Source organism: Hypanus sabinus, chromosome 1 (assembly GCF_030144855.1).
Source record: "Hypanus sabinus isolate sHypSab1 chromosome 1, sHypSab1.hap1, whole genome shotgun sequence".
Lineage (NCBI taxonomy): Eukaryota > Metazoa > Chordata > Chondrichthyes > Myliobatiformes > Dasyatidae > Hypanus > Hypanus sabinus.
In genome coordinates this window covers 53,736,915-53,809,003 of record NC_082706.1, presented here as the reverse complement: position 1 = coordinate 53,809,003, position 72,089 = coordinate 53,736,915, and the positions used below count along the sequence as shown (strand labels likewise).

General features: G+C 42.2%; 1 protein-coding gene across 1 annotated transcript; it reads right to left on the bottom strand.

The window, feature by feature from the left end:
* Window positions 1–34,614: 34,614 nt before the first annotated feature.
* On the bottom strand, window positions 34,615–69,214 carry LOC132400802 (uncharacterized). Its single transcript, XM_059982217.1, has 4 exons — window positions 69,142–69,214; window positions 44,469–44,735; window positions 43,912–44,058; window positions 34,615–36,338 (listed from the first exon to the last, which is right to left on the bottom strand). The coding sequence occupies exons 1-4, from the start codon at window positions 69,212–69,214 to the stop codon at window positions 36,070–36,072; spliced, it is 756 nt and encodes a 251-aa protein (XP_059838200.1). The 3' UTR covers window positions 34,615–36,069.
* Window positions 69,215–72,089: the final 2,875 nt, after the last annotated feature.

Genomic DNA, 72,089 nt, shown 5'->3' with positions numbered 1-72,089 from the left:
TATCCATTAAGTCTGCTATCTCTTCTAAGACTTCCATGCACACTTTTCCACTGTTACACTTGATTGGTCCTATTTTCTCACGTCTTATCCTCTTGCTCTTCACATACTTGTAGCATGCCTTGGGGTTTTCTTCAAACCTGTCCATTAAGGCCTTCTCATGGCCCCTTCTGGCTCTCCTAATTTCATTCTTAAGCTCCTTCCTGCTGGCCTTATAATCTTCTATATTTCTATCATTACCTAGTTTTTTGAACCTTTTGTATGCTTTTCTTTTCTTCATGACTAGATTTACAACAGCCTTTGTATACCTCCATCGCTATACACTACCATCCTTTCCCTGTCTCATTGGAACGTACCTTTGCAGAACTCCTCTCAAATATCCCCTGAACAATTCTCACGTTTTTGCCATACATTTCCTTGAGAACATCTGTTCCCAATTTATGCTTCCAAGTTCCTGCCTGATATCCTCATATATCCCCTTACTCCAATTAAACGCTTTCCTAACTTGTCTGTTCCTATCCCTCTCCAATACTATGGTAAAAGAGATAGAATTGTGATCACTGTCTCCAAAATGCTCTCCCACTGAGAGATCTGACACCTAACCAGGATCATTTCCCAATAACAGATCAAGTATAGCCTCTCCTCTTGTCGGCTTATCTACATATTATGTCAAGAAACCTACTTGAACACACCTAACAAACTCCACGCCATCTAAACCCCTTGCTCTCAAGAGATGCCAATCAATATTTTGGAAATTAAAATCTCTCACCATGTCAACCCTGTTATTATTACACCTTTCTGAAATCTGTCTCCTTATCTGCTCCTCAATATCCTAGTTACTATTGGGAGATCTATAAAAAACACCCAGTAGAGTTATTGACCCTTTCCTATTCCTAACTTGCACCCACAGAGACTCCGTAGACAATCCCTCCATGACTTCCTCCTTTTCTGCAGCCGTGACACTATCTCTGATCAACAGTGCCACACCCCCCCCCCCCTCTTAAGCTCCCCTCCCTGTCCTTTCTAAAACATCTAAAGCCTGGCACTCTGAGTAAACATTCCTGTCCCTGAGCCAACCAAGTTTCTCTGATGGCCACAGCATCATAGCTCCAAGTACTGATCCAAGCTCAAAGCTCATCCACTTTGTTCATGATGCTTTTTGCATTAAAGTATACGCATCTCAAACCATTGGTCTGAGCTCATCCACTCTCTATCACCTGCCTATCCTCCCTCTCCAGGAACCCCCACATCAGGCACTGAGCACAAAAAACCATCCTCACATACATGCTTCCTGTCTGTATTCTGCACGTAACATACCTCGCCTTGACATGTTATCGCCTAAGCCCCGTTGAACCAAAGCCTTCCTTCTTTGTCTCCCTCTACTCTGTCGCCCACTCTATAAAGCTGTCTTCTTTTTAAACTCTTCTCTCTGTTCTCATTGGCTGACCTCCACGTGCTTGGACAGTTGTGCCCTGATCAAACCGCTGAAGAACTAAACATTTTCTTTTCAACTCTTCTTGCTTTTAAACTCTGCTCACTGTTCTCACTAGCTGATCTCCGGGTCCTTGTGCAGTCATGCCCCAATCAGACCTCTGAAGGAATCATGTTTAATGTTAGAATCAACTCCTGCCTCAGGAAGGACCAAGACCCACTAAAATTTGCCTGTCAGTACAATAGGTCTCAGGCAGATGCAATCTCATTTGTTCTCCACACAGCCTTGGATCACCTGGACAATACAAATATCAATGTCAGGGTACAGTTTATTAACCACACCTCAATGTTTAACACCATCATTCCTACAATGCTGATCAAAAAGCTCCAGAACCTGGGCCTCTGTACCTCCCTCTGCAACTGGATCCTTGACTTCCTAACTGGAAGATCACAATCTGTGTGGATTGGAAATGACATCTCCACCTCACTGAAACAACACTGGCTGACTTCAATGTTGTCAGCTTAGCCCACTGCTCTGCCTTCTCTACACCCATGACTGGGTGGCAAGGTACAGCTAGAAATGCCATCTATAATTCTGCTGATAATACAACCGTTGTTTGTAGAATCTCAGATGATATTGAGAGGGAATACAGGAGTGGGATCAACCAGCTAGTTTAGTGCTGTCACAACAACAACTTTGTACTTAATGTCAATAAGACCAAAGAACTGATTGTGGACTTCAGAAAGGGTAAACCGGGATATCACACACCAGTCCTCGTAGAAATGAGCAGAAGTGGAGAAAGTGAGCAATTTCAAAGTTCCTTGGTGACAAAATCTCTGAGGAGCTAAACTGGACCGATGCAGCTAGAAAGAAGACAAGATAGTGGCGTCATTTCATTAGGAGTTTGAGAAGATTTGGTCTGTCATCAAACACACTCACAAATTCCTACAGATGTACCTTGGAGAGCTTTGTAACTTGTTGCTGCACTGTCTGGTATGGGAGGGAAGGCAACTGCATGGGATTGAAGTAAGCTGCAGAGAGTTGTAAACATAGTCGGCTCGTTCATGGGCACTATCCTTTGTAGTATTCACGACAACTTCAATGAGCTGTGCCTCAGAAAGACAGTGTCTATCATCAAGGACCTTCAGTACCCAGGTCATGCCCTCTTCTCACTGCTACCATCAGGAAGGATGTACAGAAGCCTGAGGGCACATACTCAATGATTCAGGAACAAAATTTAGTTCACTAAAGTATTCTCATATTAATCCTTCTATTGCTCCCTTTATGATCCAGTCTCTCCTCTTGGCTTCCTCCTCCACAACACCATCTGACAAATCCTCTGTTTTCATATTTCCATTACTCCAATGGATTGAACTAGATCGAGAGAGATAAAAGGAGAAGATGTACACAATGCTGGAAGAACTCAGCAGGTCAGGCAGCATCCATGAGAAAAGAGTAGCCAACGTTTCAGGCCGAGACCCTTTATCAGGAATGGGGGGGGGGAATAGAGGGCTGAAGCCCAGTAATAGAGATAGGGGAGGGGTAGGGCCTAGAGGCGCCAGGTGGAAAACCAATCAGAGGAAAGATAAAGGGGGGAGGGGATAAGCAAGAAAGAATTGTAGGGATAAAGGAGCAGAAAGTTGAAAGGGGAGAGAGGCAAAGAGGGACCTGGGATAGAGGATGGGGGAGGGGGAGGGAATGACCCGAAATTGGAGAATTCACTGTTCATACCACCAGGCTGGAGACTACACAGACAGCAGATGAGGTGTTGCTTCTCCAACCTGAGTTTGGCCTCACCATGGCAGTAGAGGAGGATGCTGCCTGACCTGCTGAGTTCTTCCAGCGTTGTGTACATATTCTTTGATCCACAGCATCTGCAGTTGTATTTTTGTGTTTTGATTCGTTACTCAGCTGTGAAATCTCTTCGAGGTATGCCTACCCTGAAGAAGTTCAAATCTTCTCTTCAAAGGGAGTTCAGTTAGACCCTTGCTCACTGCCCACCCTCCGTTATCTCCGCCTCTCTCCACCTCTTTGACCACATCCTGACCCAGACACAGTACCATAGCCATGCCTTGATTTTGGGAATGTGTCTCCACCGCCATCTCATACCGAAGGGATTCCAGCTTCGGTTCCAGGCTTCCCAGCGAGGATCCCAGGTACCGCCATTTTGTTAACCGATGCTCCCTCCGCTTCTCCCGTCGGATTCTCCGAGCCACGCTTACCGTCATGTGGAGATACCTGCGGTTCCTATCACTGTCTCTGTCACCACTCTGAGCCACGCTTTCCACCATCTGCCATGGTCCACTACTCCACTTCATTCTCTGCCGGATTCACGCCTCCAACCACCGTTTCTTCTCTCCTTCCTCACGTCCAAAAAGGATTACAAGCTTGCTCACTTGCATCCCACGAGGACGACTGCCTCCAGCCCGAACTCCTATTTCTCAGCCCTTCAGCACGTCGAAGAATCATCCGCCTCGGTGTCCGACCCCAGCCGGCACCATGGCCCCCTGGACATGGGCACCAGCCCCCGGCGGACAATGAACTCTCTCTCTCCGGACTCTGACCACAGATATGGGCACCAGCCCCCGGCGGACAATGAACTCTCTCTCTCCGGACTCTGATCACAGATATGGGCTCCAGCCCCCGGCAGGCCATGAACTCTCTCTGTCTGGACTCTGACCACAGATTTGGCCCTGCGGGCTATAAGCTCCGGAGGCCCCAGCTCTGTGTCCGGCTCAGACTGGGATCCTAATGCTGGGTCCGTCGGTGCTGCCGTGGGGTCCTGCCACCCGTCCTATTCCCCTGCTACCTTCGATTCTCGTTGTGACTCCCAGCCTTCCCTTCATCCCTTATCCGCTCTCCATCCCTCATCCTCCCCTCTGCCCGCTCTCCCTGAACATCCCAACACCCCTCCTCCCCCGAGACTTCCCACCCCTCACCCTCCCTTAATCCCAGTCCCAACCCTTGTGGTGTCTTCACCACCCCCCCTGACCTTCCCCTATCTGAGGCAGAACGCTCTGTCCTCAGTAAGGGCTTCACATTTGTCCCCCTCTGCCCCCACCTCAGCGAGTTCCGTGCCCGCCATGAGGCTGAACTCTTCTTCCGCCACCTACATCTCCGAGCCTACTACTTCAACAAGGATTCCCCCCCTCCCCCCAGTGATGATCCATTCTCCCGACTTCTACGCTCCTCCTCCTCCTGGACACCCCCATCGGGCCTTCTACCTGCTCTCGACCTTTTCATCTCTAACTGTCGTCGAGACATCAACTGTCTCAACTTCACCACTCCTCTCTCCTATTCTAACCTCACTCCCTCTGAACGCACTGCCCTCCACTCTCTCCGCACTAACCCCAACCTAACCATCAAACCTGCAGACAAAGGTGGTGCTGTAGTAGTCTGGCGGACGGACCTCTACCTCACTGAGGCCAAACGGCAGCTCTCCGACACCTCCTCGTAATTACCCCTGCCACAGGACCCCACCAAAAAACATCAATCCACTGTCTCCCGCACCATCTCCACCCTCATCAACTCCGGAAACCTTCCTCCCTCAGCCAAAAAACTCATAATTCCCACACCCCGCACAGCTCGGTTTTACCTCCTCCCCAAGATCCACAAGCCTGACTGTCCCGGCAGACCCATAGTTTCAGCCTGCTCCTGCCCCACCGAACTTGTGTCTGCCTACCTGGACTCCATTTTATCCCCCATAGTTCAGACTCTCCCCACCTACATCCAGGATACATCCCATGCCCTTCACCTCTTCAATAACTTCCAATTCCCCGGCCCTGACCGCTTCATTTTTACCATGGATATTCAATCCTTATACACCTCCATCCCCCATCAAGAAGGCCTCAAAGCCTTCCGCTACTTTTTGGATAACAGACCCCACCAGTTCCCCAGCACCACCACACTCCTCTGGTTGGTGGAGCTTGTTCTAACTCTCAATAACTTCTCCTTTGGTTCTTCCCACTTTCTCCAGATCAAGGGCGTAGCCTTGGGCACTCGCATGGGCCCCAGCTATGCCTGCCTCTTTGTGGGTTATGTCAAACAATCTATGCTCCAAATCTATACTGGCACCACTCCCCAACTTCTCCTCCACTACATCGACGACTACATTGGTGCTGCTTCCTGCACCCATGCTGAGCTCGTCAATTTCATCAACTTTGCTTCTAACTTTCACCAGCCCTCAAATTCACTTGGTCCAACTCGAACACTTCTCTCCCCGTTCCTGATCTCTCTGTCTCCATCTCCGGAGACAGACTGTCCACTGACATCTTCTACAAACCCACTGACTCCCATAACTATCTTGACTATACCCCTTCCCACCCTGCCCAATGCAAAAATGCCATTCCCTATTCCCAGTTCCTCCGACTCCACCGCATCTGCTCCCAGGATGGGGCTTTCCGTTCCAGGACTTCTCAAATGAACTCTTTCTTTCAGGATCGTGGTTTTCCTTCTGGCGTCATCAAAGATGCCCTCACCTGCATCTCCTCTACTTCCCACACTTCAGCCCTTAACCCATCCTCCCGTCACCACAACAGGGACAGGGTTCCCCTTGTCCTCAGCTACCACCCCACCAGCCTCCGGATCCAACACATTATCCTCCACAACTTCCACCACCCAGCACATCTTTCCCTCCCTACCCCTCTCAGCTTTTCGATCGTTCCCTCCGCGACTACCTGGTCCACACGTCCCTCCCCACAGAACTCCCACCCGGCACTTAACCCTGTAAGCGCAAATGCTACACCTGTCCCCACACCTCCCCCCTTACCACCATTCTGGGCCCCAGACAGTCCTTTCAGGTGAGGTAACATTTCACCTGCGAGTCTGCTGGAGTTGTCTATCGCATCCGGTGCTCCCGGTGCGGCCTCCTCTACATCGGCAAGATCTGACGCAGATTGGGGGACCGCTTCGTTGAGCACCTCCGCTCCGTCCGTCACAAAAGACAGGACCTCCCGGTTGCCACCCACTTCACCTCTGCCTCTCATTCCCATCTAGATATGTCCATACATGGCCTCCTCTACTGCCATGATGAGGCCAAACTCAGGTTGGAGGAGCAACATCTCATCTACCGTCTGGGTAGCCTCCAGCCTGGTGGTATGAACATTGAATTCTCCAATTTCTGGTAATTCCCTCCCCCTTCCCCTATCCCAGGTCCCTCCCTGCCTCTCTCCCCTTTCAACTTTCTGCTCCTTTATCTCTACAGTTCTTTCTTGCTTATCCCCTCCCCCTTTATCTTTCCTCTGATTGGTTTTCCACCTGGCGCCTCTAGCCCTTCCCCCTCTCCTATCTCTATTACTGGCTTCGGCCCTCTCTCCATCACCCCCAGCCCCATTCCTGATGAAGGGTCTCGGCCCGAAACGTTGGCTACTTTTTTCTCATGGATGCTGCCTGACCTGCTGAGTTCTTCCAGCGTTGTGTATGTATTCTTTGATCCACAGCATCTGCAGTTGTATTTTTGTGTTTTAAAAGGAGAAGTGCCCAGAGCTGTCAGAACTACTTCCTACAGTGAGCCCATTTTTCTGCCTTCTCCTCCTGATCTTTGACACCTTGTCTAATCGAGAAACTATCAAACTCTGCCTTAAATATACACAACAACTTAGTCTCCACAGCTGCCCATGACAACGATAGCCGGTACAGCGTTAGACTGTGGGAGGAGACTGGGTGACCCAGAGAAAAGCCACACATTCCACGGGGAGGAAGTACAGAGACTCCTTACAGATGGATTGAACTCTGAACTCCGACATCCTGAGCTGTCATCATGTCATGCTCTCTGCTACACCACTCTGGCATCCCAAATGATCTAATGGTTTAAGGAATACACACTTTCTGATGAGGCAATAACTTCGATCACAACACTACCCCAGTTATTCCAGACTACAAGCAGGGAGGCCCCCCATTCTTTGTTTCCCTCAACTCCATGACCACTCCCTAATGCCTTGTACTGTCATCCCATTTTTCATTACTCTCTCCTGTCTTCCATCTGATCATGTCTTCCCTGATCCTGCCTTTCACCAAGGGTACGGAATCTCTCTGACAATCACATTTAATGATACAAATATGATTGTTTTATCCACCCTGCCCAACCACACGGAATGGTGAAAGGGGGAAGAAGACTGTGTCTGATACACTGTGATTGGCTGAAAAGCTGAGGAGCTGAAAGGAGGCTTGGGCATGCTGGGTTTCATGGCTCTGAAAACCTATGCCAACCAACTGTTGTGAGTATTCAAGGACATTTCAATCTCTCACTGCTATGGCAGAAGTTCCCACTTGCTTCAAAAAGGCAACAATTATACCAGAGCCGAAGAAGAATAATGTGAGCTGCCTTAATGACTATCGCCCGGTAGCACTCATATCTATAGTGATGAATTACTTTGAGAGGTTGGTCATGACTACAATGAACTTTTGCCTGGACCCATTGCAATTTGCCTATAGCCACAATAGGTCAATAGCAGATACAATTTCAATGGCTCTTCACATGGCTTTACACCACCTGGACAACATAAACACCAATGTTTGGATGTTGTCATCGACTATAGCTCATCATTCCCACAATCCTGATCGAGAAGTTGCAGAACCTGGCCTCTGTACTTCCTCTGCAATTGGATCCTCGACTTCCTAACTGGAAGACCACAATCTGTGTGAATTGGTGACAACATCTCCTCCTCGCTATTGATCAGCACTGTTGCACCTCAGAGCTGTGTGTTTAACCCACTGCTCTACTCTCTATATACCCATGACGGTGTGTGTGGGCATTGCTCAAAGAGCATCTATATATTTGCTGATGATACAACCATTGTTGGTAGAATCTCAGGCGGTGACGAGAGGGTGTACAGGAATGAGATATGCCAACTAGTGGAGTCTAGTGGAGTGGTGTTGCAGCAACAACCTGTCACTCAACATCAGTAAGACTAAAGAGCTGATTGTGGACTTCAGGAAGGGTAAGACGAAGGAACACACACCAATCCATATAGAGGGATCAGAAGTGGAGAGAGTGAGCAGTCTCAACTTCCTGGGTGTTAAGATCTCTGAGGATCTAACCTGGTCCCAACATGTCGATGCAGTTATAAAGAAGGCAAGACAGCGGCTATACTGCATTAGGAGTTTGAAGAGAAATACACTCAAAAGCTTCTATTGATGTGCCATGAAAGCATTCTGACAGGCTGCATCACTGTCTGGTATGGGGGGTTGGGGGCTACTGCACAGGACTAAAAGAAGCTGCAGAGGGTTATAAGTTTAGTCGGCTCCATCTTAAGTACTAGCCTATAAAGTACCCAGGACATCTTCAAAGAGTGGTGTCTCAGAAAAGCAGCATCCATTATTAAGGACCTCCAGCACCCAGAGCATGCCCTTTTCTCACTGTTACCATCAGATAGGAGATACAGAAGCCTGAAGGCAAACACTCAGCGATTCAGGAAGAGCATCTTCCCCTCTACCATCCAATTCCTATATGGACATTGAACCCATGGGCACTACCTCACTCTTTTAATGTGTAGCATTTCTGGTTTTTGCACAATGTTTAAACTATTCAATATACGTATATTGTAATTGGTTTAGTTAGTTATTTATTATTATTATTTTATTTTTTGTTTTTTCTCGTCCATATTATGTATGCGTTGAACTGCTGCTGTTAAGTTAACAAATTTCACATACATGCCGGTGATAATAAACCTGATTCTGATTCTGAATAGAATGTCCTTGAATAGTGGATATGGCACAGACCACCACGCGTAAAGCCCACCCCACCATTGAGCAAATCTACATGAAGCATTGTCGCAGGAAAGCAGTATCCATCATCAGGGACTCCACTATCCAGGACAAGCTCTCTTCTCACAGCTGCCATCTGAAAGAAGATACGAGAGCCTCAGACTAACACCACCAGGTTCTGGAACAGTTACTTCTCCTCAGCCATCAGACTCTTGAACCCAAGGTAATGACTTCACTCACCCTCATTTGCCCCATCACTGGGAAGTTTCACAACCAATACACTCACTTTCAAGGGCTCTTCAAGGAGATTTAAGATATCATAGATGTGCCTTTAGAAGAAGTGGTCACACCCTGACTACAGGTTTCAGACAGTAGATGCAGGACCACCAGGAGAGGGAAGTTATCAGTGAGGGTTCCCTCTGGCCATTCCCCTCAGCAACATGTACACCTTATTGGATACTGATGAGATGGGGGGGGGAATGACCCACTGGATCACGTGGCAGTGCCAGGCTGATGGCACTGGGGCCAGCTCTGAGGCTCAACAGTGAGGGTGTCATGGTCTCATCTGGCTGTTCCCCCATCTCGCTCCTATCTCCTTGATGGTGCCTTAATTCCTGTTGTTTGATTCCTATTTGCTGCTAGTTCCATTAATTACAGCACACCTGGTTCTCATCCAAGACTGCAGGATAAGAACTCTGCCTTCACAGCCATGGGTCACCAGTTCATTGGTCGATTGTTAACCTTGTTTCCTAATCCCTTAGGACTGTTAGTTCTAAGCTCCGCTCCATTCCCTGGATACTCTACGTAAACCTTGACACCGAGTCAAGATTCCCCTGGTTGTTGGTTCCACGCTCGCGACTGTGCTAGTGCCCCTTGACCCTGCTTCCGTGCCTGTGTCCTGTACTTGGGTTCATCCCCAGTCACTGCTTGTAACAGAACGAATCAGCCAGGAATGAACCCACTGGACACAAACCTCCTACAACAGGCCCTCGCCAGCCGGGGCTCCCTACTGGGCTTCCACGATCAACCATTCAGAGAGGTCATGGAAAACCTTCGTGCCCTGTCTGAGAATGTAAAGAAGGTCAGTGAGCAGGTCGAACGGATAACCACTGCCCTTACTTTGTCCCTGCCAAGAACCCAGTCTGACCAAACCGCACAGCCTGGGATGACAAAACAATCACCAAGAGAGCCGCACGTACCCGAACCAGAACCCTGCGCTAAGGACCTAGGGAAATGCCGGGTTTTCTTACTGCAATGCAACTTGGTTTTTGAGCAACAGCCATGTACATACTCCACCGACAGATTGAAGATAGCGTACATCATGGGGTTGTTACGAGAGGATGCCTTAGCATGGGCCACCGCAAGCTGGGACAACCAGCCAGAGACCGGCTCTTCTTTCTCCACCTTTGTCTCCGAAATGGGTAAGATTTTTGAACATCCCATTCGCAGTAACAACTTCGCTAAGCACCTACTGACTCTCTGTCAGGGCTTACGGAGTGTGGTGGAATACTCCATATAGTCCTGAACATTAGCGGCCGACTCAGGGTGGAATGATGAGGCATTACAGGAAGTATTTCAACAGCGTCTCTGTGACAAGATAAAAGACAAATTAGCAGCAAGGGATGACGCTATCAGCTTGGACTCTTTGGTCTCACTAGCCACCAGGCTAGATAACCGACTTCAAGAGCATCAGAGAGAGAAAACCCCACTCCTCGGGTCACATCACGGCCCGTTGTACGATTTCAACCAGCCCTATCCTCTCTTTCCCTTCCACTCCTAGCACAGCTCCCGCTCTGACTGTTCTGGTGAGTCAGATGACACTCCCTTCAGACCCCAAACCCCAATGCAGATCCAGGCTACTGTGAACAGTTCCTAACATTCTCTGTCTCTATCCGCCTTGGTGGACTCTGGTGCCCAAAGAAATCTGTTGGATGAGGACATAACCTCCTAGGCCGGAATTCCTCAGGAAAACTTCTGGCTCGGTTCACCCACTGTAAGCCACTCCTGACCTTGATTTTGTCAGGAAACCATCGAGAGCAGGTACAATTTAATCTAATCCAGTCTCCTCAAGCCCCTATAGTTCTGGGATACCCCTGGTTGAACCACCACAATCCCCACATTGACTGGCCGACTGGGAGGATAGTCAGCTGAAGTCTGTTTGCCACGCCACCTGTCTGCAGTCACCCCTATCCCCTAGGGAGGCTACTGCGACCTCGCCTGTCTTGGGAACCCTCAACTTGTCCAGAGTTCCAGCAGAATTCCATGACCTGGGACAGGTATTCAGCAAACAACGGGCTCTTTCACCGCCCATATGATTGCACTATCGAGCTTCTCCCTGCGGTCTCATTACCCACCAGTCACCTGCATAACTTGTCCTGGCCTGAGAGAGAAGACATGGAGAAATACATTAGTAAGTCACTCACAGGGTCATTATTCGATGCACATCCTCTTTGGTGGGTGCAGGTTTCTTTTTTGTGGAGAAATAGGATGGGTTCCTACACCCCTGTATTGATTACCCAGACCTTAATGACTTAACTGTTAAAAACAAGTACCCATTGCCCCTCATTACCTCAGCATTTGAACCACATCATGGAGCCACCATCTTCTTGAAGTTGGACCTTCGAAGCACCTACCATCTAGTCAGGATAAGGGGGGGGGATGAGTGGAAGACGGCATTTAATACTCGGCTAGGTCACTTTGAATACTTGGTCATGCCATTTGGCCTCACCAATGCCTCCGGCATTTTCCAAGCTCCAATTAATGCTGTGCTGAGGGACTTTATTAACCACTTTGTGTTTGTTTATCCAGATGATATCTTGATAGTCTCCAGCAGCCTCCAGATCCACATTCATCATGTCTGTCAAGTCCTACAGACACTGTGGGAGAACAAGTTACTTGTGAAGGTAGAGAAATGTGAATTCCATGTCACCTTGGTCAGCTTCCTGGGCTACGTCATCGAGAGTGGGCAGGTGAGAGCAGATCCCGAGAAGATCCGGGCACTGGAAGAATGGCCCAGACCCACGACCAGCAAGCAACTTCAGCGGTTCCTGGGGTTTGCGAACATTTATCGCTGATTTATCAGGGACTACAGTTGGGTGGCAGTGCCCTTTACCCGGCTTACCTCTCCTACAACACCCTTTCTTCAGGACTCCGAGGCTGATTCGACATTCACTGACCTGAAGAAGCGTTTCACAGCCGCTCCCATCCTGGTCCAACTGGACCCCTCCTGGCAATTAGTTGTGGAGGTCGACGCTTCCAACTCTGGGGCGGGAGCAGTTATAGACAATAGACAATAGGTGCAGAAGTAGACCATTCGGCCCTTCGAGCCTATACCGCCATTCTGAGATCATGGCTGATCATCTACTATCAATACCCGGTTCCTGCCTTGTCACCATATCCCTTGATTCCCCTATCTATAAGATACCAATCATGCTATCATGATATATACCTATCAAAGTATCCAGAGAATTGGCCTCCACTGCCTTCCGAGGCAGTGCATTCCAGACCCCCACAACTCTCTGGGAGTTTTACCTTAACTCTGTCCTAAATGACCTACCCCTTATTCTCAAACCATGCCCTCTGGTACTGGACTCTCCCAGCATCTGGAACATATTTCCTGCCTCTATCTTGTCCAATCCCTTAATAATCTTGTATGTTGCAATCAGATCCCCTCTCAATCTCCTTAATTCCAGCGTGTACAAGCCCAGTCTCTCTAACCTTTCTGCGTAAGACAGTTCAGACATCCCAGGAATTAACCTCGTGAATCTATGCTGCACTTCCTCTACAGCCAGGATGTCCTTCCTTAACCCTGGAGACCAAAACTGTACACAATACTCCAGGTGTGGTCTCACCAGGGCCCTGTACAAATGCCAACATTCCATTAGTCTTCTTCACTGCCTGCTGCACTTCAAAAGTGGACTTTCTGGTGGCTGTACTGACCAGACAGTTGTGGGCGTACTCTACCCACACAAGGTGGTCACTCCAGGTAGACAGGTTCTTATCCTGCCAGAGTTCTTATCCTGCAGTCTCTGATGGGAACCAAGTGTGCTGTAACTAAGTGAACTAGCAGCAACTGGGAACCTAACAACTGGAATTAAGGCACAATCAAGGAGATAGGAGCAAGATGGGGGATAGCCAGACAGGACCTTGACAGTACCCCTCAATGGGAGCCTCCAGGCTTGTCTGGATAGTCCTGATGGAGGTCACCGTTGAGGGAAGGGTCCAGGATGAAGGAGCGGGGAATCCAGGAACATTACTCTGAGCTATATCCTTCCCAGTCGACCAGGTATTGGAGGCCCCTGCCCTGACGGCGCACATCCAGTAGCCGCCGGACGATGGTGGTCAATGATTCAGGTTGGTTGAGGAGTTTCAGTCGGAGGACACAAAGGGTGAGGGAAACTGGTTTTAATTGGGAAACGTGAAATGTAGGGTGGATGTGCATAGATTTAGGTAGTTTCAGTCAGACTGCTGTGGGGTTGATGATACTTACGACCTCGAAAGGTCCCAGGAAGTGAGGGGCAAGCTTCTTGGGCTCGTTCTTGTGAGGAATGTCTTTGGACGAGAGCCACACCTTCTGCCCAGGTTGATACTCAGGTGCAGGAGTCCCATGGCAATCGGTAATCTTCTGGTTGAGGTCGGCTGATCGGAGCAGGGCAGTGCATGTATCTTCCCAGACCTTACAGAACCGATCAATATGGACCTGAACAGAAGGCACCGCAATCTCCTCTTCTTGAGTGGAAAATAGCGGGTTTGGTAACCAAGAGAGCATTCAAAAGTGGACCTTCCGGTGGCTGTACTGACCAGACAGTTGTGGGCGTACTCTACCCACACAAGGTGGTCACTCCAGGTAGACAGGTTGTTGATTGTTGTGCAACATAGCGCTGCCTCCAAGTTCTAGTTGACCCGTTCTGTTTGCCTGTTCCTCTGTGGATGAAAGCCGGATGATAGGCTAATGGAGGTACTCAGGGCTTAACAGCAGGTTTTCCATACCTGCAAAACGAATTGGGGACCCTGATTGGAGATGATATCCACAGGAATTCTGTGGAGGTGGAAGACATGGAAGACAAGAAGGTCTGTCATGCCAAAGGGAGTTTAGGGAGGGCTACAAGGTGCACAGTCTTGGAGAAATGGTCCACTATGGTGAGTACGGTGGTGTTTCCATGTGAAGGGGGTAGTCCTGTGACGAAACCTAAGGCTATGTGTGACCAAGGATGAATAGGGACAGGTAGGGGACGAAGTAATCCAGCAGGTGGTCGGTGGGAGGCTTTTCAACGGGACACAGACGGAACATGCAGAGACATAGGAACGGGTATCCCCCTCCATGGAAGGCCACCAAGATGACTTTTCAGGAGACAGTGTCCGATCACTGCCGGGGGTGGCAGGTTAACTGAGACACGTGCCACCACTGGAGAAGCTGAGACCTGACGGAATCAGGTACAAACAGGCCACTGGCAGGTTTGCTGCCGGGGTCAGGGTCATCCTGTTGGGCCTCATTTATTATGGACTCGACTTCCCAGGTGAGGGCTGCCACCACTTAGGATAGTGGGAGGATGGTCTCCGGGCTGGAAATGTCCTCCTTGGAATTGTATCGGCGGGAGAGCGTGTCAGTTTTCCCGTTCTTGGACCCCAGATGGTAGGTGAGAGAAAACTTGAATCAGCCAAAAAATAATGCCCAATGGGCTTGGCAGGAGTTCAAGCGTTTGGCAGTCTGCATATACCCAAGGTTAAATTTAAAATGTAGCTGTTGTTGCATCTATTTAATTAGTAGCTTAATTATGTTGCAATGTCCTATTGAAGTGTTTTTTTTTCCATTTTCTCAATTTTAGTTTTTATCTTACATAATTTTAGTTCTTTAAAGGTGATGCTTTTTTTCTCTCCGGTTAGATTACTTTCACCTTAAGCAGCAGTCGATGCTGTACCTTTAAACTCAGTTTCGGGTTTGGATCAAATTCCTCTCGAATGGATTTTTCTTTGGTGGTTTTTTTTCCTGTGTTTCAAGATGCTATTTGTGTTTCTTTTCTTATTTTTATGATCGGTTGGATTACTTACTTTGATGTTAAAGTTTTTTTTCTGTATAACTGAGTTTATAGATTATCTTTTTTTCGGTTTATCAACTCTAGCGGGAAGGTTGGGGTAAAGTTTTTTTTAGACCATCATTATACTTTAAGATTTACAAACTTTGAATGTATTGTTTTTTCTTGTTAAGGTAAATCTTTGTTTGTAACTCAAAGCTTTTTGGTGTTTATTTCCATTACTGTATCAACAGTTGGAGTGGAGATAATTAAGATGTTACCTAATTGGAAGTCCAGTAGGGGGTTAGTTTTTCTCAGGGAGAGCTTGCTGCTTTGTATTTGCAGCTTTCTTGTTGTAGGTTTAGAGGGTGTGGGTGGGAACTCCAATGCTAATATTATATATGGAATCTTGACATATTTGTACTATACAGGATGTAATTTCATCCTGTTTTTTTCTTCTATACTTTTGCCCCAGAATTACAGAAAATTTCAGATATGGTTTAATGCCTGCTATCCTTTTTTTCCTTATGTTCAATGGTTGGTCCATTGAACTTTTGTCAGCTGGAATGTTAAGGGTTTGAATCATCCGGTTAAAAGGGGGAGAGTGTTCACACATCTTAAACAGCTTCGAGCAGAGGTAGTCTTTTTTACAAGAAACACAAATTCGTCACTCAGATAATTCTTGTCTTATGGCACGATGGGCAGGACAACACTTTCATTCAACTTTTCAAGCCAAGGCGAGGGGTGTTTCAATTCTTATAAACAAAAATGTTTCTTTTGAGCTTCATAATAAGATATCTGATCCTAATGATTGTTTTATTATTGTTTTGGGGAACTTTATAATACACGGGTGGTCTTAGCCAACTTTTATGCTCCTAACTCGGATGATGTAGGGTTTTTTGACTGTTTTTTTTCTTCATTGCCAGAACTAAGTTCATTCTCTCTTATATTGGGTGGTGACTTTAACTGTTGGCTGGATCCAGTTTTGGACAGATCTTCTATCCCTAGACAATTAAGTAAATCTGCTTTATTTATTCAATCTTTTCATGCTAATTATGGAATATCTGATATTTGGCATTTCTTTCATCCACATGAAAGAGATTACTCCTTTTTGTCACAAGTTCACCATACATTTACTAGAATCTACTATTTTAGTTGATAATCAATTGATCCCATCCGTCCGTTCTTGTGACTATAAGAGTATATTGATTTCAGATCGTGCCCCACTTACATTGTCCATAGTTCTCCCTGGCCTCCCTCAAGTAAATAAACAGTGGTGTTTTAATCCGACCTTGTTGTTGGATAATGACTTTATGGAGGATCAGATAACTTTCTTTTTAAATACCAATGCACTACCTGAAACCTCTAGTCAGGTGGTCTGGGACGCAATGAAAGCATACCTAAGAGGTCAAATAATTTCCTACACAGCAAATTTGAAAAGAAAGACTCACAAAGAAGGTTTAGAACTGATCAATCAGATTAAAGCTATAGACCAATTTATATGCCCAGGTCAAGGATCTGGAGTTATATAAGAAAAGAATGGAACTTCAAACTAAATTTAATCTTATTTCTACTTATCTGATTGAATGCCAACTAGAGTAAGTTCTATATTCACGGGGATAAATCTGGTAAGTCCTTAGTTAACCAACTTAGGCGCTCTAAAGCAAAACAACACATTACTAAAATTCAAATGAGTAATGGGAATATTAGTGTGGACCAGTCTGAAATTAATGACACATTCAGGAATTTTTACTCTCAATTTTACACCTCTGAATCCTTTAATGATAATACTACTGTTATGCAATTTTTAGATAGTTTAAATATTCCTAAACTTTCTTCTGATCTTAAAACATAAATTGAATGAGCCAATATCCTTAGAGGAAATATCCTCTGCTATCTCTGCTTTGCAGCCTGGTAAATCTGCTGGTCCTGATGGGTTCTCTACAGAATTTTATAAATCATGTTCCTCATTGCTCTTATCCCAACTTTTTTCTGATTCTTTTAAACAAAATAAATTGCCTGCATCATTTGATGAGGCTTGTATCATTCTTTCAGAAAAAAAAGGCAAGGATCCATTAGAATGTGCTTCATACAGGCCGATTTCTCTATTAAATGTAGATGCTAAAACTTTAACTAAAGTTTTGGCCTGTAGGCTGCAGACTGTTTTACCCATAACTATCTCTGAGGATCAATCTGGCTTTATTAAAAATCGCCTTCCCTTTTTCAATATTAGACATCTTTTTAAGATTCTATATTCATCTTCATCAGGGACCCCTGAATGTGTTATCTCTCTTGATGCCAAAAAGGCGTTTGATCGGGTGGAGTGGCACTATTTATTTGCGGTTTTAGAAAAATTTGATTTTGGATATAATTTTATTAAGTGCATTAAGTTACTATATTCCCATCCAATTGCATCAGTTTTGACTAATTCCCAGCAATCCCAACTGTTTGATCTTAAACGTGGCACCTGACAGGGATGCCCTTTAAGTCCTCTGTTATTTGATCTGGCTATCGAGCCATTGGCAATTGCGTTTCACAGTTGTACTGAACTGACTGGGATCTGGAGGGGCGGTTTTGAGCACAAAGTCTCTGTATACGCTGATGATTTGTTACATTTTATATCAAACCCAACCACCTCCTTACCCTTGTTGTTTTCACTTCTCAATAAATTTAGTCAGCTATCCGGATACAAACTTAATCTACACAGGAGTGAACTTTTTCTGATAAATAAGGAAGCACAAGAATTAGAATTTCACAATCTCCCTTTTAAAGTAGTAAACAATTGTTTTACTTATCTTGGTACTATCGTAACAAGGAACTATAATCGATTGTTTGATGAGAATTTCAATAATCTTTTAAATTTTACAAAACAAAGATTATCACAGTGGTCACCTCTGTCTATGTCCTTAATTGGGCGAATTAATGTAATTAAAATTTATATTCTCCCTAAATTTTTATACTTATTTCAATCTTTACCTATATTTATTCCTAAAGTTTCTTTTTTGATTCTTTAGATTCTATTACCTCGTCATACCTGTGGAAGGGTAAACAGCCCAGACTCAACAAAGCTCATCTCCAAAAGCCTAGAAGAGAAGGCTGCTTGGTGTTGCCTAATTTCCGTTCATATTATTTGGCAACCAATATTTGTAATATTATCTTTTGGTCCTACTTTTATAAGTAGTCTATTTGTCCAACATGGGTGGCAATGGAGTTAAACACTTATAAGAAATTATCTATTCCAGTTTTACTTGGATTTGTTATTCCTTGCCAATTGCCAAAATCTATTATTAGTCTTGTAATCAGGCATACTCTGAGAATATGGGCTCAATTTAGAAAATACCACGGTCTTTATAGTTTTTCCCTCTCTTGTCCTTATCTATACAATCATTTATTTCAACCATCTATGCAGGATTCCACATTCCAAGACTGGTGTAGGAGAGGGATCAGGCGTTTTGAAGATCTTTTTATAGACAATCGGGTTGCATCTTTTGAACAGTTTTCTATAAAGTTTAATTTACCGAATACTTATTTTTTTAGATACCTTCAAATTAGACATTTTATTAACCCTTTAATACCAAATTTTCTTGAACAACCTGATAAAAATGTTGTAGATTTGTTTCTTCAAATGATCCCCCTTGGGCAATGGTGTAATTTCTATTATTCGTGTTAAATTTATGATTCTCAGACGAGCCCCTTGTGATAAAATTAAAACTGCTTGGGAGCATGACTTGGGTTTTTCTTTGTCCGACAAGGTTTGGGATTCAATTCTTAAATCCGTCAATTCAATCTCTTTATGTGCTCGTCATTGTCTCCTGCAGTTTAAAGTCGTCCACAGGGCTCATCTGTCCAAAACCAAATTGGCGAAGTTCGATCCTGATATTAGTCCCTGGTGTGACAAATGCAAAGGAGGTGAGGCCTCCCTTTTCCATTTGTATTGGGCCTGTCCTACTCAGGAAAGTTTTGGAAAGATGTTTTTTTAACTTTATCTTCTATATTAAATTGTCATTTGGAACCCAATCCTCTGATCGATCTTTTTGGTATTCTTCGAGACCCTGACAAGCATTTGACCCTGGCTAAACAACGAACATTGTTTTTTGCCTCTCTTCTAGCCAGACAAGCAGTACTCCTTAAATGGAAAGATGTAGTTCCCCCTTCCCATGCTCAATGGCTTAGGGATATTATGTCTTGTTTAGATCTCGAAAAGATTCACTGCTCATTTTCTAATTCAGACATAAAGTTCCATAGGGTGTAGGGATCTTTTCTCGAATATTTTCATAACTCTCACCTAGATTGACAGGTGTTTGTTCTTTTTTCCCTTGATAATCGGATCCTACATTTCCAGCTTTTTTTTTTGACTTTTGCTTTTTCTGATCAGGTAGCAGGCTGGCCCTCCATTTTTTTAATACAATATGTAGTTTTGGGGTAATAAAAGTGTATCTCATATAATGGTTGGCTTGGAGTTGGATAGGTGATGGATTGGGTGCTTTTTCTTCTTCTCTTTTTTTTCCTTTTTCACTATGGTTGACTTGCTCATTTGTTAAGACATGTATTATTGTTATTTTTGTTTATATGGCAATGATCCTCCTATATGTTATTGATTTTCATTTCTTCGTTATATTTTGTAGAAAATTATAAATAAAATATATTTTGTTAAACTAAATAAATAAATGACAATACTGAACCTGCCTCAACCACTTCTACTGGAAGCTCATTCCACACAGCCACCACTCTCTGAGTAAAGAAATTCCCCGTAGTGTTACCCTTAAACTTTAGCCCCCTAACTCACAAATCATGTCCTCTTCTTTGAATCTCCTCTATTCTCAATGGAAAAAGCTTATCCATGTCAACTCGATCTATCCCCCTCATTATTTTAATTAACTCTATCAAGTCCCCCCTCAACCTCCTATGCTCCAAAGAATGAAGACTTAACTTGTTTAACCTTTGCTTGTAACTTAGGTGCTGAAACCCAGGTAACCTTCTAGTAAATCTTCTCTGTACTCTCTCTATTTTGTTGACATCTTTCCTATAATTCGGTGACCAGAACTGTACACAATACTCCAAATTCGGCCTTACAAATGCCTTGTACAATTTTAACACTACATCCCAACTCCTATACTCAATCCTCTGATTTATAAAGGCCAGCATACCAAAAGCTTTCTTCACCACCCTATCCACATGAGATTCCACCTTCAGGGAACTATGCACCATTATTCCGAGATCACTCTGTTCTACTGCATTCTTCAATGCCCTACCATTTACCATGTATGTTCTATTTGGATTATTCCTACCAAAATGTAGCACCTCACACTTATCAGCATTAAACTCCATCTGCCATCATTCAGCCCACTCTTCTAACTGGCCTAAAACTCTCTGCAAACTTTAAAAACCTACCTCAGTATTTACAACGCCACCTATCTTAGTATCATCTGCATACTTACTAATCCAATTTACCACCCCATCATCCAGATCATTAATGTATATAACAAACAACATTGGACCCAATACAGATCCCTGAGGCACACCACTAGTCACCGGCCTCCAACCTGACAAACAGCTATCCACCACTACTCTCTGGCATCTCTCATCTAGCCACTATTGAATCCATTTTACTACTTCGATATTAATACCTAACAATTGAACCTTCCTAACTAACCTTCCGTGTGGAACCTTGTCAAAGGCCTTACTGAAGACCATATAGACAACATCCACTGCTTTACCCTTGTCAACTTTCCTTGTAACCTCTTCAAAAAAATCAATAAGATTTGTCAAACATGACCTTCCACGCACAAATCCATGCTGACTATTCCTAATCAGACCCTGTCTATCCAGATAATTATATATACCATCTCTAAGAATACTTTCCATTAATTTACCCACCACTGATGTCAAAGTGACAGGCCTATAATTGCTAGGTTTACTCTTAGAACCCTTTTTAAACAATGGAACCACATGAACAATACGACATCCTCTGGCACCACCTAATGACATTTGAAATATTTCTGTCAGAGCCCCAGCTATTTCTACACCAACTTCCCTCAAGGTCCTAGGGAATATCCTCTCAGGTACGGAGATTTATCCACTTTTATATTCCTTAACAGTGCCAGTACTTCTTCCACTTTAATTGTCATAGTTTCCATAACTTCCCTACTTGTTTCCCTTACCTTACACAATTCAATATCCTTCTCCTTAGTGAATACCGAAGAAAAGAAATTGTTCAAAATCTCCCCCATCTCTTTCGACTCCACACATAGCTGTCCACTTTGATTCTCTAAGGGACCAATTTTATCCCTCACTATCCTTTTGCTATTAATATAACTGTAGAAACCCTTCAGATTTATTTTCACCTTACTTGCCAAAGCAACATTGTATCTTCTTTTAGCTTTTCTAATTTCTTTCTTAAGATTCTTTTTACATTCTTTATATTCCTCGAGCACCTCATTTATTCCATGCTGCCTATATTTATTGTAGATCTCTCTCTTCTTCTGAACCAATTTTCCAATATCCCTTGAAAACCCATGGCAGTCTCAAACTTTTAAATTTTCCTTTCAACCTAACAGGAACATAAAGATTCTGTACCCTCAAAATTTTACCTTTAAATGACCGCCATTTCTCTATTACATCCTTCTCATAAAACAAATTGTCCCAATCCACTCCTTCTAAATCCTTTCACGTCTCCTCAAAGTTAGCTTTTCTCCAATCAAAAATCTCAACCCTGGGTCCAGTCCTATCCTTCTCCATAATTATATTGAAACTAATGGTATTGTAATTACTGGACAAGAAGTGCTCCCCAACACATATGTCCGTCACCTGACCTATCTCATTCCCTAACAGGAGATCCAACACTGCCCCTTCTCTCATCAGTACCTCTATGTATTGCTGCAAAAAACTATCCTGCACATATTTTACAAACTCCAAACCAATCCAGACCTTTTACAGAATGGGCTTCCCAGTCTATATGTGGAAAATTAAAATCTCCCACAATCACAACCTTGTCCTTACTATAAATATCTGCTATCTCCTTACAAATTTGTCCCTCCAGTTCTTGCTTCCCATTTGGTGGTCTATAATACACACCTATAAGTGTTACTATACCTTTTCCATTCCTCAATTCCACCCAAATAGCCTCACTAGACGAGCCCTCTAATCTATCCTGCCAGAGCACCACTGTAATATTTTCTCGGACAAGCAATGCAGCACCTCCTCCTCCTCCACCTCCTCCGATCCTATCACACCTGAAGCAACAAAATCCAGGAATATTTGCCAATCACACCCCTCCTGCAACCATGTTTCACTAATAGCTACCACATCATATTCACAGGTATCAATCCATTATCTAAGCTCATCTACCTTTCTTCCAATGCTCCTAGTATTAAAATTGATGCATTTAAGAAACTCTCCACCTCTTCCTCTGTTTATCCCTAACGATGCAATCAACTTTATTATCTTTTTCTTCCTTCTACCCTACATCTTCAGTCTGTGTTCTCTCCTTCTTTATCACCTGCCTATCCTCCCTCACACACTGTCTACCAGTTTTCTCTATTTGTGAACTAACCTCCTCTCCCCTAGTCTCTTCAAATTGATTCCCACCCCCCAACCATTCTAGTTTAAAGTCTCCCTAGTAGCCTTAGCAAATCTCCCCACCAGGATATTGGTCCCCTAGGATTCAAGTGTAATCCATCCTTTTTGTACAGGTCACACCTGCCCCAAAAGAGGTCCCAATGATCCAGAAATCCCAATCCCTGTCCCCTGCTCCAATCCCTCAGCCCCGCATTTATCCTCCACCTCATTCCATTCCTACTCTCACTGCCATGGGGAATTACAATTTTTTGAAAGGATTTAGATGGGGTGGAATTTGTTAAGTGTATCCAGGAAGGTTTCTTAAACCAATATTTATATGGTCCAAGGAGAGTAGGAGACGTTCTGGACCTCATGTTTAGTAATGAGCCTGGCCAGGTGACTGACCTTTCAGTGGGTGAGCTGTTAGGGAACAGTGACCATGACTCCTTAACTCTCAGAATAACTATAGATAACAATAGGTAGGGTGTTGTGGGAAAGGTTGAAATTGGAATAGGGCAAATTACAAAGGCATTCACAAGTTGTGCCTTATGAGTCTGACTGAATTTTTTGAGGATGTGACTAAACATACTGATGAAGGAAGAGCAGTGATGTAGTTTATATGGATTTCAGCAAGGCATTTGATAAGATATCCAATGCAAGGCTTATTGAGAAAATAAGGGGGCATTGGATCTAAGGGGACATTGCTTTGTGGATCCAGAACTGGCTTGCCCACAGAAGGCAAAGAACAGTTGTAGACAGGTCATATTCTGCATGGAGGCCAGTGACCAGTGGTGTGCCTCAGGAATCTGTTCTGGGACCCCTACTCTTTGTGACTTTTATAAATGTCCTAGATGAAGAAGTGGAGGGATGGGTTAATAAATTGCTGATAACACAAAGGTTGGGAGTGCTGAGAAAAGTGTGGAGGGCTGTCAGAGGTTACAGCAGGACATCGATAGGATTGAAAACTGGGCTGAGAAGTGGCAGATAGAGTTCAGCCCAGATTAGCGTGAAATAGTTCATTTTGGTAGGTGAAATATGATGGCAGAATATAGTATTGATGGTAAGACTCTTGGCAGTGTGGAGGATCTGAGGGATCTTGGGGTCCGTGTCCATAGGATGCTCAAAGTTGCTACGCAGGTTGACTCTGCGGTTAAGAAAGCATAAAGTGCATTGGCCTTCATGAATTGTAGGATTGAGTTTAGGAACTGAGAGGCAATGTTGCAGGTGTATAGGACCTTGGTCAGACCCCACTTGGAGTACTGTGCTAAGTTCTGGTCGCTTCACTACAGGAAGGATGTGGAAGCCATAGAAAGGGTGCAGAGGAGATTTACAAGGATGTTGTCTGGACTGGGGTGCATGCCTTATGAGAATTGGTTGAGTGAACTCAGCCCTTTCTCCTTGGAGTGACAGAGGATGAGAGGTGACCTAATAGAGGTGTATAAGATGTTGAGAGGCATTGATCGTGTGGATAGTCAGAGGCTTCTTCCCAGGGCTGAAATAGCTAACATGAGAGGCCACAGGTTTAAGGTGCTGGGGAATAGGTACAGTGGAGATGTCAGGGGTAAGTTTTTTACTCAGAAAGTGATGAGTGCATGGAATGGGCTGCTGGTGACAGTGGTGGAGGCAGATACAATAGGGTCTTTTAAGAGACTCATGGATAGGTACATGGAGCTTAGAGAAATACAGGGCTATGGTTAACCCTCAGTAATTTGTAGAGTAAGGACATGTTTGGTATGGATTTTGGGCTGAAGGGCCTGCATTGTGCTGTAGGTTTTCTGTGATTCTGTTTCTGAATATGTTAGGGCTTTTAAGGGTCTTTGGGCATCTTTATGAGTTCTGTGAATAAGTCCCCAGGTTCTGATGGAATTTACCTCATGTTATGAAGGAGGCAAGAAACAAGATTGCTGGGAATGTGACCAGATCTTCATGTCCTTTCTAGCAATAAATAAGGTCCCAAAGGACTGGTGAGTGGCTGTTGTTGTACCTCTATTTAAGAAGGGAACAAGGGACAATCCTGTGAACTATAGACCAGTGAGTCTCCCATCAGTTGAATGGAAATCGCTGGAGAAAATTCTAAGGGAAGGGATATCTGAGCATTTGGAAATCCATGATGTAATTAGGGAGAGCCAGCATGGCTTTGTGTGTGGCATTTCATGCCTTACCAACTTGATTGAGAATTTTAACAAGATGATGAGAGAGATTGATGATGCTAGGGCAGTGGATGTTGTCTACATGGATTTTAGTAAGGCGTTTGACAAAGTCCCTCATGGGAGACTAATCCAGAAGATTAAGATGCATGGGATCTGGCACGAATTGTCTGTTTGGATTCAGAACTGACTTGCACATAGAAGATAGAGGGTGGTGGTTAAAGGGACTTATTCAAGCTGGAGTTCTGTAATTAGTGGTGTCCCACAGAGATCTGTGCTGGGACCTCTGCTTTTTGATATGCATGTAAATGACCTGGATGAACATGTAGTTGGGAGGGTTAGTAAGTTTGTGGAGTGTAAAGACCGACAGAGAATACAGCACAATATTGATCAGTTGCAGATATGGCCAGAGGAATGGCAGATGGCATTTAACCCAGATAAATGTGAGGTGTTGCACCTTGGTAGGGCAAATGCAAGGAGACAGTATCCTGTAAAGGCAAGATCATTAACAGTGTTGCTGAGCAAAGAGATGTTGGAAACCACATTCATAGCTCCTTGAAATTGGCTACATAGTTCAAAATGTGGTTAAGAAAGCTAATGGAATGCTTGCATTTATTAGTCGAGGCATTGAGTTCAAAAGTTAAGAGGTTATGTTGCAACATTATATACTCTGGATAGGCCACATCTGGAATATTACGTACAGTTTTGGTAACGTCAGTATAGGAAGGATGTTGAGGCTTTGTAGAGGGTGCAGATGATGTTTACCAGGATGCGGCCTACATGAGAGGCCATGTGCTATCATGAGAGGCTGGATAAACTTTGATTGTTTTCTCTGGAACACTGGCAGCTGAGGGAAAATCGGACAGAGGTTTATAAAATTATGAAAAGCATAGATCGAGTGGACAGAGGGTTGAAATGTCTATTACCAGAGGGCATACATAGAAGGCGAGAGGTGTAGATCCAGGGAATATGTGAGGGGTAAGTTTTTTAGTGAGAGTGGTGTGGGTGCCTGGAATGTGCTGCCCGTTATAATGGTACGAGTAGAGATTTCCTGGTGGTGGCTGATGGAGCAGCAGCAATCTCCCGTTGCTCCAACTCTAATTATCTTACTATTTCCAACCTGTCTCAAAACTTCCTTTTTAAGTGTGATATTTTTTCATTATGGCTACATCAAGGGGTGCAGAGGTACTAAAAAGAATGATTCCCCTGCTTCTTTGGATTCTATTATGGATTTGCTGCAAAGTCATACACGAGAAGCCTCTGAGAAGTTTCAACAATTCAGCTCTGAATTTAAACAAACAGATGGTAAATTGGATTCTATTCAGCAAACTCTTAACGAACACGATAAACATACAAAAAATAATGAAGCAATGTTGTCTCTGGAAACAGAAGTGGATGAATTGCAAAAGCTTTGTGAAAAGCAATCGAAGTCCAATGAAAAGCTACAACAGAAGATTATCAACATAGAAAATAGAAGAAGAAGGATCAATCTAGAGGTTCTGGGTCTCAGAGAATTAATCAAAGGTAATCATCCTATGGAATTGTTTGCAAACTTTCTGCAAGAATTATTTCCAGAACTTTGGCATCTTTGTCTATGATTGATCGAGCTCACAGGTCCCCCATGTTTAGATCTCCTAACAAAGATAGACCAAGACCTGTAATAATTTGTTTTCATGAATTTAAAACAAAGGAACCGTTTATACATGAATCTCGTCAAAGAGACATGATTGATTATCGTGGCAGTAAGATTGGAATTGTTGAAGATTACCCGCCTGAGGTTATGCAGGAACGTGGTAAGTTCAAAGAAGTTATGTCTGAGTTTTTTAACAAGGGTTTTAAACTCTCCCTTCACTATCCAGCTCCTCTCAGAATCACACTTAAAAATTGTTCTTTCGAATGGTTTCATTTGACTGCTGAAGCGCAAAGGTTTTTAAAATCCGAAGGCTAGCCACTTAGTTTGACCTCACGTGAAAACACAAGATTAAATTAGAAACTTTTAATTCACAAAACCTATTGAAGGGTCATGATTCGTTATAGGGTGGAATATTAAGATTCTCGAAGATGATTTACTTGAGGTTATGCAGGAATGTGCTGTTTAAACAACCTTTGTTGGAATTTTTCTATCAAGTGTTAACCCATTCCTTGGCTACCTAGTTTAACTGAGAATCTCATTAAAGATGAACTCTTCGATTAGTTTTGTTTGAATGCTGTAGTGCAAGGATTTTTTAAAATTTGAAAGCTAACTGCTTAGCCTGTTTTTTTCATGAAGATATAAAATTAAATGTTTAACGTCTTTCTGTATGAAAAATGATATCTTTTACTTTTGGTATACCTTTGTAACTAATTTCCTTTTGTATTTTTTAATACTGTATTTTTGATATATGATAATTGAATTTCTTGTCTGGATATTGTTTAGTCTAGCTTGGAATATAAACAACCTGAAACTAATTGGAGTGATCACCAGATTTTTTGGGGGGTTGTCCATAGTTGTAGATGTCAGCTTTCTCTTGGTCGATTTTATTTCTTTGGGAGGTGGGCGAGGGGATTTTTTTTTCCCTCAGCTGTTTTCAAATTTTTTTGGCCAACTTGTTGCTTGGTTACCATTTCTCAAGGTTTATGGATTGGATTTAACTTACATTTTAACCCTTTCTTTAAATTATTTTAAAAATTGACCAAGCTATTAATCTACTCAGTTTTAATGTGAAAGGGTTAAATCAACCTGTTTGCTTATATTAGGAAATTTAAGGTCCCTATTTTTTTTTACAAGAAACTCACATATGAAAATGTGATAATCTATGGGCTTATGGAATGGACTTTTTTCCATTTATCTTTTCAGGCCAAATCTAGAGGAGTTGCAATACATATAGATAATACACTTTCCTTTGTCCAAAATAAAGTACTGTCTGATACTAATGGATGTTTTGTTATAGTTTCAGGGAAACTAGATAATAAATTAATAGCATTTGCCAATGTGTATGTCCCTAATGTAGATGATCCAGGATTCTTTGAGTTTTTTTTTTCATTTCTACCAGAACTGAGTCTTTATTCTTTGGTGATGGGAGGAGATTTTAACTGCTGGCTAGACCCAATTTTAGACTGATAATCTTCTAAACCAGCATCTCCTAATACATCAGCTTTGTTTATTCAATCTTTTTTATTGAAATGTGGTACTGTTGCTATTTGGCGTTTCTTAAATCCTTTAGATAGAGAGTACTCGTTTTTTTACCATGTTCATCATACACATTCCAGGATTGATTTTTTTTTATTGATAATCAAATGCTTTCATCAGTTTGCTCCTGTGAATATAAAGAGATTGCTGTTTCAGATCACGCTCCTGTATTTCTATCTTTAAATCTCCCTGGTCTTCTTCAAACAAATAGAATTTGGTGTTTTAATACAACTTTGTTATCTGATATGGAATTTTTATAATTTCTAGAGTGACATATTATTTTGTTTTTTGAAGAGAATAAAAAGGAAGAGACTTCTAATCTTATTGTATGGGATACAAAATTATTTCTTATACTGCAAGTGTTAAGAATAAAGCTAATAAAGAAAGATTTGAATTAGCCTATCAATTGAAACAATTAGATCAAAAATATGCTATAGCTCCAGATCCTGTTTTATATAAAAGACATGCTGAAGTTAAAACTAAATATCCAATAGAAACTCAGCTTCTTAAAGATAAAACTCAATTTTAAATTCATGGAGATAAATTAGGCAAAGTATTGGCCATCCAACTAAAAACTTCTGTAGTTAAACGACAAATTAAAGAAATTTGCAAAACTAATGGTGATAGGACAATAGGACAACTGATCACTCTGAAATAAATGATACCTTTAGAGAATTCTATTCTAAACTTTATAGTTCTGATTCCCCTAAAGATAATACTGTAATGAATAATTTTCTAGATCAATTAAATATTTCTGCACTTTCTGCAGATAATTATAAACAGATGGATCAACTCATTTCTTATGAGGAAATTGCCAAGGCTATACATTCATTACACTCGTGGTAGGCTTTGGGTCCAGATAGATTTTCTGGAGAATTTTATAAGGTTTTTTCTTCATTAATTATACTGCAGTTACACTTAGTCTTTTTGGATTATTTCAAATTGGTAGCTTGCCTCAAACTTTCTATGAAGCCTCTATTTCGCTTATCCTAAAGAAGAACAAGGATCCAGCTGAATGCTCTTCATATAGGCCAATTTCATTACTCAATGCTGATACTAAAATCCTTTCTAAACTTCTGGCTTGTAGGATTGAAAATATTCTACCTTCTATTGTAAGCCCTTTGCTCTTGATCTAGATTTAGAACCTCTTGCCATTGCTTTTTGAGAATCTAATGATATCTGTGGTATTTTAAGGAGAGGTATTACTCACAAAATCTCTCTTTACACAGATAATATATTGCTGTTTATCTCTAATGCTGAGACCTTGTTATCGTGCGTAATTTTTTTACTCTCCCGTTTTAGCCAGTTTTCAGGATATAAACTGAACCTACATAAGAGTGAATTATTTCCTTTAAATAATTTGGTATCAAGTAATACTAATCTCCCTTTTAAAGTTGTAAGCAATCAAATTATTTATTTGGGTGTAACAGTCACTAAGAATTACAAACACCTGTTTAAAGAAAACTTTCTTACTTTATTGAAACATGTAAAAAGAATATCATTAATTTGATCACCTCTTTCAATATCGCTGACTGGATGAATTAATTCTATTAAAATGAATATTCTACCTACATTTATATATCTTTTTTCAGGCTTTACTTGCTTTTATTCCAGAAACCTTTTCTGATACTCTTGATTCTGTTTTATCCTCTTATAAATGGAAAAATAAACGTCCTCATTTAAATAAAGTTCATCTTCAAAAATCTAAAAAGTCTGAAGGTTTAGCCTTCCTAATTTTAGGTTTTATTACTGGGCAGTTAATATACGATATCTTACATTTTGACTATATTATAGTAATCATGTAGAATGTCTGGTACGGGTCTCTTTAGAAGCTAACTATTAACACATTTTCTATTATTTCTCTTCTTGGATCCTCACTTCCTTTGTAAGTAAATTTAATATCTATAGGGAGAAACACTGTCAACGTTTCAGACCGAGACCCTTTGTCAGGACTAACAGGACTAAGAGTTAGTCCTGACGAAATGTCTCAGCCCGAAATGTCAACAGCACTTCTCCCTATAGATGCTGCCTGGCCTGCTGTGCTCCACCAGCATTTTGTGTGTGTTGCCTGAATTTCCAGCATCTGCAGATTTCCTCATGTTTGCTGTTGATAATCTAGTAAACATACTCTGAGGATTTGGATACAATTTAGAAAACACTTTGGTTCAGTGAGATTTTCCCTTTTAAGTCCTATTTATTCTAATTTTTTTAAACCCTCCATGACTGATTTAGTTTTTAAGGAATGGGACAGGTTGGGAATTAAATGTTTTTGGGATCTTTTTGCTGGAGGAAACCTTTTTTTCATTTGAGCTATTTTTTGCTAAATATTGCTTACCCAAAACTCACTTTTTTAGATATTTACAAATCAGAGACTTTTTAAGATCTCAATTATGTAGATTTCCTATAAGCTCAGATAAGAACTTACTAGATGTGATTTTTAGTTTGACACCTTTCATAATGATTCAATATCTAATATTTATGGTATGTTACTGGAGACGAGGAATGTTCCTTCTGACAAAATTATGAATCTATGGGAATAAGATTTAAAGAGGAAATATCTGAGGAAACTTGGAATTAAATTTTTAAACTGGTTAATTCTTGATCGCTCTATGCTCATCATTCCCTCATACAATTTAAAGTGGTAAGTAGAGCTCATATGACTAAGGATAAGCTATCCTGTTTTTATTCAGATATATTTCCCTACTGTGACAGATGTGATAATGAAGAAGCTTCATTAATTCATATGTTTTGGACTTGTCCGAATCTTGAAAAATATTGGAAGGAAGTTTTTCAAACTTTTTCCTTACTTTTAAAGTCAATTTTAAGTCTAACCCTTTGACATCCCTTTTTGGTATTGTTGCAGGACAAGATATTAAGCTGAAGGCATCTGATTTACATATTTTGGCCGTTAGCTCTCTTATAGCTAGCAGGATGTTTTGTTTAAATGGAAAGATGTTTTTCCTCCTCCTCATGCTCAATGGTTATGCAATGTTATGTCATGTTTAGATTTAGAGAAGATTCGTTGTTCTATTTCTGAATCTTGTCAAGACATTCAAACAGTGTAGGGACCTTTACTGAATTATTTTCAAAACCTCCAATTCATTGTTTAAACTCAGATGTTGGCTATTATTAATTTTTATTATATGAGAAGGTATTTTACCTTCTTTTCTCCTTAATGAACAGCTTCAGTCTTGGTAGGGGTTAGATTCTTTTTTTTTGTAATAAATTAGTACAGTTCAATATAACTATTGATTAACTTACATGAATATGAGGTAATGTGATTGTTATTATGAATAGATATAATGTAATTAGTAGGTTTTAAAAAAATCTTTTTGACCTTTTATATACACTTTATTGTACTCTGTATTCTTCTCTGTAGAAACTAATAAAAATATCAGAAAGAAATAATGGTACAAGTAAATTCATTTGAGGCTTTAAGTAAAGTATTCATTAAGTACCCCTGCTATTTCCTCTGGTTTCATACACACTTTCCCACTTGATAAGTCCTATTTTTTCACATTTTATCCTCTTGCTCTTCACATACTTGTAGAATGCCTTGGGGTTTTCCTTAATCCTGCCCACCAAGGCCTTCTCATGGCTCCTTCTGGCTCTCCTAATTTCCTTCATAAGCTCCTTCCTGTTAGCCTTACAATCTTCTAGATCTCTAACACTACCTAACTCTCTGAACCTTTTGTAAGCTTTTCTTTTTGACCAGATTTATTACAGCCTTTGTTACACCATAGTTCCTGTATCCTACCATAACTTCTCTCTCATTGGAACGTACCTGTGCAGATCTCCACACAAATATCCCCTGAACATTTGCCACATTTCTTCCATACATTTCCCTGAGAACATCTGTTCCCAATTTAAGCTTCCAAGTTCTTGTCTGATAGCCTCATAATTCCCCTTGCTCCAATTAAATGCTTTTCTGACTTGTCTGTTCCTATCTCTCTCCAATGCCATTGTAAAGGAGATAGAATTATCACTATCTCCAAAATGCTCTCCCACTGTGAAATCTGACACTTGACAAGGTTCATTTCCCAATAACAGATCCTCTTGTTTTTGTAAGCTTTTCTTTTTGACTAGATTTATTACAGCCTTTGTTACACCATAGTTCCTGTATCCTAACATAACTTCTCTCTCATTGGAACGTACCTGTGCAGATCTCCTCTTGTAGGCTTATCTACATATTGTGTAAAGCAACCTTCCTGAACACACCTAACAAACTCCACCCCATCTAAACCTCTTGCTCTAGGGAGATGCCAATTGATATTTTGGAAATTAAAATTTCCCATCATGACAGCTCAACTCAAAGTGAACACTGATTTCTACAAAGCAATATGAATTAATTACAATATAAAATTTTAAATAAATAAAATAATTAAATAAAATGTAAACGCCTTTGATAAAGTCCCACATAGGAGATTAGTGGGCAAAATTAGGGCACATGATATTGGGGGCAGAGTATTGACATGGATTGAAAATTGACTGACTGACAGGAAACGAAGAGTAGTGATTAATGGGTCCCTTTCGGAATGGCAGTCTGTGACCAGTGGGGTACCGCAAGGTTCGGTGCTGGGACCGCAGCTGGTTACAATATACATTAATGATTTAGATGAAGGGATTAAAAGTAACATTAGCAAATTTGCCGATGACACAAAGCTGGGTGGCAGTGTGAAATGTCAGAAGGATGGTATGGGAATGCAGGGCGACTTGGATAGGCTAGGTGAGTGGGCGAATGTATGGCAGATACAGTTTATTGCGGATCAATGTGAGGTTATCCACTTCGGTGGCAAGAACAGGAAGGCAGATTACTATCTGAATGGTGTCAAGTTAGGAAAAGGGGAAGTACAATGAGATCTAGGTGTTCTTGTACATCAGTCAATGAAAGCAAGCATGCAGGTACATCATGAAGAAAGCTAATGGCATGCTGGCCTTTATAACAAGAGGAATTGAGTATAGGAGTGAAGAGGTCCTTCTGCAGCTGTACAGGGCCCTGGTGAGACCCCACCTGGAGTATTGTGTGCAGTTTTGGTCTCCAAATTTGAGGAAGGACATTCTTGCTATTGAGGGAGTAGGTTCACGAGGTTAATTCTTGGAATGGCGGGACTGTCATATGTTGAAAGATTGGAGCGACTGGGCTTGTATACACTGGAATTTAGAAGAATGAGAGGGGATCTGATTGAAACATATAAGATTATTAAGGGATTGGACATGCTGGAAGCAGGAAGCATGTTTCCGCTGATGGGTGAGTCCAGAACTAGAGGCCGCAGTTTAAGAATAAGGGGTAGGCCATTTAGAACAGAGATGTGGAAATTTTTTTTCACCCAGAGAGTGGTGGATATGTGGAATGCTCTGCCCATGAAGGCAGTGGAGGCCAAGTCTCTGGATGCTTTCAAGAGAGAGTTAGATAGAGCTCTTATAGATAGCAGGGTCAAGGGATATGGGGAGTGGGCAGGAACGGGGTACTGATTGTGTATGATCAGCCATGATCACAGTGATGATCAATGTGGTGCTGGCTAGAAGGGCCAAATGGCCTACTCCTGCACCTACTGTCTATTGTCTATAAAATACAAAATTATTCATTGCATCAGTATTCCCCCCTTTTAATATCAAATACCAAATTATCACTGATGCAGCCAATTGGCTTTAGAAGTCACATAATTAGTTAAAGTGTTCTTGCTACATAGAAAAGTCATGGGGTTTCAAATGATTGTAGTAAAAATACATCTGGATCTGGAATATTGAACTGCTTGTGAGTCAGTATCCTGGCAAAAACCTGACCATGAAGACATAAGAACACTGCAAGTAACTCTGTGAAAAGGATGTTGATAAACACATCATAAGATGAATACAAGAAAAGGAAAGAATATGATACAGCTGAAAATCTATCTAGAGCAGGCTATCTTCAAAAACTGAGTGACTGGACAAAAAGGGACTAGTGAGTGAGGCCACCAAGAGACCTATGCCAACTCTGGAGGAGTTACAAGCTTCACTGGCTGAGATGGGAGAACCTGTTGCCCAGGTGTTTCACCAGTCGCAGCTTTTGGGAGAATGGCAAAGAGAAAGCCACTGTTGAAAGAAACTCGCATGAAATCTTGACTAGAGTTTGCCAGAAGGCATGTGGGAGACAGTGAAGTGAGTTGGAAGAAGGTTCTATGGTCTAATGAACCCAAAATTGAGTTTTATGGCTATTAGACTGAATGCTATGTTTGTTGTAAGCCAAACACTGCTCATCAACAAAAACACACCATCTGTACCGTGAAGCTTGGTGGTAGCTGCACCACGCTGTGGGGTTGCGTCACTGCAGCAGACTCTGGAAGGCTTGTGAAGGTTGAGGGTAAAATGAATGTAGCAAAATACAGGGAAATCCTGCAGCAAAACCTGATGCAAGAGAACTGTGACTTGGAAGACTTGTTTTCCAGCAAGACAATGACCCTGAGCGTAAAACAAAAACTACACAGAAATGGCTTAAAAACAACAAAATGAATGTCCTGGAGTGACAAATTAAAAATATCAAAGTCAAAGATTTAACTCGCTGCACCCAGTGCCAGACTTGTAGGGTCAGCTAGACTTCTGGGCTTGTAATTTATTTTATTGTGTAAGAGACAAAGATAAACAAACAGTTGTATTTTCTCATAAAAATAAATACAGAAGCTTTCACTGACAAAATATTTCATTTAGATTGTGAAGCAATTCATCTAATCAAAACACTCGTACCTATTTAGCAACAATAAGATACCATAATATACCATAAAATATTGTTGAAGAAATGGATGCATTCTTCTGGAAAGAAAGTTAGAAATCCAGTTGCAATCAGAATCAGAAACATCTCAGCTGAACTCAGATACTATCTTCACCCTTCTGAAATGAACACTGTCCTGGGGTGTGAGAACAAGGAGATGATGCACACTTCCCCACTCCCACTGGATCCTGAGCTCAGTGACACCGGTACCAATGGAGATTAACAAGGTCACAGAGAAGTGAATGGAACCCTGGGGTCCTGTCCAGTGGAACAAAGTGGGAAGTGGGGGGGGGGGGGGGTTATGCTGGGGAGATCACACACAGTGCAGGAGACAATGCATTAAAGTTTACAAGGATTGGTCAACACAGACCAGGTTGGGAACAGCAAGGCTGAAGGTTGTACTAGGGGAGGTTCTCATTGTTATATCTGGAGAAGATGCTTCCACTTGTGCCTGGAACTGGACACAGGGTCATTCATACAGGACAGACACTGAGAAATTAGACAGAACTCATGGGAAACCTTTGCCCAGAAAAAGGAGAGAAGCTGGAATTCCCTCCCACTGGGAGAAGGTTGATAATCAGACAGTAGGGAAAGGATAAGAAGGATACACTGAGGGCTGAGACCAGTGTGGACCAGCATAGACCAGTGTGGACAATTCCCTACATAAACACTCTCCATGAAACACTGTCTGAAGCAGGATGTGGGACTGTGCCACTGAAGATGCAGGTAAATGAGCAGCTGGAGAATATCTGGGTCCAGGGGATTTGCTCCATCAGCTCCCATACCCCCATCCATGTACAGTGGCTGCAGCATGTGTTTGTAGAACTAGACACTGAGTGTGGGAGTAATGTTGTCTGGTCTGACACTGGGGACTTCAACCTTCAACCAGTGAGGTTCGGCAGGTAACATTTCTGTGATTCATTTCTCAATTTGCAACTGGGAAAATAAATAAAGAGTGTAGCAACAAAAAGAGCAGGAAACAAAGTGATTAACGCCATGGACGTGGAGTAACCTATGGACCAGAACAGGTGTGATCAGCACTTGAACTTTCCAAAGGACATCACTGAACCAATCAGTACTTCCATGGTCACTGTTAGACCAATGAGATGGAGGACGGCTGGGCTATCCACAATGCCATAGGATAGAGAGGTACCAGGTCAAATGACCAACCCATGCTAATTTGCAGCAACTCCCCAAGGATTCTTCAACATCACACCCTCCCCCCAAACCCGCAACACTGTCACCCAGAGGGACAAGGACAGTGACGGATAATGGAATCATTATCATCTACACATCACACTCAGGGATCAGTAAATGCTATAAGTGTTACTTTGAAACCTTTCTTCACTTTTACACCTGATGCTCTGTTTGACTTTCTCCATCGCTGCCTTGTTACTGGGACCATCCAGAATATTATCAGGTGAATTCCTGCGTTGTTGCCAGAGAATTCGCACAACCACAGTGTTAGCGTCAAACATTCCCTGGTGAGCAACTTCCACTGGCTTCTTCTGTTTATCCAAAGACTTCTCCAGGAGGATCACAGCACAGATCTCATCTCTGCTCCTCTTTCGATTGCCTGATGTACAAATAAATCATATTTAACTGGTTTGACCTTGACAATTAACTTTTCCACCACCCCACCACATTCCCATGAAAACATAATGCCACAGCAGGAGACTAACCTGGCAGTCCGCTCTCTCCTCCACTGCTCCACACTACATACTCTGCAGATCTCCAACCTCCATCTACTTCAACCCAGGAATCAGACTGTTCTGCTCAGGAACAATCTTCCTTGGAGTGCTCCCAATGTGATCTCCACGGGGCCCTTGAAAGCTACAGATAGACATTCTCACCCTGGTATTTCATACCCTGTGCACTAAGAGTCATCATTGAGTCTCCCTTTTTCAATCTTTTTATTATTATTATTATTATTATTATTATTATTATTATTATTATTATTATTATTATTATTATTATTAATATCAACATAATAAGATTAATACATAGATAATGGGATTACAAACATACAAATTTAAACTGAACATGAAAGGATACATAAGCAATAGTTACAATATAAATGAGTCTTCCCAAATCATGGACGATACAGGTAACATATAAACAAAGCAAACCTAGGTATGTCATAATATATATTAAAAGAAACAGAAAAGAGAAAAAGAAAAAAAAATATGCTAGAAAAACTAATCTAACAACCTAACAACTAATAAGGGAAAAAAAAAACAAAAAAAGAAAAAAAGGAAAAAAAAACTGAAAAAAAGGGCTGTTTATAATATCTAACAAAAATACAAAATCGTCAGTGTAGTCAACTCCGATCCTCTCAACATATGTAAAATCAAAACTGAAAAAACAAATAGGCTTGGAACAGGGTCACATTACTTCATATGAAAATATTGAATAAATGGTCTCCATATCTTTTCAAATTTAATAGAAGTATCAAATACAACACTTCTAATTTTTTCTAAATTTAGACATAACATAGTTTGAGAAAACCAATGAACTACAGTAGGATTAATTTCTTTCCAATTCAACAAAATAGATCTTCTAGCCATTAATGTAAGAAATGCAATCATTCAACAAGCAGAAGAGGATAAATGGAGTGAGTCCATCATTGGTAAACCAAAAATTGCAGTAATAGAGTGAGAATGTAAATTAATGTTCAATACTGTGGAAATAATATCAAAAATGTATTTCCAATATTTTTTTCAAAAGTGGACATGACCAAAACATATGAGTTAAAGATGCTATCTCAGAATGACATCTGTCACAAATAGGATTTATATAGGGAAAAAAATGAGCCAATTTATCCTTGGACATATGAGCCCTATGCACAACTTTAAACTGTATTAAGGAATGTTTAGCACATATAGATGATGAGTTAACTAATTGAAGAATTTTATCCCAATTCTCAATTGGGATAGTAAGGTTAAGTTCTCTTTCCCAATCATTTTTAATCTTATAGAAGGGCTCTGAACTTATCTTCATAATTATATTGTAGAGTTTTGATATTACCCCTTTCTGAGAAGGATTTAGTTCTAGCAAATTCTCCAAAATACCCGAAGACACAAGATTCAGAAAGGTAGGAAGTACAGTATTTAAGAAATTCCTAATCTGTAAATATCTAAAAAAATGAAATCTAGGCAAATTATATTTATTAGATAATTGTTCAAAAGACATAAAACAATTATCCAAAAATAAATCGGAAAATCGTAGTAATCCTTTAGTCTTCCAAGCTGAATAAGCTTGGTCTATAATAGAAGGATAAAAAAAGCAATTGGATACAATAGGAATATTTAAAACAAACTGAGTCAACCCAAAAAATTTCCGAAATTGAAAACATATATGTAAAGTATGTTTAACTATTGGATTGTCAATTCGTTTCTGCAATTTAGAAAGAGCAAAGGGAAGAGAAGACCCTAAAATAGAACCCAATGAAAATCCTTGTACAGATTTAACTTCCAGGTTCACCCAATGAGGGCTAAAAGATAAATCCCAATCCTTTAACCAACATATCAAATATCGGATATTGACTGCCCAATAGTAAAATCCAAAATTAGGCAATGCCAATCCACCTTCCTTCCTTGCCTTCTGTAAATATTTTTTACCTAATCTAGGATTTTTATTCAGCCATATATATGAGGAAATTTTTCAATCAACGTTAGCAAAAAAAGATTTCGGAATAAAAATTGGTACCGCTTGAAATATATATAAAAACTTGGGTAAAATAACCATCTTAATAGCATTAATCCGACCTATCAGAGATAAAGATACTGGTGACCATTTAGTAAACAAACATTTAATCTGATCGATTAGGGGTAAAAAATTAACCTTAAATAAGTCCTTATAATTTTTTGTGATTTTAATCCCTAAGTAAATAAAAGAGTCATTAACTAATTTAATGGTAAATTTCCATAAATTGGAACCTGTCTTTTTAAAGGAAACAATTCGCTCTTATTAAGATTTAATTTATACCCAAAAAAATTACTAAATTGAGCCAACAATGATATAACTGCAGGAATGGATTTCTCAGGATCAGAAATAAATAATAATAAATCATCTGCATGTAATGATAGCTTATGCATATCCGTCCCACGAGTAATGCCAAAAATGTTCGGTGATTCTCTGATAGCAATTGCCAAGGGTTCTAAAGTAATATCAAATAATAATGGACTAAGAGGACAGTCTTGCCTAGTACCCCGAAATAAATGAAAAAAGGGAGATCTTTGATTGTTAGTAAAAACCGAGGCTACTGGAGTAAGATATATCAGTTTAATCCAGGAAATGAATGTCGGACTAAAATTAAACTTCTCAAGCACAGTAAATAAGTATGGCCATTCAACTCTATCAAATGCTTTCTCCGCATCTAATGAAATGACACATTCTGAAGTGCTATGTGAAGGAGTATAAACAATATTCAATAATCTCCTAACATTGAAAAAAGAATAGTGATTTTTAGTAAAACCAGATCATTGAGCCTCCCAGCCTGACTACCTGCTGAACCCATGGTTTCCTTCATGAACAAATTCTCCCAGTTTCTCACCATTTGACATGTTTCTCTCTCCCCATTCCTCCTACATTCCCATGTGACATCATCACCTCCAACCCAAATCCTACATTTCTGCTGGGTTTTCATCCAGGAAACCTGGACACGTGGGCTGCAACATCATCTGGATCATTGCATGGTGACCAGGTCAGAGCCCTGGACTAATCTCTGTTTTATTCCACTTGGAACAGCTGACCAATCAGAAATCATCCAACTCTTCCCCATTTCCCACATCTCTGCTTCCCTAAGCAGCAGCACGTTACATGCTAACTTACAATCTGCAGGGACTGTTCCAGAACTGTGGAATACTTGAAAACCACTCCTGGATGTGTTGCTTCTGGAATTATGACTCCTACAAATTATTAAAGTTCAGGGCTTTTGGCTTTTGTCTGATCTCAGCTGTCCTCCAGATGCTCGTTTCAGTGATGCTGATCTCTCCCAAGTTCCTCACCATTATTGAATCCCGGTCCCAATTTTTCTGCTACATTTCTGTATTCCATGAAAAAGCATGCAAAATGTTTGTTTAATTCCCCAGCTATTATTAGACTGCATTGAACACAGGACAACATACAGGTCCTCAGCTCCTGAATCTTCCCTTCAAACTATATTGTCACGAGTGATCTCAACTTCAGTTCTGTGTTAGTTTCCCATACTCAATTCATCATTCTTTCAGAATTTTATCTGTCTCCACTGACCTCCTGTAAAGAGACATCCAAAGATTCACCTCAGTATGGGATGTCATTGCTAACCACCTCCCTTCCAAATGACTGGCTCCTAATTTTGTAACTATGTGCCCTCATTTGAGACTTTCAAATTAGTGAAAGCATCCCATCATCTATCCTTTCAAGCCTCTCAGGACATTATGCCTGAATAAGGACACCCCTCATTCTCCTTTAACTCCAATAAATACAGATCCCAAATGCCCAGGACTTCTCTTTGCAACTGTTCAACACCTCTGCATCCTTAAACTCCAGCACATTTGCAATACAGTCCAGAATGCAATCTTCCTCTTCACCTGCTTACTGGACCTGTTAACAGACATTTTGTATTTTTACATTGGAACGGCCAGATTGTTCTGATCTTCGCTCATTTGCAGTCTGACTCCATTCATGCAACAATCTGCCTTAGATTGTGTGTTAGAAACATAGAGGCATAGAAAATCGAGAGCACAATACACACCCTTCGGCCCAAAAAGTTGTACCAAACATATCCCTACTTTAGAAATGACTAGGGTAACCCTCAGCCCTCTATTTTTCTAAGCCTAATGTACCTATCCAAAAGTCTCTTAAAAGACCCTATTGTTTCTGTCCCCACCACCACCACCCACTCCCATTCCATGCACTCACCTCTCTCTGCATAAAAAACTTACCCCTGACATCTCCTCCGTACCTAATCCCAAGCACCTTAAACCTGGACCCTCTTGTAGCAGCCATTTTAGCCCTAGGAAAAAGCCCCTGACTATCCACACGATCAATGCCTCTCATCATCTTATACACCTCTGTCAGGTTACCTCTCATCTTCCATCGCTCTAAAAAGGCCGAGTTCACGCTATCTGTTTTCATAAGGCATGCTCCCCAATTCAGGCAATATCCTTGTAAATCTCCTCTGCACCCTTTCTATGGTTTCCACATCCTTCCTGTAGTGCGGCAACCAGAACTGAGCACAGTACTCCAAGTGGGGTCTGACCAGGGTCCTATATAGCTCCAACATTACCTCTCGGCTCCTAAATTCAATTCCATGATTGATGAAGACCAATGCACCGTATGTCTTCTTAACCACAGAGTCAACCTGCGTAGCAGCTTTGAGTGTCCTATGGACTTGGACTCCAAGATCCCTCTGACCCTCCACACTGCCAAGAATCTTACCATTAATACTATATTCTGCCATCATACTTGACCTACCAAAATGAACCACTTCACACTTATCTGGGTTGAACTCCATCTACCACTCCTCAGCCCAGTTTTGCATCCTATCAATGTCTCACTCCACTCTATCCACAGTATACATTAAGTACCTCCAGTTAGATACACACTTTCCAACTGTCACACTTGATAGGTCCTATTCATTCATGTCTTATCCTCTTGCTCATCACATACTTGTCGAATGCCTTGTGGTTTTCCTTAATCCTGCCTGCCAAGGCCTTCTCATGACCCCTTCTGACTCTCCTAATTTCCTTCTTAAGCTCCTTCCTATTAGCCTTATAATCTTCTAGATCTCTAACATTACCTAGCTCTCTGAACCTTATATAAGCTTTTCTTTTCTTCTTGACTAGATATACTACAGCCTTTGTACACCACGGTTCCTGTACCCTACCATAACTTCCCTGTCTCATTGGAACGTACCTATGCAGATCTCCACACAAATATCCCCTGAATTTTTGCCATATTTCTTCCATACCTTTCCCTGGGAACATCTGTTCCCAATTTAAGTTTCCAAGTTCCTGTCTGATAGCCTCATAATTCCCCTTACTCCAATTAAACACTTTACTAACTTGTCTGTTCCTATCTCTCTCCAATGCTATTGTAAATGAGAAAAAAATTACGATCACTACTTCCTAAATGCTCTCCCACTGAGAGATCAGACACCTTATCAGGTTAATTTCTCAATACCAAATCAAGTACAGATTCTCCTCTTGTAGGCTTATCTACATACTGTGTCAAGAAACCTTCCTGAACACCAACTCCACCCCATCTAAACCCCTTGCTCTATGGAGATGCCAATCGATATTTGGGAAATTAAAATCTCCCATCATGACAACTCTGTTATTATTATACCTTTCCAGGATATGTTTCCCTATCTGCTCCTCGATATTTCTGTTACTATTGGGCAGCCTACAAAAAACACCTAGTAGAGTTATTGACCCTTTCCTGTTCCTAACCTCCAACCACAGAGACTCCATAGACAATCCCTCCATGACGTCCACCTTTTCTGCAGCCATGACACTATCTCTGATCAACAGTGCCACGCCCCCACCTGTTTTACCTCCTTCCCTGACTTTCTTAAACATCTAAAACCCGGCACTTGAAATAACCATTCCTGTCCCTGAGCCATCCAAGTTTCTGTAATGGCCACCACATCATAGCTCTAAGTACTGATCCATGCTCTAAACTCATCCAGTTTGTTCACAACACTCTTTGCATTAAAAAAGACACATCTAAAATGGTCGGTCTGAGTGCATCCCTTCTCTATCACCTGCCTATCCCTCCTCACACACTGTCTCCAAGATTTCTCTATTTGTGAGCCAACTGTCTCTTCCCCAGTCTCTTCAGTTTGGTTCCCACCCCCCGACAATTCTAGTTTAAACTTTCCCCAGTAGCCTTAGCAACCCCCCCGGCAGGATATTGGTCACCCTGGGATTCAAGTGCAATCTGTCCTTTTTGTACAGGTCACACCCGCCCCAAAAGAAGTCCCAATGATCTAGAAATCTGAATCTCTGCCCCCTGCTCCAATCTCTCAGCCACGCATTTATCCTCCACCTCATTCTATTCCTACTCTCACTGTCGCGTGGCACAGGCAGTAATCCCGAGATTACTACCTTTGCGGTCCTGCTTCTCAACTTCCTTCCTAGTAGTCTGTTTTCAGGACCTCTTCCCTTTTCCTACCTATCTCACTGGTACCAATATGTACCACGACCTCTGGCTGTTCTCCCTCCCACTGCAGGATATCGTGGACACGATCTGAAACATCCCGGACCCTGGCACCTGGGAGGCAAACTATCATCCAAGTTTCTTTCTTGCATCCACAGAATCACTTGTCTGATCCCATAACTATAGAGTCCCCTACCACTACTGCCATCCTCTTCCCTTCCCTACCCTTCTGAGCCACAGGGCTGGACTCTGTGCCAGAGGCACAGCCACTGCCACTTTCCCCAGGTAGGCTGTTCCCACCCCCCACCAACAGTAATCAAACAGGAGTACTTACTGTCAAGGGGTACAGCCACTTATTAAGAAAAGCACGGATAATGCAGGATTTCTAGGTTGGTGAACCTCACATATGTAAGTGTGAATGCTGTTTGAAAGGAATCCAATGACACACTACCCTAACACTGGGGACCAGATATGGACAGTCAGTATGGCTGTCACACTCAATGTTTCAGCAAATTTATGACCATTTTATTAGATACGCCTGCTTGTTGATGTAAATATCTAATCAGCCAATCATGTGGCAGCTACTTCATGCAGAAGTTTTTGTTGTTGTTTAGACCATATATCAGAATGGGGAAGAAATGTGACCCAAGTGACTTTGACCATGGAATGGTTGTTGGTGCCAGATGAGGTGGTTTGAGTATCTCAGAAACTCATGTGACTGTACCCCAGTAAAGGTCCTTCCAGTTGCACCCAGGATTGTCTGACCCGGAGTATCAGTTCCATAACTCACAGTAGTGTTGCATCAGGGATAAACACTGGCCCAGGAGTCCTGGAATAACTCGTCTACCTGGAAACAATGGGACCTTCAGCCCAACCGAGAGAGCAGACAGTTCCTGAACAGAACAGGGTAATCCCAACACTGCACTGGGAATGTTCCTTTGTTCGCTATTGTTACTAAAGAGACAGAGACACTGAAATCTCCAGCGGCTCGAATGAAATCCTACCTTCAATCCACTGCAGAGCGTTGCGGAGATCCTCAGTTTCACGGGTCGCTTTGTAGACAAAGAGAACAAGTGGAGCCCCTGGTTCTTCAGTAATGTTCAGTTTTTTCACAATATCGGTGTGGATTTGCCCCTGACCGTAACACTCCACTGGTACAAAACACAACATTTCCACTGTCACCTTCTTTCATATCCACAGCTCCCCCATCACAATCCCCTCCACCCTGAGCGGACCCTGTTCAGTTCCTCCTGTGTCTCTCCGTTCAGAAAATAAAACAGCCGTGTACTCTACCCGTCTAAAGTTCCCACAACCTCATCAGCACAGATCTCTTCTGTCTCAGTTCCCTTTCCCCGCAATTCCTCCCCCGATCGTCCAGGGAGAGAACTCCCGCGATTCGCACCCTCTGCCAGAATTCTCCACCCAACTCCGTATAAAACGACACCCTCCCCTTCGATTGGGACTCTCGCACTCCACATCTCCCCCGTTCTGAAAACACAAACTGTGAGATGTTTCACTAAGGACACCCTCTGATACACCAACTTCCAAAGCCGTGCCTCACCTTGGCAAGGGAGCGTCCTATAAGACCTGTTAAATCTACCGGACAGAATGGACCGAACTCGATTCTTACACCAACACCAGAGGCACAGTATGATCAAAAAAATGATTCCTAAAATCAAGACGACCCACAACCAGGACCACGAGAGGTCTCGGTCGCGGGAAGCAGGCGATTCGCTCGGCTCCATCCGCACAACTTTCATGTGACTGAGCTGCTGCGGGAACAAACCCAGGCGCTCCTCCAGTACTGCGGCTCCATTGGGTCGTTCGCCTGCCACTCAGGCGTGAGCAGCCAATGGCGTCTTGAAAAATTATGTTCTGAAATGAGATTTGAAATAGGAGCGGGGAGGAAGAGGGGGAAATGGAGAAAAGGGGAAAGTTGAGAGAGGGAAGGGGAACGGGAAACGGAAAGAGGAAGAGGGAGGGGTAGGAATGGAAGGGGTAGGGGAGGGGGAGATGGGAAAATAGAGGTGGATGGGATGGGGAAAGGGGAGAAGGGAGGAGTAAAGGGGAAGGGAGAGGGGAAGACGGAGAGGGTTGGAAAATATGGAGGGGGAGATGGGGAATGGGGCAAAGGGAGGGGGAATGGGAGGGTGAGATTGGGAAAGGGAAGGAGAGGTGATGGTGAGAGGGCAATGGTGGTAGAGAGAGGAGAAATGGGGAAGAGGAGGTGAATTGGTAAGGGAGGGAAGGCGGAAGAGGGAGGGGAATGAAAGGGTAGGGGAATGGGGAGTGGAATGAGGAAGGGAAGAACGGGTAGGTAAGGGGAGGGGTGGGAAGGGGCTAAGGTGAGAGGGGTAAGCAAAAAGTGGAGGAAGAGAGAGAAGGAAAATTGGGAGGGAAAATTGAGAAATGGAGAGGGGGAAGGGAGAGGGGGCAGGGAGAAAGTCAAGCAGGGGAGGGAAAATGGGGGTGAGAAGAACAGGGGCAGGGGGGGTGAGGGGAATGGGGAGGGGAAGAGGGAGGGGAGAGTGGGAAATGGAGGAGGAGATGTGAGGAGAAGTGGGAAGTTTAGAGGGGAAGAAGGCGGGGAAGATTGGAAGATGGAGGGCTGATGCAGAGAGGTGTGAGATGTGGGAAGGGGATTGGGAGAAGGAGTGAGGGCTGGATATAGTAGGGTGAGGTATGTGAAACAGAGGAAGGGAATGGAGCAAAGAGGGATGGGGATGAGTGGAAGTGGGGTAGGAGGTTGGGGTGGGGAGGGGAGTGGGAGGGATAAGGAGGAAATCGAGTGTAGGTCAGCGGGTGTGGGGAGAGAAGAGGGGAAAGAGGGAGCAAGAGGGTAAAGAGGGGTGTAGACATGGAGTGGAAAAAGGGGAAGCAGCTGGAGGGGCCAGCAGGATGTGAGAGGGAGTGATGCAAGAATGAGCTGGAGAAAATGGGAGATGGAGGGGAAGGGAGGAAGAGGATCCAGAGGGGAAAGTGTTGATGGGAGTTGTGGAAAAGGGAGAGGAGGAGTGGTGAGTTGGAGAGAGGGGAAGAGTGGGGAGTAGAGGTGAAGATGGACAGAGAGAGGGAAGAAAGAGAGAATTGAGAGGGAAGAAGGGTTGAAGCAGGGTGAGAAGGCAGGAAAAGAGGAGGAGGGTGAGACAGAGGAGGAATAGAGGCAGAACAGGGAGGATTTGAGAAAGGAGGGTAAGAGGAGGGAAGCAGAGTTGAAGGTGAGAAGGAGATAGGAGAGAATGGGAGAGAAGGCTGGAGGGGGTAGAGAGATGAGGGGGCAAGAGGGACAGAATGGGGTAGAAGTAGGGGAGAGAGGAGAGGAAAAGGGCTTTTGTTTGTTCAAGTTCCCGTTAAACAATTTTCCCTCAGACTGAATTTCCCAGGTTTCCAGTCACCAACTTTCCTCATTTAAACTGTGGGGGAGTTTGTGATTTATTGAAACTTTCCATCTATGTGATTCTTAAATTCTCATCTTTAAACCTCTCCCACACTGCAGCTCAGTGGACAGCATATTTATAGGCTTGGTGCACAATATTCCGGTTTATCAGCATTCCCAAAGAACAGGGCCAAAGGGAAAGGAGGCTGGTGTCCGCTGATAAAAGAAAGGATCAGAGCTGTGCTGAATGGAGATAAAGACACAGCAGACAGCAATCGGGGATCTGAAGCGAAGGAAATAATGAACATTGGGGAGAGAAGACACTGATGGGAGGGGTCCATAGACCCTCAAAGTGTGACCTCTCAATGAGCCCGAACATAAATCAGGAAAGTATGAAGGGCGTGTTTGAGGAGACACATTGTCCTGGGAGGATTTAATCCACATACTGACTGGACAAACCAGACACACCAGGGTGTTGTAGAGAAATGTGTGGCATGTGTCAGGGTCCTTAGAGCAGTTAAATCACAGAACCTACTTTACAGCAGCACACACAAATGTTGACAGAACTCAGCAGATCAGACAGCAGCTATGGAAAAGTGTAAATAATCAGTGTTTCAGGCTGAGACCCTTCTTCAGGACTGAGAAGAAAGGGGGAAGATGTCAGAATAGAACAATGGGGGAGGGGAAGGAGGTTAGCTGGAAGGTGATAAGTGAAGCCAGGTCAGTGAGAAAGATCAAGTGCTGGAGAAGATGGAATCTGATAGGAAGGAGAGTGACGAGAGAAGGAAAGGGAAGGAGGAGGGGATCCAGGCAGGTGAGAAGTGAAAGGTCAGTGGGGAATAGAGAAAGGGGGGGGGGGGGTGGGTGAAATTCATTCACTGGAAGGAGAAATCAATATGCACACCGTTAGGTTGGAGGGTACCCAGATGGAATATTAGGTGTTCTCCTCACCCTGGGGGTGGCCACTTCTTGCTACAAGAGGGGCGGGAATCGGAATTAAAATGTTTGGTCACAAGGAAGTCATGCTTGCTTGTGGTGGAAGGTGCAGAGGTGACTGAGAAAGCAGTCCCCCAATTTACAGCATGTCTCACCAATATAGAGAAGGCAGGTAGGGATGACCAGACACAATAGACAACCTCATCAGATTCCCAGGGGAAATGTTGCCTCACCCGGAAGGACTGTTAGGGGCCCTGAATAGAGATGAGGGAGGAGTGTATGGGCAGGGGTTACACTTTGACCACTTGCGGGGATATGCACCTGGAGGGATAGTAGGGATGGAGGAATGGACAAGTGAGTAGTAGAGGGAGTACCTCTGTGGAAAGTAGAGAGGGTAGAGGTAAAGATATCTTTTATGGTGGGATCCTTTTGGAGATTGCAGAAGCTGATAAGGACAATATGTTGGATGTGGAGGCTGATAGGGTGGTAGCTAAGGATAAGGACTCTGTCATTATTACAGTGGTGGGAAGATGGGGTGACTGTGGATGTATGGGAAACTGAGGAGATGAGGGTCAGGGAAGCATCAATAGTAGAGGGAGGGAAACCCTGTTCTTTGAAGAAGACAGATGGAAAACAATATCCTGGGAGCAGATGTGGAGGAGGTGAAGAAACTGAGAAAAGGGATAGCAATTTTACAGGAGAAAGGGTGGGAATAGGTATAGTGAAGATAACCATGGAAACCAGTAGGTTTATTAAAGATGTTGATTGACAGTTTGTTTCCAGTGTTGGAGACAGATCAAGAAAGGGAAGGGAGGTGTTAGTGAGATCCATTTCCGGGACCTACTTCATCGAGCACCTCCACACCAACCACCACAAGCCTGCCTTCCCACCACCTGGTTTCCCCTATCACCTACCAAATGGCCACTTCCCCCTCCCCCACCTTTTTATTCAGGCATCGTCCCCCTTCCATTCCTATCCCGAAGAAGATCTCAGCCTGAAACATTGACTGTTTATTCATTTCCATGACCTGCCGAGTTCCTCCAGCATTTAGTGTGTGTTACTTTGGATTTCAAGCATCTGCAGACTTTCTCATCTTTATGATTTCCTGCTCAACTGATGTGGTAGTAGGGAAGGACAAAGCTTGTTTTATATTTGGTTATGTGTAATGGGAGACGACTGAATAGAAACATGTGCTGAGGAATCCTGGGGAAGTAGTGACCTCAACACGGTACATTTCCAGTTCCAGCTGAGGGAGAAATCCTCAGGTCTAAGGCCAAGGTCTCTGATTCAAATAAGGACAATTATAATAGTAGGAAATTATCTAAGTTCAAAAAGCTAATGCATGAGCAATAGGAGATATTCAATCAACTGGTCTGTAACCATCAAGAGAAATGTATCCCAATTAGAACAAGGGATTCCAGCAGGAAGAGCGACCAACTATGGTCAACATTAAATTGCAAAGTTGACCGTACAGAGTGTGGAGGGTGACTGAAAGATTAAAAGAACCAGCAGCAAACATAAACTAAAATGCTCAGGAGCAAAGGGAACATTGATTTTGAGAGGAATCTTGAATGGAACATGAAAATGAACAGTGGGAGGTTTGGTGAATAGAGAGATCAAGGTGGTGGCAAAGGAACCTTTTGTAGAATGAAGTTGATGGATTTACATCAGAATAAAATGAAATAACAGATACAGTAAATCAATTTTTTTGTGTTGGACTTCACTCTGCACTACACTGCAAATATAGCACAGATAATTCTGAATTCCAAATAACATGGAATATACTGCAATAATCCCAGTTACAGGAGAAAGAACATCTTCCCACTGGCATCAGGTTCTTGATCTTCACAAAAAATCTAATTCTACTTCATCTTCATAGGCATCCGTCGGTCCCGTGAGACCATGGTTTTGCACCTTGGAAAGTTTTTTCCAGTGTGCAGGCCTGAGCAGGGTTGTATGGGAGACCGGCAGTTGCCCAAGCTGCAAGCCTTCCCTTCCCACGCCACTGATGTTGTCCAAGGGAAGGGCACCAGTGTCATTGTAGAGCAATGTGTTGTTAAGTGCCTTGCTCAAGGACACAAAAACACTGCCTCAGCTGAGGCTCGAACGAGTGACCTTCAGGTTACTAGTCTGATGCCTTATCCACTAGGCCACGCGCCAACACAACTTCAGAATACATTTCCCTCATTTGTATTTTATATTTTTGTTTGTAGTGTGAGCTATGTTAAGTTCATTTAAATTTTGCCTGTCGTGTCTGTTACATACTGCATTGTGGCTGCAAAAAGCCAGTTCTAATGGTATTTATTTGCTGAGTATGTATGACCATGAGAATAAACTTGCAGTTGAACTTGAAGAGTTACGAGGAAACTCACAGGGATAAAGGTAGACATATCAGAATCTGCTGATCTGCACCCAGTATCATGTGCCCTCATTGCAGATGACGCTGGGAGTAATCCAGAAGTTACTACTCATGACGTCCTGCTTCTTACGTCTTTCCTAACTCCCAATGAGGATCTCATCCCTTCGTCTACCCATGTCATTTGCTTTGCAAATGTCCGGGGACATCCTTGACGCTCACACCTGGGAAGCAACACACCATCCTGTCGTCTATTCTGTACCCCTCCTGTCTGCCCCCTCACTATTGAGTTTCCTATCATTATCACTCTGTCTGACTGCACCCTTTGTCTCCGAGCCACCGCAGAGAGTTATGGACACAGCTCAGCATATCACGGAAACCAGCCTCCCCTCCATGGACTCTGTCCACACTTCTCACTGTCTCAGTAAAGCAGCCAGTATAATCAAAGATCCCACTCACCCCAGACATTGTCTCTATACCCCCTGCCACTGGGCAGAAGATACAAAAGCCTGAAAGCCTGTACCACCAGGCTCAAGGACAGCTTCTATCCCACTTTATAATGACTGGTTCCCTCAGACAATAAACTGGACTCTTGACATCACATCTGCCTCGTTATGACCTTGCACCTTACTGTCTGCCGGCTTCACTTTCCCTGTGGCTGTTACACCTCATCCTGCATTGTTATTGTTTAATCGTGTACAACCTCAGTGCACTGAGTAACGATCTGACAGCTTCTTCCCCTCGGCCATCAGATTTCTCAACAATCATGAACATAACATTGTTATTCCTCTTTTCCACGATTTAGTTTTTATTGTAGCTTACAGTAATACTCTTTATGTATTGCACTGTGCATCTGTCACAAAACAACAAATTTGACGACATATGTCAGTGACAATCAACGTGATTCTGGCTCTGGTTCACCGTACCTTGGTACATCTGACAATAATAAATCAATTCCAATTGGAGATGCAGGACCCTCACTGAGTATGGAGGGACCTGTACTGGTTGATTTAAAGTGCAGAGACCTGTACTGATGTGACACCTTTCTGGGTCTTGCCATGTCTCAACATGTTTTCCTGCAATGTTGGAGGCTGTCAGCACCAGGCTGGGGTTGTGAACCTCACCTAGACCAGCCCCGTCAGAAACCAGCTACAAGATGTTCCCAGAATGTTAATGGCTAAAGAAAACATTAGCAGGTAGGTTCAACAGACACTGTAGTCAAATAGCAGGATGGTCTTGAATAGCAAGGATTCAGAGTTTAAAATAGAGAGGTTTTGTTGCAATTACATCATCTAGAACAACGCCGACAGACCATGGGTAGAGAAGTGACCAGACACTAGGCAGAGACTGACCCCCACTTTCACCAGGTCTGTTGAGGATCAGGGATCATTGTGTCCTCATCAGCAATTCACACTTCCTGTGAAGTGAAAATGAACGCTCCCCAGGATCAATGGGGCTCTGTCCCATCTGCACAAGCTTTTCTAAAACCTCTTTCTTCCAATGAGTAAATGAATCACAAACACAAGGAAATCTGCAATTCCTGGAGATCCAAAGCAACATACACAAAATACTGGAGGAACAAAGTAGCATCTTTGGAAAAGAGTAGAGTCAATGTTTCAGGCCGAGATTGTTCATTGGGTCTGGAATAAAACAGGAGAAGTCAGAATAAGAAGGTGCAGGAAATGGAGGAAGAAGTACAAGTTGGAAGGTAATATGTGAACCCAGGAGAGTGGGAGAGGGTGGTAAAAAGCTGGGAAGTTTATTGTGAAAGAGATAAATGGTCAGAGAATGGTGAATTTGATAGGAGAGGACAGAACACCATGGAAGAAAGGGAAGGTGGAGGAGCACAGAGGGAAGTGATGGACAGATAATTTGTCAGCAAGAAACAGGAATGGGGAATGGTTAAGAGAGGAGAGTGGGCAATACCTGGAATATAAAGAAATTGATGTTCATGCCATCAGGTTGGAGGCTACACAGACAGAATATTAGGTGTTACTCTGACAGTGTGGTCTCATCCTGGCCATAGATGTCAAAATTGGAATGGAAAGTAGAATTGAAATGGATGGTGTGGAAAATTATTCAAAACTTCACAATTTTTATGTATTTAGTCTTGTATTATAACAAAATGGAACCAATAAAATCACATAATTATTTGTTATATGCTGATTGTGTATGCGACAGGAGCCATACAATATCCTTGATCATTGTTCAATGTGTAACTAAGGGGACATTGGCTTTGTGCAATGCTGCTGTATTGAAGCGCAGCAGCTTCCTGCAAAACAGATAACAGCCAAAGTGTATCTTCAGAACTTGTATAGAAATCAAACTTTGTAAGCTGCAAATCAGAAGCAGCCTCCAACCACTGAGGAGTGGAGGTGCTTCTCATTATTGAGTGAAGATGATTCTCATTGTTTCTCAGGGGCTATACTGTAATACAGTACGTGGATGGCCTCCTGTTGACCTCCCCAAGCAAAGAAGCCTGTGAGCAGGACTTGCTCTGCCTTTGACATATCACAGGAGACAAGTAATTGATTAAGACTCATATTGACCAATAGTAAAAGCCCTGTAGCCTGCTTCTCATTGGGAAATTAAGCATTTCCTGGGAATGACTGGGTATTGTAGGCAATGGAGTTTAGAAACTGCAGCTATTGTTGGCTCCTCCAGAATATATCTCTTCCCAAACAACCAGATCTGTTATTCTGGACACTGGAAGCTGAGGAGACATCTGAACATATCAAAGGGACAATGATAGCTGCCTCAGATTTGGGCCTCCCAGACTAGGAATAATTTTGCTCTATCTGTTTTGACTCAGGACCATGACGGAAAGACAAAGGCTGATTTAATTTTCATTATTGATGACATAGTTTTATGTATCAATATTGGAAAAATTTGCGCAGTATATGGATGAGGTCTCTAATGGTAATAAAGGGGCAGAATGTACTGCAAAAGAGGCAGAAATTAGGCCCACCCTTGTTGTGTCAGAAACAAGCACCCCATGCAGTTGGCCCTGATGACACCTCCCACTTCGAGGTTGCTCAAATATACCAGTTCACTGCTCCATTGACCGAAACGGTAAAGTGGGATAAACTCGGTTGTAAACAGCACAAGCATATATGGCTTCACCCTGAGAGATGCATCATGGCCCCAGGTAAATGGGTACTGTGGATTGCCCGATGTGTTCACAAGTTCACACATGTAGGCAAGAGGGGAATGCCTGATCAAGTAAATCAAACTTGGTATGCTCCTTGAGTACCTCAAGTTGCAGAATAAATCTGTAAACAATGTATGGTGTACCTTTCAGAATCCAGGGACACTGACACAATAAACAGGGGCTCAAACCACACTGATAGATAGCATTTTGTACATTTACAGATAGACTTTATTGAATTACCTCCATGTGAAGGATATAAATGTGTACTAGTCATTACTGATGTGTGCTCATGATCCATTGAAGCATTTCCTTGATGAAAGAGACATGCAGTTACAGTAGCAAAATGTTTGTTAAAGGGAATACTCCCACAATTTGGGATCCTTTGGAAACTGTCTATCAATAATGGTAGCAATTTCACTGGTAAATTAATTAAAGGAATATGCAAATGCTTACAGGTGGATCAACATTTCTGCTGTAGCTACCATCCTCAGTCAGTGGGCCGAGGGGACAGAGTGAATGGAACAATTAAGAATAAACTTCACAAAATGTGTGAGGGAACTTGATTAAAGTGGAATAGGTGCTGCCTTTGGTTCTGATGACCATTCAAGTCACTGCTAATAGAACCATTGGCCTGTCCCCACTTGAAATTGAATAATTGAATGGGCCCTGTGTCTGTCATCTGATGCACCATGAGGAATTAAACAAATGGAGGTGCCCAACCTGGATGAGAACATATTGAATTATTGTATAGCCTTGACAAAAAGCTTCACTAAATATCATCAACAGGGAAAAGCCCAGAAAACGGTCATGGAGCTTAAAGCTACAACATTGAACACAGAGGCTGAATGGTGGTGTGGACATTTAAAAGAAAGAACTGTTTGGAATGTCAGTTTGAAGGACCAGTTCAGGTATTACCAGTCACCAACACAGCCATCATGACAAGAGGAAAGCCATATTGGATTCACACCTCTCACTGTAAGAAGGTGGCTTACAAAATAGAAAAAATAAAATCACTTAGAGACAGAATGAAGGGTTTGGATTGTCTCTTGTACTTGGCCTGACAGATGTGACTGTCATGAACACTGAAGCTGTTGGGTTTGTATGTTTGTCCAGATACTTGTCAAAATGTGTGTCCCTTTTACAAACTCCATTCAATGAAACAGAGATGAACTGTTACTTTAATTGGTCCAACGTTGGATATGTTTAGTTTCTGGTATAACGACGATTGAACTCGGAAACATAGACTCATTCCTTTCCTTTCAGTACAGCCAGAATAACACTGAGGGAAGATGGGAATATAGATTTCGAAACAACAAGAGTTTTCAGAGGATGGTATACCTCCATACAACAATAACCCCAGGGTTAAAGACTTAGTGTTGCCCCTTTGGAAGTTATCACTTGCCCAGGGAACTGGTAAAGCAGCATGGGAACTGATTAACATGGCATCAGCATTGGAAAAGGTAACAAACGAAATGGCATATACTCTTGATCAAACCCAATAAGCAAAATCTAAATTGTCAGCAAAATTGGTGGCAATCTGCACAGTAGCATTGCTAATCTCAATGGCTTTGGAATTTGTTTTATTAGAGAAAGGAGGCACGTGTGCCCTGATTGGACCAGAATGTTGCACTTGATAGATCACATCCGTGAGGTCACCAGGGAGATTAAGGAAGTGGGAGACCAGTTCCACAGTTATAATCCCACATTTGGCCAGTGGGGATGATGATGGGCTGCTGTCCTGCATTGTGGAGTGAGTATTGGTGTTAAAATATTGGCAGTCGTTCTTTTGTGATTACTGTTCTTTTGTGTTAGGACCCGTAGGAAGAGAATATTAGAAAATGGGTTCCTGATGGTGCAGACAAGGAAATAGGGATTTTGCTTTACTAAAGCTCTGAGACTGTATCATTATATGAATGTCTGAAATCATTTTGATTACTGTATTTGAAAGCAGCAGCTTATGAAATTATGAGGTCATCTAACGACAAAAAGGGAATATAGAAATATATTCAAAATGCTGAGATTTTTTAAGTATTTAATTTTAATTCTTAATGAGACAGAATAGAACCTGTATAATACCAGAGGGCTTTTCTATAAGATAAGTTTGTATGTGACATTTGATATGTTACTGTTGGTCTGTTTGAACCCGGTTGAGAAAGGTAAAGCTTTAGGTCTTGTGGGAACAATCAGTCACTCTGTGAGGAGGCTGGCGGGAGCCTGCAAGGAAAGAATTTGAGAGTTTTCTGAAGACCTTGTCCATTCACTCGGTGTTCTGAGCTGTTTTTGAGAAAGTGCAAGCCCGTTCTAGGCTGGATAATGAGCACAAATGAGGAAATGTGTGGTACACCCAGTCCAAACCCATTGTATTACGACCTGGGGAAGTTGCTAGAGTGATGGGAAACCCCTAATTTTCCAGAATGCCTGATGCCAAGGCCCTCCTGCTGGATGCTCCAGAAGACCACGAAGAGGAGTCATCCTTACCTGCTGTGGTATTGGTCAGGCCTGAATAGCACAAATCATTGGCTGTACAAGTAAACAGGATGACAGTGATTGTCAGGAATACCTCGGGGAGAGAGGGCACCCTCAGACAGGGGATGCTGATTGCACATCTTTTTCCAGTGACTGTAATGTTTAGTTTTCCAGTGAGAAAACCAGAAGACAGACCAGCTCCTGGATCAGGAGCTGAATCACCAAGTCATTCAGCGTTTGTATTTGGTATTTGGTATTTGGGGGTTGGAAAAAGAGACTGATGGAGAAGGTGTTAAAGTTGGAGTATGTCATTTCTACTGATGAATTTGATGTGTGTTTCTCCAAGAGTACTTGCCACACCATCCAAGTGACAGAGGACACCCCTTTCAGTGAAAGGTCTTGACAATTAGCAGCAGCAGAGGTGGAGGATGTTTGGCAGCATCTGCTGAAACTGAAGGAAGCTCAGATTATCACTGAGTCACAGAGCCCCTGTGTATCACCCGTAGTGGTGGTGGTGAAGAAGAATGGGAAGTTACAAATGTGTGTTGACTATCAGACTCTGAACAGGCATACAGTCCCCGACCAGTATACGGTTCCGAGGATCGGGGATGCACTGGCCTGCTTGAGTAGAGTGAAGTGGTTCAGTGTACTGGCCATAAGGAGTGGGTATCATCAGATACCCTGAGTGAAGCTGACAAGGAGAATATGGCATTCATTTGTCCACTTGGATTCTTTCAGTTTGAAAGAATGCCCCAGGGCATATCAGGAGTACCAGCTACCTTCCAGTATGTCATGGAGAAGACTGTTGGGGACATGAGCTTGCTTGAGGTACTGGTGTACCTGGATGATTTCATAATGTTCAGGTCCACCCTGGAAGAGCCTGAAATAAGGCTAACAACAATTTATTCACCTGTATCCTAACCTCGGTGAAATTGGATGCCACAGGCCACTGTTGGTTGGCAGCATTGTCTGCCTTTGATTTCAGCCTGAACGGGGAGCCGGAACACCGAAGTGGATGCATTGTCCTGATGTGAGCGTAAAGGGCTGGAAATGGACGGGAACTGGGAAAGTGTTCCTGCATCTGGAATTAAAGCAATGTGCCAATTCTCTGCTGTTGGAAAATCAGAGGCAGGCGATTACAGCATAGAGCTGTGGATCATCTGGCAGTTTCTGCTTGCACCATTTCACAAGCTTACTGCAACTTGACCACTCTGAATATGAAGCAGTTGCCAGCGTTGAGTCCTGGGTCAGTGGCCGTCGTTCAGTGAGATGACCTTTGTATAGGTTCTGTTTGGTCAGCATTTGCAAAAGGGGATATGGGCCAAGTTGAAAAGATGAATCACCCTGCCATTTCTCTACTCCGGACAGAATGGAACAAACTGGCTTTGAGGAAGCTGGTTCTATACCTGGTTATGTCTCCTTCAGACAGGCTTCACCATTCCCAGCTGATTCTGCCTGAGAAGTATCGAGGATTGTGTTGAAGTCACTTCATGATGATTCAGGGCATTTGGGGTTTGGCAAGATCCATGGATTGGTCAGAGATCAATGAATGAAGCCTGAGGTCAAAGAGTACTGTAATTTGTGCATTTGATGTATTCAGAGGAAGACACTTCCTATGAGGGTCGCTCCCTTGTCACATTTACAGAGTGCAGACCACTTGATCTGGTGTGTTTGTATTTCCTCTCCATAGAGCCTGATCCCAGCAACACAGCGAATGTCTTTGTTATCACTGATCACTACACCAGATATGCTCAACATTCCCTACAAAGGATCAGAGAACATCCACCATGGCCAAAATGCGATGGGAGAAATGTTTTGTTCCTTATGGCCTTCCAAGATAGATACACAGTGATCAGGGAAGCCATTTGGAGAGTAGGCTCATACATTAGTTACTGGGCATACTTGGAGTTGATAAGTCGATGACCACGCCTTATCACCCCTGGGGTGATCCCCAGCCTGAGAAGTTCAACCTGACATTACTAGACATGCTCAGAACCCTGGTGTCAACAAGAGGAACAAATGGAGTCAGAATACAGATTCACAGGGTGAGGAAATGGGGGTGTGGTATATGTTACCTTATGCAAACTACCCAATAACTAATGAAGAGATTCCTCAACATCCCCATGCGAACTCAAATGTAATGGGGTGGATACTATGTATTCATGTAGCAGAGGATAGTCAGACTTGCAGTTTGTAAATGAAGGGAAACTGGGCTCCAAAGGAATTGAGGATGAAGCTGAGCTGAGTTAGTGACAGGGGGATCTGAGTTGTGGAAGTCTCTACCACTTACAAATGGATTGGAGGTCATGACATTACAAAATTCCTTTGAGAACAGTGTTATTAATTTTGGGTTGGTAAATTTCCAAGTCATGAAGACATGGCTATTTCTGGTGGGAGGAGAGTGTACCACCCCTGGTTAAAATTGTACTGCTAATGTTGTAGGGTATTTCATTTCATGGTTTTCTGAAGTGGGAGATGGAGAGAAGAAAAGCTCGAGAGAACCGGCTATGGGATTCGATCCAGCAGGAATAAGCGACTCAATGCAACAGGAATGCACAATGTGATGGATTCCAACAGTGGGAATTCTGCTGGTGATTGGTGACTAGGAGTTGGCGCCATGAGTACATGGGACACATCCAGCTTTTGGAAGATTTGAGCTCTAACCTTGTGCACGTTTGACTGCTTTAAATATAATGGACCTTCTTATTTTTTTCCTTTGTTCCTTTTTTCTTTAATAGTAGCTTGGTTAAGTTAACATTCATCAATATACTTTCTTTTTTATATAGATATTTTTATTGAAGCAAAAAAAACATATTTTTATAAACATATACACATAAGAAAAACAAACAAACAAAAACAGACAAAATACTCCCCCCTCCATCCACAACCCTGGTATGGTAAAAATTTCTTCCTCGTTCAAAATTGAAATATAGCAAAAATAATATTCGATCAAGTAAGGTATGAGGTCCTAATGTGTATTAGTAAAGTGTATATTACTACACTAAGCAGATAGTAGGAGCACGGGAAGACAGGTATCCATACTAATTCAGTAGCCGAGGAGATGTAATAATGGTAATAAGGCCAAAAAGGAGCCCCATATTTTTTCATATGTTGCTGGATTCCTCCTCACACTGTACAAGATCTGTTCAGGTTTGCTGCAGGATATTAATTTGTTTAACCACTGCCTCTGTGTGGGAGGAAATTCAGATTTCCAGTTTTGTAGGATACACTTGTTTCCAGCTGTATCTGCAAGCAAATGAAGTATTTTTTATTGTAATTCATATTAAGACCTTGTAGATCCCCCAGAATCCAGACCCTAGGATCAACTGAAATTTCATTTTTTATAATATCTGAGGTTATTCTAACAATATATTTCCAAAAGTCTTCCAGATAAGAGCAATTCCAAAGCATATGAAGTAAGTCTCCATCACAAGATTTACATCTCTGACAATTAGGAGAGGTGTTATGGTATATTTTGTGCAGTCTACGTGGGATGTATTAGGTCCTGGTAAAGATATTAAACTGTATTTGTCTATGTTTAGTTGAAATTAACACAGTTTGAGACATTTGAAGGATATTTCAACAATCAGCATCATTGTAATTGCATTCAAGATCTGATTTCCACTTTTTTTAATATCACTCAGTATAGATTGGCAAGTTACTGTTGCAAACATTGTACAAGGGATGGTAATGACTTTTCTGGATCAGACAGGAAAATTAAGAGATCGTAGGCATAAAGGGCTAGTTTGTGTTCATTTGAGCCAAATTTAATGCCGGTAATGGTGGAATTAGAAGGAATAGCAACAGCCAGCGACTCAATAGCTATTAAGAACAGTAGCGGAACACTTGGACAGCACTGGCGGACTCTTCTGGATAGCAGGAAGGTACCTAACTGGACTCCATTAGTTAGAATTTGAGCTTTAGGACCAGCAGAAATTGTTTTAATGTATTGAATAAATCTCTCTCCAAAATTCATTGCTTTAAAAGTTTGCAAAAGGAAGGTAGGTTCTATCCTGTCAAACGCCTTCTCTTCATCTATTGACATTATCAACATGGGATCATTTTGCATATGAGCCTCTTCCATTATGTTATCATTAAATTACATTACATTACATTATCAGATCCATATTGATTTCTGACAAAACCTGTCTGATCAGCATTAATGATTTTAGGGATAATGTCATCTATTCTTAATGCAATTAATTTTGATAAAATCTTGTAATCTGAATTCAAAAGACTAAGGGGCTGATAAGAAGTACATTTTTGACGGTCTTTCTCAGGTTTTGGCAGAAATGTTATTGTAGCCATTTCCAAGAACTAGGCAGAGTTTTATTAATCAGTGCCTCCTTAGACATATTTGTTAAAGACATTAGAAGCTTATCTGAAAAGGCTTTAAAGTATTCAATTCAAAAGCCATCTGGCCCCGGAGCTTAAATGTTCTGTAGAGACTTCATAGCACCAAGAACCTCTTCTTCAGATATTTCAGAGTCAAGACGATCTTTATCCTTGGGATCTAACTAGGCAGATTTAATGAGTTCAAGAAACATGTTGCTTTTGTATTTTCTACATCATGATCGGTCTTATATAGCATTTCATGAAACTTCCTGAATTCTTGCTTTATGTCCTGTGGGTTAATGACGGATCTGCCATTATCCGTAACAACAGATTGTATAAATCTAACGGTCTCTTCCTTTTTTATTTGCCAGGCAAGTAGCTTAGTAGTTTTGTTTCCGAATTCGTAATACTGATAGTTAGTTCTGGTCATATCTGCCTCAGCTTTACTTGTACATAAATTATTGTACTGAATACATTTTAAAGTCAGTGTATTAATTATTTTTTCACCTTTAGTAAAAGGATGTTCACATTCAAGATTTCTAAACTCTTCCTCTAGAGATACAAGAGTTTTCCTTTTTCATCTTATGTGTGGTATATGAAAGGACTTGTTCTCTCATATATGCTTTTAAATCCTCCCATATGTTAGTGTAGGATGAAAAATTTGAATTAGTTTCCATAAATAAATCAATGAGGCCATTCATAAAACTGAGAAATTCGGGATCATTAAGCATATGTGTTTTAAATCTTCAACTATAAGATGATGACTGTGTAATATCCATTCTCCAAGTCATCTTTATTGGATTATGGTCAGAGAGTATAGCTGGTAGGTAGGAGCATTCAATAACCCTGGATACCATACTTTGGGATATTAAAAACATACCAATTCTAGAATAGGAGTCGTGGCTATTTGAAAAGAAGGAAAAGTCCTTTACATTTGGATTAAGTTGATGCCAAATATCACAAAACCCCAGATCCCTCATGCCCTGATCCAGGATCGATGCTGCCCTTGAACGATTAAATGATCTTGGTGTGGATCGATCCACTGCTGGGTCTAAGACCAAATTGAAGTCACCACCAACCAGACAGTGGTCCAAAGCAGTCGTATGTTTTAATACCAAATCATTAAAATGAATGGGATTGTCATGGTTGGGGCCATATACATTAATCAGAGTGACCCTGCTCATATTTAGTTCACAATTATCTAAAGTAGTCTTGTCCTTTTCTGTTGATATTGATTTAAAACTCAAGTTTTTATTGACGAGTATAGCTACTCCCCTTGCTTTTGTGGTAAATGAAGAATAGTAAACATGTCCAACCCAATCCCTTTTTAACTTTACATGTTCTGTGTCAGAAATGTGAGTCTCTTGTATAAACACTATATCAGTGAAATGTCTCTTTAAATATGTAAGAAATTTTTTCCTCTTAATTGGAGAATTAATCTCCCTTACGTTCAAGGAGATTATTTTAAGTTGACTGGTCATACCTTAAAGAAAAAAAAGATACCTCAGAGCATAATGATAGTGTGAGAACTGTAAGAATGAGAGTAATTAAGAAACAGAACCAGACCATATCCCCGTGTGAGACCCACCCGTTGACTAAACATCCCCGGTGGGTAGGCTATTCTCTCTAAATATGCAAGGGTTCTCAACAGTTACAGAAAAATATAGCAGCATTCAACCACATTAATTAAGAATTCTATGTTCTACAGCCTCTAACCAAGTACATTCGATGCCGAGGAGCATGCACATAAAACTTGGCAAAGCAACTAGAACAGAACTCAGACTACAACATATAAAAATGTTTAGTAAAAGGAACACCATGAATCAAAAACATCTCAAGGCACGAGTTTGAGATTAAATGTCATCAAAAATTAAGGAGACACACTTTCCTCAGTAGCCAGGTGGGGAATTATCCATATTGAGAAACTTACTCATGTTCTCATATCGTCATAGCAATACATCCAAAGTAAAAGTCACTCAATGCATAGAGTGCTTAAGCATCACAGTAACCCGTCCATTGAGCACGGAGCAAGAGGACTATCAGTCATTATTGTCGATAACTTTCAAAAACTCCATTACTGCATCAGGAGTAACAAACCACTTGGTGACTCCCTTATGCTTAATCCAAAGTTTAGCTGGATAGTGCAGGGAATAATCAGTGCCCCTTTCCCATAGGGTCTTCATAACCTCTTTGAAGGTGTCCTTAAGGCGTTGCAATCTCGGACTACAGTCGGAAAATATGTAAATCCTGTTATTTTCATAGTGAATCACTCCTTTCTGCCTGGCCAGATGCATAATCTTCTCCTTGTTCTTGTTCTTAAAATTGAGGAGCTTTGTGATTATAGGTCTCGGTCTCCGTGAGTAATCACCACCGCTGGGGAATTTTCCCAGGCGGTGGGATCTCTCACAGGTGATGGGAGTAGGAAAGTTTTCGACGCCAAAAATTTCTGATAGGATTCATTCCAAAAATGCAGCTGCATCGCAAGCTTCAGCTTTCTGAGGGAGATTCAGTATATTAATATAGTTCCGCCTACTCCAGTTTTCCAGTCGTCCACCTTGTCTTTCAACAATTGCACCTCTTTCTCCAATTTCTTGATGTGCGTGGTGACTCCTATTATGTTGTCTTCATTGGCAAATACACGCCCCTTCATTTCTTCAACTTGGTCAGCTAATGCAGATTCTACATTAATTAGTGAGGTTTGGCAGTTAATCATTTTAGTGTCGATTTGTGTTGATAATTCTACCTCGCTTTCCCAAATGACTGTCTCGAGGGATAGCTTCCCCCCTTTTCCAGAGTCAGACACCATCTTAATAGAATACAAAGGTCTGGTTGTTCCTTCTTACCTCTAAGATTATACCTCGCCACACACCACTAGCAAGTGAGATGTGTTTTAAAAATTTTAGGAATGTGGTTTTACCAATAACATCGCAAAATAAAGATAACTATTGAGACACACTCAGGGAGCTCACACTAGCATGTCTTACCTCGTTGCTGCCTCACGTGACTTATCAGTATACTTTCTTCATAGTTGTATGCAATGTACAATCCGTTATTTCTTGCCGTGTACGATCTGCGATTTCTTGCCAACAGGCTGATTGCACAGTATTCACACAGATCAGGGCTCGGGTGGTCGAGACAGCACAACCTCCTGGTTTTGGTGGGACCCAGGTCACACTGACCCTCGACAGGCAGAGTCTGTGAGAAGTGGTTTTCTCACCGCTGAGTCCGGTGGCCGCTGGTGAGGGGCTAACGAGCCGGATCTCCAGTACACCCGGTAAAAAGAGGTTTCATTGATATATGACATGGCTTTGAGTACTGTAACTGCAAAGTGGAGGAACTGACTTCCAAGACAGGCACAGATTTGCTTGAAAACCTATAAAAATAAACTAACTTTGTAAGCTGTAAATCAGAAGCAGCCTGTCATCCATGAGGAATGGAAGTGCTTCCCCTTCCAAGTAATGAACACACCTTTGAACAGATCCACTCTGTGCCTACGTTCCTCCTGTAACGAATACTGGATCCCCTTGGAAATGTCTCAATTGTGCACATGAAGGTCTTTTTGCTAGGGTCTGCCTACAACCCAGATGATCAGGTTGTATCAAAAACTTCATTACCCATTGCAATTTGCCTATTGCCACAATAGGTCAACAGCAGATGCAATCTCAATGGCTTTTTGCACAGCCTTAGATCACATGGACAATACAATCATCTAAGTGTGGATGCTCCTCCTCGACTACAGCTCAGCATTTAACACTATTTAACACCATCATTCCCACAATCCTGATTGAGAAGTTACAGCACCTGGGCCTCTGAATCTCCCCCTGCAATTGGATCCTCAACTTCCTAACTGGAAGAGCACAATCTGTGCGGATTGGTGATATCTCCTCCTCGCTGACGATCAACACTGGTGCACCTCAGGGATGTGTGCTTAGCGCACTGCTTTACTATCTATATAACCATGACTGTGTTGCTAGGTATAGCTCAAGTACCATCTATAAATTTGCTCATGATAAAACCATTGTTGGTAGAATTTCAGATGGAGATAAGACGGTGTACAGGAATGAAATAAGCAAACTAGTGGAGTGGTGTCACAACAACATTGCCTTCAACATCAGTACGACGAAGGAGCTGATTGTGGTTCTCAGAAAGATGAAAATGAAGGAACACACACCAATCCTCAGAGAGGGATCAGAAGTGGAGAGAATGAGCAGTTTCAAGTTCCTGGATGTCAAGATCTCTGAGGATCCACCTGGTCCAAATATATCGATGCGGTTATATAGAAGGCAAGACTGTGACTGTACTTCATTAGAAGTTTGAAGAGATTTGGTGGGGAGCTTTCTGACAGGCTGCATCACCCTCTAGTATGGGGGTGGGGAGGTGTCTATTGCACTGGACTGAAAAAAGCTGCAGAGAGTTTGTAAATTTAGTCGGCTCCATCTCTGGCGCAAGGCTACAAAGGACACAGGACATCTTCAAGGAGCGGTGTTTCAGAAAGGCAACATCCATTATTAAGGACCTCCAGCACCCATGGCATGCCCTTTTCTCACTGTTACCATCAGGTAGGAGGTACAGAAGCCTGAAGGCTCACACTCAGTGATTCAGGAACAGCTTCTTCTCCTCTGACATCCAATTCCTTTCTTTTTCTTTTTCAATATTTTTACTAATTTCTACATAGAAGAATACAGAGTTCAAGAAAATACATATTATAAAACAAAAGAAAGACATACTAATACCAAATACATTATATTTGAATCACATTGATAAACTCCTTACCCTATATTCATGTATATTGGATTAATTTGTATGTTGAGGTATGAATAATCTTTTATATATTAATAGGAAAGAAAATCTATACACACTACCAAAGCTGAAGCTGTTTGGTAAAGAAAAAAAAAACCTTATCAAATAGTGAAATATGCTATTAACCAGCATCTGTACTTATCCAGGAAATCAAAGGTATGGAAAATATTCCAGAAACAGTCCCCACAAATTTTGAAAATCTTGGTTAGATTTGGAAAGTTTATAACGAGTCTTTTCTAAATTTAAGGATGCCATAACATCCCATAACCACTGAGTGTGAGTAGGCGGAGCAGCATCTGCCCATTTAAGCAAGAGCGCCCTCCTGGCCATAAGCGAGATAAAAGCCAGAATGTGCAAGTCAGATGTCTTCAGAATGGTATCTTTCCCAGCAATACCAAATAAGGCGGTCAAAGGATTAAGCTTAAAATTTACTTTAAAAAGTACAGAAAAAGCTTGCAATACTTACTTCCAATATTTTTCAAGACTTGGACATGTCCAAAACATATGAATGAATGAAGCTTCTCCATTGTTACACCTACACAGTAGGGAGATATATCAATATAAAAATGAAATAGCTTATCCTTGGTCATATAAGCCTTATGGACCACTTTATATTGTAGGAGGGAATGACGATCACATAACAATGAAATATTAACCAGTTTAAAAAATTCATTCCAAGTTTCTTCAGAAATTGGAGTCGGTAAATCTTGTTCCCAAAAAATTTTGATTTTGTCTAAAGAATCATTTCTCATTCCCATCAGCATATCATAAAAATTGGATATTGAACCATTATGAAAAGGTTTCAAATTAAGAATTTAATCTAATAAGTTCTTATCAGGACTTTTAGGAAATGTATATAATTGAGATCGCAGAAAGCTCTAATTTGTAAATACCAAAGGAGTGTGTTTTTGGTAAACTATATTTAGTTGACAGTTGTTCAAACGAAGAAAGATTTCCTCCAATAAACAGATCCTGGAGACATTTAATACCCAATCTATCCCATTGTTTAAAAACTACATCAGTCACAGAGGGCTTAAAAAATAATTAAGAAAAATGGGACTAGAAAGGGAAAATCTCAATAAAACGAAGTGTTTTCTAAATTGTATCCAGATCTTCAAGGTATGTTTAACTACCACATTTTCAGTTATTTTACTTAAAGATAAAGGAAGTGAAGATCCCAAAAGAGAGATTATAGAGAATTCATTAACAGAGTTAGCTTCTAAAGAAACCCATCCTGGACAGTAATATAATATAACCAAAACATAAGATTCCATATATTAACTGCCCAATAATAAATACTAAAATTTGGTAAATCTAAACCTCCATTCTTTTCAACTTTCTGGAGATGAACTTTTTTCAGTCGAGGATGTTAATTTTTCCATATATAAGAGGATAAAATAGAGTCAAGAGAATCAAAAAAGGATTTAGGAATAAAGACGGGTAAGCCCTGGAAGAGGTATATAAATTTGGGTAAGATATTCATTTTAATGGAATTAATTCAGCCAATCAATGATAACAAAAGAGGTGACCAATTTGATAATGTTCTTTTTATATAATTTAATAAAGTAAGAAAATTATCTTTAAATAAGTATTTATAATTCTTAGTAATTGTTACACCCAAATAAGTAAATTGGTTTCTAACAATTTTAAAAAGGGTTAGTATTAGTTGATACCAAATTATTCAAAAGAAAAAGTTCACTCTTATGTAGGTTCAATTTATATCCAGGAAACTGGATAAAACGAGAGAGTAGAGAAAGTGCAGAAGGTAATGAAGTCTCAACATTAGAAATAAAAAACAATAAGTCATCCGCATAAAGTGAAACTTTGTGGGTAGTACCATTCTGCAAAATACCAGTGATATCACTAGATTCTCGAAAGGCAATACCTAACGGTTCTAAGGCCAGGTCAAAGAGCAAAGGGCTCAAACAAAAACCTTGTATGGTACCATGTTTTAGAGAATTTGGAGAAGGAAGGCTGAGAATCGGAGCGGGAGTGCGGCGGGAGCCATTTTGATTTTTTCTTCTTCTCATCGGAGTTAAGAGAGGTGGGACTGTACAGGCGTGATGTTGGGCAGTGAAGCAGGGAAGATTTAAAAGGAACACAGCCTTAAGCAGCGGGCAGCGTTGTTTTGCAGGCGGCGGAGTGAGTCAGGAGCAGAGTGTAGGCTTAAGGGCTTGGGCTCAATGGGCAGGCGGAAATGTGCAAGGCAAGGTAGGTTTAGGTTTCAATTTTTCATGTTATTTGAGGAAAGTGGGAAGTATGAGTGTGAGGGCAGCTTGTTGTTCTCGGTGTCAGATGTGGGAGGTCCTGGTGTCTCCTAGCCTCCCGGACGTCCATATCTGCACCAGGTGAACCGAGCTGCAGCTCCTGAGGGACCGAGTTAGGGAACTGGAGGTGCAGCTCGATGACCTTCGCCTGGTCAGGGAGAGTGAGGAGTTGATAGAGAGGATTTACTGGCAGGTGGTCACACCGGGGCCACAGGAGGCAGACGTGGGTCACGGTTAGATGGGGGAAGGGGAAGAGTCAGTTACTAGAGAGTACCCCAGTGGCTGTACCCCTTGACAACAAGAACACCTGTTTGGTTACTGTTGGGGGGGGGGCAGCCTACCTGGGGGAAGCAACAGTGGCCGTGCCTCTGGCACAGAGTCCGGCCCTGTAGTTTAGAAGGGTAGGGAAATGAAGAGGAAGGCAGTAACAATAGGGGACTCGATAACTAGGGGGTCAGATAGGCATTTCTGTGGACGCAGTCAGGCGACCCGGATGGTAGTTTGCCTCCCTGGTGCCAGGGTCCGGGATGTTTCTGATCACGTCCAAAATATCCTGAGGTGGGAGGGTGAGGAGCCAGAGGTTGTGATGCACATAGGTACCAATGACATAGGTAGGAAAAGGTAAGAGGTCCTCAAAGGAGAATATAGGGAGTTAGGAAGGGAGTTGAGAAGAAGGACCGCAAAGGTAGTAATCTCGGGATTACTGCCTGTGCCACTCGACAGTGAGAGTAGGAATAGAATGAGGTGGAGGATAAATACGTGGCTGAGGGATTGGACCAGGGGGCAGGGATTCAAGGGGGCAGGGGACAAGGATCATTGGGGCCTCTTTTGGGGCAGGTGTGACCTGTACAAAAAAGACAGGTTGCACTTGAATCCTCGGGGGACAAATATCCTGGCGGGGAGATTTGCAAAGGCTACTGGTGAGACTTTAAATTAGAATGGTTGAGGGGTGGGAATCAAATTAAAGAGACTAGGAGAGAGGAGGTTAGTTCACAAATAGAGAAAGCTGGTAGACAGTGTGTGAGGGAGGATAGGCAGGTGACAGAGAAGGGAAGCACTCAGAACGAAGACGTAAGGGAGAAGGAAGAAAAAGATAATAAAGTTGTTTGCACCGTTAGGGATAAACAGAGAGAAAGAGATGGAGAGTTTCTTAAATGCATCTATTTTAATGCTAGGAGCATTGTAAGAAAGGTGTATGAGCTTAGATCATGGATTGATACCTGGAAGTATGTTGTTGTAGCTATTAGTGAAACATGGTTGCAGAAGGGGTATGGTTGGTAACTAAATATTTCTGTATTTCATTGTTTCATGTGTGATAGAATCAGAGGGGCAAGAGGAGGAGGTGTTGCATTGCTTGTCAGAGAAAATACTACAGCTGTGCTTTGGCAGGATAGATTAGAGGGCTTGTCTATGTAGAATTGATGTGACTTGGACACCGCAGTACATTGTACAACCACGTTTATTCACCAGACCTCCATTTTCTATAACCCTCGTTCTGACTTCATACGCACTCTGACCTACGAATACTCACACAGTACATTACATCCCCTTCTCAAGATTTTTTACAACACTGAATTGTCAAAACAATGCTTTTCAACATTGCAACAGCCATGAAACAAAAAAAATCTTAACTTCTTATACTGTATTCTACATTGTATCTTATAATACTAACAGCAGTATATATTCTTTTACTAACATAGACTAATAAACCTTTTATTTCACACGGATCTTATAGTATGTGCAACTTTGCCTCAAACTGTGTGAGACTGTAGGTAGATCTAGTCTCTGTATCTAGCTGGAAGTTTGACTTGTCTCCCAGACCGTATGCGATAGAACTGTGACTGTTCTTGTCCTTCATCAGAGTCAGTCTCTCGAGTGACTTCTGTGTCTTTGCGGTCTGAATTTCCACCTTGGTCGGTCTGCGCTGAACCTTCACCTTCATTGCGTTGTGGGGTTTTGTCGCGCCCCTCACTCTTGGTGTCGTTTGTTTCCATGTCTGTATCTATGGAAATGTCCTGTGCATCTGTATGTGGAAACTCCCTCTCGCCTGTCTTCAGCAGATGCTTCCTGTTCCTCCTGTAGACTCTTCCACCCGGCGTGTGAACTATGAAGGATCTTGGTTGCTGATGCCTGTAAACAATCACAGCTGGCTTCCAGGGGTCTCCTGTCTGTATTCTGACATTTTCACCTGTATGCAAATCTGACAACTGTCTTGTATGTCTGTCATAGTAGCTCGTTTGCTTTATTTGCTTGTACTTTTGCTTGTCAAGTACTTGAATATTACCTTCAGGAGTCAGTAGAGTTGTGGATGTTGGCAGTTTCGACTTCAGATGATGTCCCACCAACCGCTGTGCAGGAGAGAACCCCACACCCTCAATCGGTATTCAAGCAGAGCAATGTACAGGTCACCGTTGCTGCTCTGTGCCTTCTTGAGCATGTTCTTCACAGTTTGTACAGTTCTCTCTGCTTGTCCATTAGACTGAGCGCGTCCCAGACTAGAAGTAACATGTTGAAATTCCCAGCTTTCTGAGAACCCTCTGAACTCACCACTGGCATATTGTGGACCATTGTCACCAACGACAATATCTGGAATACCATGTCTTGCGAATGTCGACTTCATTGCGATAATGACACCTTGACTGGAGGTGTCACTTAACTTGGTGATCTCCGGATATTTTGAATACTAGTCCACGCAAAGCAGATATTCTGCACTATTGTAGTGAAAGAGATCTGTGCCAATCTTTTCCCATGGTCTTCCTGGTAGTGGGTGGGGAAGCAAAGGCTCTCTTGGATTGCTGTTTTTGTTTTCATTACAGACAGCACATTGAGACACAACGTCCTCTATCTGAGTTGACATTCTTGGCCAATAGAGAATGTCTCTTGCTCTTTCTTTACATTTCACTATCCCCAAGTGTGACTCATGAATTCTGTTGAGCATTTCCTGTCTCATTTGGTTTGGTACGATGAGTTTTGCTGCTTTGAACATTAGTCATGATGCATAGCTGATTTCCTCTTTAAATGTCCAGTATTTCTGTATTTCTTTTGGAATATCTTTACTTTATGTTGGTCATCCATTCATTGTAATGTCTCTTAGCATTTGCAGTTCAGGATCTTCTGCAGTTGCTTTCCTGAACATGTTCAACTTCTCCTCAGAGATGGGTAGCTGAGGTGTAACCCAGTTGACCTCCAGCTCTCTTCCTAGCAACTCTTCCTTTTGCTCTTTGAGGTAAGCACGGCTCAAAGCATCAGCAATGTACAGTTCTTTTCCTGGCTTATAGGTGACTGTGCGAGTGTACCTCTGTAGCCTGAGATGCATCCTTTGCAGCCTCATAGGAGCTTGGTGAAGTGGCTTTTTGAAGATGCTCTCAAGTGGTTTGTGATCACTCTCAACCTGGATTTCTTTGCCATATACATACTGGTGGAACTTCTCACACCCATAAACTATGGCGAGTAATTCCTTTTCGACTTGAGCATATCGACGTTGACAGTCCGTAAGTGCTCATGATCCATACACCACAGGCCTCCCATCCTGCAGTATAACAGCTCCTATTCCCTCTGAACTGGCATCCACAGACATCGTCACCGGTTTATTGACATCATAGAACTTGAGTGCTGGTGCATAGGTAACCAACTGCTTCAATGTGTCAAAACTTTTCTTTTGTTTGTCTTTCCAATCCCATTCAGTGTTGCTCTCTAGTAGATTTTGAAGTGGTGCGCTGACCTCTGATAAGTTGGGAATGAATTTGGCAAGATGCTGTATTGTGCCCATGAACCTCAATAGTTCTTGCTTATCTTCAGGTGGTGGTAGCTGTGCCACAGCCCTGACCTTTCCATTATCTGATTTTAGCCCATCAGCACTGAGTACATGACCTATGTATTTGATCTCTGTAGTTCTGATCGGACATTTACTTTTGTTCAGTTTTAGGTTGTATTCACGTGCTCTCTCCAGGAGCTTCCTCAGTCTCTGATCATGTTCCTCAATTGTGTCAACCCATACCAGCAAATTATCAATGATAATGACCACTCCATCCAGGCCTTCAATCATTTGTGCCACTGACCTCTGGAATACCTCTGATGCAGAAGAAATCCCAAAGGGTAGATGCAGGAAACAATATCTCCCTATGGGCGTGTTGAAAGTGCATAATTTAGAACTTTCCTCATCCAGTTTGATCTGCCAGAAACCTTGATTTGCATCTAAAACTGAAAAGTGTTTCGCATTAGGCATGCGGAACACAACCTCTTCAACCCTAAGCAGCAGATAGTGCTCTCTTTTGATGGCTCGGTTGAGATCTTGTGGATCCATGCAAATCCTAATCTTTTTCTCTGTGACCATTGTCACCATACTATTCACCCAGTCGGTCGGTTCAATTTGTCTCGTTATGACTCCCATCTGTTCCATTCTGTGTAGCTCCTCCACTACTCGATCTCTGAGAGCTACTGGAACCTTCTTCGGAGCATGCACGACTGGTGCAACAGCTGGATCAATCTGGATATGGTGTTTTCCTGGTAAACATCCTAGTCCAGAAAACAAGTCAGCAAAGTCTTTGAGAAAGTCATTTTCTTTCTTAACATCATAGATTCGCTTCACCAGGCCTAGCTTTGTGCATGTTGCTTTGCCCAGTATTGCTGGAACATGTTGCTGTACTATCTCAAACTCTATCTTGTGTTTTTGTCCTTTGCATACATGAGTGTTTTCTTTCCCAATGGCACTGTCTTGTGGCCGAAATATGCAACAAGCTTGCAGACGGATTTTCTCAGTCTTCCTCTGATGTCCAGTGAATTGAATGATTCTGCCAACATTACATTGCACTTGGCCCCAGTGTCAAGCTTAAATGTCACATTCCTCCTGTTTATCATCAGATCTTGAGTCCAATCATCTTCATCCTCCATCTCTGCATTGTCATTGTCAATATTTTTAATGTGTATCTCCTGTTCCACTTCAACTGTGCCAATGAACAATGAACAATGAACTGTGCCACTGTTGCCCTCATTCTGTTCCACAGCATGCAATTTCCTTGCGTGCTCTGGTGATTTGCACATATTTGAAAAGTGTTTTTTTTTTGCATAATTTGCATGTCTTACCAAAGGCTGGACATTTTCTGTATGCATGTTTATAACCACAAATGTTGCAGTTAACTTCCTTTTGATCATCCTGTGGAGCTGGCTTTGTCCTACACTTGTCAGCTTTCAGTTTTTATTTTGTACACTTCAGCCTCTTCATTAGGCACTTTAACCGGACTTGATGTGATCTCGCTGGCACGGCAAACATCAATTGCCTTTTCCAATCCAAGTTCCGCCTCTCTCAATAGCCAGCCTCTCACAAGATTGTCTCATATGCCACATACAATCCTGTCGCGTATAAAAAGAATCATGCAGCTGTCCGAACTTAGTTTTTTTGCTTTGTTCTTCAAATCTGTTACATAGGCATCTATGGTCTCTGTTGGTCCTTGAGCCCTCGTGAAAAACATGTTGGATGTACGGTAGGTTTTTTCTCG

Coding starts and splice junctions, on each gene's coding strand:
- LOC132400802 (XM_059982217.1), bottom strand. CDS start 69,214: ATGAAGTCGACATTCGCAAGACATGGTATTCCAGATATTGTCGTTGGT. Junction 44,736..69,141: donor TGGTCCACAATATGCCAGTG/GTGAGTTCAGAG, acceptor CCTGAGTGGCAG/GCGAACGACCCAATGGAGCC. Junction 44,059..44,468: donor TAGGACGCTCCCTTGCCAAG/GTGAGGCACGGC, acceptor GTTTTGTACCAG/TGGAGTGTTACGGTCAGGGG.